Below are 72,089 nucleotides of genomic sequence, written 5' to 3'. Positions count from 1 at the left end.
TAATGGATTATAATAATTTAAAAAAATATCTCAACATTTGATTAATTCTTGATTTTACAAAAAATAATAATTTTATTGTTTGCAAAATATAAAAAAATTATAAGAGACCAAAATCTAGGTAAAATCACATTCCTTTGGGGGGAAAAAAGGTGCCAACGCTTTTTTGAAAAATTTTGCATAAAGATATTTCCCAATTTTTATTTTCATCCCATTAGTTTAACAATTAAAAAATTAATCTAAAATTCATTTTATTCATATTTTAGTCTCTCGGTTTAAGATGGGAAGAGAAAGGTTGGTAAAAAATAATGAAAGAGAAAGAGAGGTTTAAGATGGGAAGAGAGAGGTTGGTAAAAAATAATGAAAGAGAAAGAGAGAGAAAGAAAAAGTTCTTGTTTAGCGATATTGCAGCAATAAAAAATATTGATAGTAGTGTAAATGGGTTTCACTTAACTAGGGGTTCAATTAAGTTGTTTTTAAACCTTATCTTGTCAGGAAAAAGTAGATTGAATTTATTTATTTTTGGTTTGATTTTGTGTTTTTAAACTATTTTTAATGTTTTTTGCATTAATAAATTAGTTTTGGAGGTTCTAGGGGTGTTTTTATGTTAAAATGAATTGAAATTAAATTTTTAGGTTAAAAAACATTAATTTTCCAATCACCAAAGGTGATCAAAATCTAGGAAGGCAAATAATATGTCATGTGTTTTTATTTTTTATTTTTTAAAAAATATATAGATAAACAACACCTCATCTACCAATTTTTTTTTAAAAAAATAAAGGTCTAAACATATTGGCTTAGGCTAGCAAACTCAAGCACGCCTTGGCCTTTAAAAATTATAATCATGAAATGTTTTTTACTTTTCAATAGTGATTCCAATTAAAATAATGCTTTCACTAAAATAATCAAGATATATATTAATAAGGAAATTAAATTTAAATTTGAGAACTATTTGTTTCCTTCTTAATATATAATTTTTTATATTTTAACTTCAATAAGTAAGAGAAATATAATGCTTTTGTTAAAACTAAAAAGAAATGGCTTGATAAGAAAGTGAAGTTCAAATGAAAGAGATATATTTTCTCTTACTTGTTGAATTTTTTTATAAAAAATTATGTTAATTGGTTTAGTTTTTATTCATAAAACATGCTACTAATAAAAAACATATTTTAGTAAAATAAAAAATACAGTAATAAAAAAAGAATAATTGATCAAACAAATTATATTTTCTTCTTCAAAATTCAAATGATTGTTTTTTGTTTAAATATCTATTTTAATTATAAAAAATAAATAAAGATGGATTTCAAAAACTATCTAGGTAAATAATTAATATACTTACTATATTCTATACAAATAGGTACCACTAAATTTATGCTGCTCTTGATCCACAGTATGAATCACGTCATACACACTAATTATTTTTTTATGCATAATGTAAATCATGACCTACAACTTAATCCATCTTACGTGGCCCAATAAGTCTCTGTAAACATAAGGTGGAGGGTTGAATTAGGTGTTTATCATTCAAATAACATTGACCAAAATGAAGATTAGGGCCAAAACATGGAAAAAAAATGGGGATCTTAATTAAAAAAAAATAAAAACTTTAGGGATCAAACCAAATTGTTTTTAGACATTTGAAGCATAGTTATTAAATCCGGTTCAGGGATTAACCCGCCCAAGGGATCGGCTCTTGAGTTTCATGGGTCAACCCGGAAAATTTTAAAAAAATATGTTAAAGTTTTAATATTTTATATGAAAAAATTAAGAAAAAAAAATCCATGTAGATATAGGCTATATATATTGTAAATAATGAAGTTTAAAAAAATATTTTTAAAAAGTTTTTTTATCTCACATTAAGAATATATTATGTTAAGCTTTTAAGCTAAAGTATTTAAATAAAAAAAAAAATTATCCCACATTAAAAAAAAATATAGTTTTTTTGCTGGGAGCATATAATATATATACTAATGGGTTTCAAATCTCACATTAAAAAAAAAAAAAAAAATTTGAGAAACATAGAGCATATATACTAAATTAAAAATAATTTCCATAATTCATAAAAAAAATACTATAAAATAATTATCTCTCATCTTAAATGAAAACTTGCAGTTCCGAGACTGTATAATATGGGGGTCGATCTACACTTTCTAATTAATCAACAATGGAATTAAACAATTTCTAATATTTCAAAATTCATAAATTCCAAATTCAACATGTTCATATAGCGTATTATCATTGATTACAACTCCTAATCCTCAAATCCAATACAACTCCAATTTAGAAAGATAACCTATTAAATCAAGTAATACTTTAATAAAGTATAATTTTTTTATTAAGAAAATCTCATCAAAAGAAAGTTGTCAATTAAAACAAAAGTAAAAGCGACTAGTATTTACTATGCACACACTTATAATTTATTATAGATTTATGTTTTGAAATTATCATTTTACCCTCGGGAAGAAAAAAAAAATTTAACTGAACATGAGGGACAATACGATCTTTTCTATGGAATTTATTAGTCATTGCAAAATTAAACATGGTGAATCAATGTTTTTTTTTGTTTTTTTGTTGCGTAGTGAATTTATTAAATTATCTAGGTCCATGGATGTTTTTAACTATTTAATTTTTCTGCACAATACAATAACTTAAATACCTCTTAAAACTAAACTTTCTTGGCTTTGAGTACAAAGGCGTTTTCATCATTTCATTCAAGGTTTTTTATTTTTATTTTTTGTGATTATCAAATGGAGTTAGAGGTAATTAAGTCTTTTAATGTATTAAAAAAACTATTATTTAAGTAAAACAAAGGTTGGTAGCGTCCACACCTTTTAGGTGACACTTACAGCACTGTTTATACTTCAAACAATGCCTTTCAAGATGGTTGGTGTTTGATGCATGTTGCAGCCCTCATTATAATGATGCAAGAGGTGCCTCTGGATGAGTGGTGGTTGAGCTGTAATGGCATGCTTTTTCTTCTCTTTCTTTCTTTTCTCCCATCTTTAAAAAATGCAATATGCATTGCAAAATAATCAAAGAAGTCTGGTTATTTGTTCATTAAATCAAATTAGATCCTTATTTTTTTATTGCAATATATTAGGTTTTAAATTATTAATTAAATTTTTTTTTCAATTTTATTCTTTTATATTTGATTTTTATATCAAGTTTGATCCTCATTCTTTTTATTATTATTTGTTTTTTTTTCTTATCCATTTTTAGTTGAAATTGTTTTTCAATTTCATCCCTCATAATTTGATTTGATTTTTTTTTTTTTTTTTGTCAAATTTGATCTTTATTTTTGTTTCAAATCTATAAAAAAAAAATTTTATCTTTTTTTGTTGAATTTTTTTTTTAACTTTATCTCTAATTATTTTGGTTGGTTGGGATTTTAACATTGATATTTTTTTGGATTTGCCTTCTCATAATCCATGTCATGAGTTTTGAAGATAGTGGGTTAACTTCAGTTTTTTTAGGTCATTTTTAAATTTTTTTTATCACATCCCTTAACATTGGGCTAGTTGGATATTGGCATTCATTATTATTATTATTATTTTAACTTTACCCTTCAATATAATGTTGGTTTAAGAATTAACATTTGTAATTTTATTCAATTTTTTTTTGAGGTTATTCTGGTCTCACGATTATGTTATAAATTTGGCATGTTGGATCGAATAGACTCAGGTTAATTTATTTTTTTTAATTGTTTTCTTTTCAATTTTTTTCATTCAACCTTTTATTCGTTAGCAATTGAGATTCTAATTTTTTTTCTCTATGCAATTATCTTGTTTTCATTTTAATTTTACTTTGTTAACAAATAAGATCATTGATACATTTTAAGAGTATTGTAAAGATATATTTACATAATATTGGTAAACATTTATCTTTTGCATTGAATCATTGTTGATTTTTTATTTTGCTTTATTTGTTGTTAATGTGTTCTTTTCTAATTATATTATTAAATTAATTGTGCTTATTAAACCCAATCGAGTTAATGATTAAAATCTCATTTAAAAAAAAATATTTACATCGTCTTGATATTTTTTTTTTGTTTTTTTTATATGTAGTTAATCACTATTCTAAAACCTTACTTTTGCTATAATTTTCACAATATATATCCGAAACATGCAAAGACCATTTCCATTGGCTCTCTGATTATCTAAGGATCTCATTAATAAGAAATTTATTTGCTAAAAGTGCTTAAATACAATATTAATAAAATCCTAATTCCTAATTTCTAGATTTTTATTAATCATCCTAGTAATAACTCAAATAAAAGATATAACTATTTAAAGCTTCGAAAGATTAAATCTTGAACCTAATTCTTCCTTTTCTTTGATCTCTCTTTCTTGTCTATGTAGCTCAAGGTTTTCGGCATAGTTTTAAGATCCGGACCGGTTCAAGGCCGGGGGTCCGGGTTTTGACAAGGTCGGCCGGGTCAATTTAAAAAAAAAATCAAAATGATATCGTTTTAGTAAAAAAAAAAAAAAAAAATCAATGGGTTTGCAGCCGAGTCTTGCCGGGTCAACCTGTCGGATCAGCCAGGTTACACCAGGTTTTTTCTTTCTTTGTTTTTTCTTCAACCCCGCCCGGTTTTAGCCCCGGGTCGATCGCAGAGTCGGGTCAGGTTTCAAAACTATGATTTTGGGTGTCTGAAAATTAAAAGAGCATATATTACCAATTGGGTTTTTTTTTTATTATTATCTTAATTATTGGGTATTTTATAAAATACCCCTATTTTAATATTTTAATAGAAGTAGTTAATTACAAAACCTATAGTCATATAAATTATGATATAATTTTATTTTCTTTTGTTTTTTTGTTTCATTGAAAGGTCTACCAAGCCTTGATTATAAAAGTAAAAGATAATCATTTTTCGAACCGATACAAATTCAATTATTAGGACTCTAATCTTATCTTATCGAAAGAAGCTAATACATTAATAAGTAACCTCGCTTCGTAGCGGGTCAAATATTTTTATTTTTTATAAAATATTATTTATATAGATTTTTCAACACATTTTGATAATCTAAAAATATAATAAATCAAAAGATTTATGGACACATGTAATCAAATAAACTAAAAATTATGTGCATTAACAAATCAATAAAAATTCATTAATGACATTAAAAACAAAACTTGAAAAACCAAGAAATAAATGTAAATCAAGATATTGAATCTTGACAAATAGAATATTAAATTGATTGAACAAAATAAAATAAAAAATAACATGTAAGACTACACATATTAAAAAATATTATCTAAAAATAAATACTTTTTTTTTTGAAAACATAGCTTATCCATATAAAAGATAAAAACAAAACCATAGATAAACTAGAAAAACCACTCCGAAAATTAAACACAACCAAAAAATTAATATTTTTTAAAAGAGGCCCTGAACAAAATAAAAAAGAGGAGGTTTTGTTTATGTTTTTGGTTTTTAGTTTTTTAATCGGCCACATCACTTTATTTATTTTCAATAGCATTATTTAAAGTTATATTTTTATGGCAACCATAGTTATCAAACCCGGCCTGGGGGTTGACCCGACCAAGGGGATATAGGCTATATATGTTGTAAACAATTAAGTTTAAAAGATTATTTTAAAATATATTTTACCCTACAGTGGAAAGATACTATTTTCTTCTTTTAAAGTTGAAGTATTTAAACCACAAAGCTTTTTTATCCCACATTGAAAAAAACATAACTTTTTTCTTGTGAACATAGAGTATATATTCTAAAGGGCTTTAAATCCCACATTAAAAAAATAAAATATTATTTTGATATTTATATAATGAATGTTAAATGAGTTAGTAACCAATTGAAAAATATCAAAAAAGGAGGTCTCTGGGTATAAAAAAAAAAACATTTGAAAAAAAAAGGTCTTTACTAGGTCACCCGAGTTTCGGGCTGACTTGACAAGTTTACTCCAGGCCAATTTCTAGCTTGGATTTTGAATGAAACAGACGCGGTCAAGGTCTCGGGTCACTTGGAAATTTTTTTTAAAAATATTTGATATTTTAATATTTTATATGAAAAAATTAAGAAATAATGCATTTGGATATAAGCTATACATGTTGTAAATAATTCAGTTTAAAAGATTATTTCAAAATGTTTTTTTTATACCACATTAAAAATGATATTATCTTATTCTTCTAAGTTGAAGTATTTAAACCAAAAAAGTTTATTATCTCACATTCAAAAATCATAATTTTTTTCTTGTAAACATAGAGTACATATATTAATAGACTTCAAATCCCACATTGAAAAAATAAAACATTCTTTTAGTATTTATAAAGTGAACTTTGAAATGAGTTAATAACTAGCTAAAAAATATATAAAAAGGGGGTTTCTAGGTAGGAAAAAAACACATTTGAAAAAAAAAAGGGTCTCTACTGAGTTTTTGCTTGGTTACCCGAGTTTTGGGTTGACCCATCGGGTCCATCGATTTACTCTGGGCCAATTACAAACTTGAATTTTGAATTAAACAAACCCGACCAAGATCCCGAGTCTTGGGTTGACTCGCGGGGTCGGGCTTGATAATTATGATGACAACTATGCTAGACCTATGGTATTGGGTCTTGGTGGTAACATGACCCAACGCTATGAGGTCTTGCTGGAGACAGGACCCAACACTATCCGGTCCTGCTAGGTAGCAGTGCCCAACTCTATTGTGTCCTATTGGCAGGTAAAGCCAGATCGAATAGCGATAGATCTAGTGGCAGGGCTAGATCCAAAGATATTAGGTCTTGTTGGGCAGAGAGGCTCGCTGCCCAACTCTATTAGGAATCTGCTGGATAGTAAGGCCAAACTCTATTGAGAGAAAAGAAATTCAACAAACTCGACTTCAAATGAAAAAAAAATTATCATCATCCAACTTTTATATAATATAAAAAAATCTTATCAATTTATTTTCTATTTACTGTATGAAAAAAATTACATAAGAGAAAAGAAAAAAAATCTAAAAAGATAAAAAATAAAATTAAACATATCTGGGTTTGACTGCGAGCGAGACCCAACACCAGCTGGAAGTGATTTGACAACCAGACCCTATAGCTTTTGGCATAGAAAAATAAAAAAAAACAACGCACCTAGCAATATTTTTTAACTAAAAACCAGCAAAAATAATGTCCCATGACGATACAATGTTGTCCATAGGATAACAAGTCTAAGAACACAATAAATATATAATATTTTTTTTATGTCTTTTAAAATATAGTATAATGTATTAAGTTATGATTGGTTTTATTATAGGGTTTGCATAGTAAAAACGAAGTCTTCTATTATATTTTTCAAAAACTAATTGACTCGAATAAGTAAATGACTAAATTTTTGACTAGAAAATTAAAAATAATTTAAGTTCGTGCTAGAATCATTTCAGGGAAGACATTGGAAAGATGAATTGAGCGTAGCTCACCACTCTAGGGCGACAACGCTAGCTAGTATAACTCAGGCTGATCTACAAGGATTGTGAGAACTCAAGTCTATATCAAGATGCGCAACCTGTGAAACATGTAGCTGATCTTGGAAATAAAATCTTATTCCCTATTGACTATATAAAACAACCATTTGATTGGCCATGTTATTGTCCAATAAAAAATAATAGCGAATGAATATTTGCATCGAAACCTACACGTATGCTATTAGTATCTTTGATGGAAATTATTGAAATCTATGGAGAAAAAGAAGAAACAAATGGAGAGAAAGGAAAGAGAGAGAAATAAAAATTATGGACAAGCCGAGCATAGTCACTTGGGTGTGATCTAGACGATTATGAGCCTTTGTCGTATTTGTCGCGAGGGAATGATCCAAGAGTTGAGTTGATCGGGTATAATTAAGAATGAAATTATGATTGTTTTTTAAAATATTTTTATATTAAAATATATTAAAATAATATATTTTTTAAAAATTATTTTTGAGATTAGTATAATAAAAAGATTTTTTATAAAAAAATTTACTTTTAACAAAAATAAATAAATAAATTTGAAACGGCTGCTATTAGCCTATATTTTTTTAAATAAAAAAATTAAAATAATATTTATTTTGATTAACTCAGTTAACCATTAAATAACCAGACTCTCTGATCACCTGGGCACACCCACACAACATAATTTTTTTATACATCACAATATATTTTTTTTATACATAACATGAATTATTGTTTTTTTTTTTCCCAATAACTAACTATCATGCGAAAAGCAATTTCAAAGTGTAAATTGCATTTTGCTTGTGAAAGCTGTAAATTATAATCGAAACTTATTTTTTTTTATAAATTATTTTTGATTTATTTTTTTTGAAAAAAAAATAAAAAATCCCCAATCACTTAGTTCTCGTACTTCTTTGATTCCTTAATTTTCAAGTCAAATTAATATGTAAAAATTTAAAAAAACTTTTTTCTTTAAGTTTATCGAAATCTAATATAAAATATTTAATTTATGATATAATTATTATAACACACCATTAACTTTATTTGGTAATTGTGTCTAATTTAAGAATAGGCAGACAAAGTTTCTAATAAAAAAAAATCAAGCAGTGTTAATTCATTATTCTTCTTGTATCAATCAAATCATCTAAATCCATATTTCCAAAATTTCCAACCCCCTTTAAAGCTTCAAACCTTCTAGAACATGTTTGTTGGGGTATGGTTTTGAAACTTTTTTTTATTTAAAAATTTATGAAAATATTTTTTTATTTTTATTTTTTTTAATATTAACACATTAAAAATCTAAAAATAAAAAATAATTTAAAATAAAAAAATTTTAAAAACAATTTTGAAACGTAAAAACTACGCTTTTAGGTTACTCATGGCAAAGTTACCCGTACAAAAAAGGGATTTTCGTAAATTCAAACAAATTCCACACCCATTAAATAACTGCCGCATCCCCTATAAATATCCCTCCCCACCCTCTTTTTCTTCGCATTGTAAATCGTCTAGAAAGAGAAACACGCAGCGAGGGGAGGGAGAGAGAGAAAAAAAGAGAGTGTGTCTGTGCAGTCAGGCCTGGTAGTGATAGACCAGCAGCAGTGAGAAAATTCACAGGCATTGCTGTTTCTGTCACTCTATCATAATTTCCTGGTCGTCGCAATTGATTTGATTGTTTTGAAATGAGTCGTTTAGGGTTTAAATCCCTGGTTTATCATGGAGAGGTATGTTTGGGAGAACTGGATGTTATTCCGGTGACGGAAAAGGGTTTCTTGTTCCCAAACAACGAGATTCGCATCTATCATATCTCTCAACAAAGTGAGCGATGTCCTCCTCTTTCAATTCTCCAAACAATCTCTCCATTTTCCGTCCGTTGCAAACTCGAATCGTCTTCTCCTATGGAACAGTCTCATTTGATCAATCTCCATGCCTCTTGCTTCCACGAAGTCAAGGTCTATTGTTTTTCTTTTAATTTCTTTGATTTGTTTTGCCTAATTTTACAGCTTAATTGACTCATTTAGTTAAAATTTTTGTCCTTAATCTTAGTTTGAGTTAAGAAGGGGAGAAGTGAGAATGCGGTGATCTTGACTTTTTTTTTTTTGTTATAGACGGCAGTGGTTTTGATTGGAGATGAAGAGATTCATTTAGTGGCAATGCCAAGCAAGCAAAAGAAGTTTCCATGTTTTTGGTGCTTTGCGGTTCCTGTAGGTCTGTATGATTCGTGTTTACGGATGCTCAACATGCGGTGTCTTTCTATTGTGTTTGATCTTGATGAGACACTTATTGTTGCGAACACGATGAAGTTGTTTGAGGATAGGATTGAGACTCTTAGGGGTTGGGTTGGACGGGAGCAAGATCCGATGAGGGTATCTGGAATGAATGCGGAGATGAAGAGGTATATTGATGATCGGTTGCTTCTGAAGCAGTATATAGAGAATGATGTTGTTATGGATAATGGAAAGATGTACAAGGTTCAACTGGAGGACGTTTTGCGATCATCGGATGGCCATGAGAGAGTTGTTAGACCTGTGATTAGATTGCCAGAGAAAAATATTGTTCTAACTCGCATCAATCCAGAGGTATGATGTGCTTGATGTTGTTTGTTTCTTCCAGTTTTATTACTTTTATTAATTTGTTTCGTGCAATTCTCTACTTGTTATTTTTTATGATATATATTAAAAGTGTGTTCTAATAGAGAGTATTTGATGTCAACTGGGCGGAAAAGAGTATATTTGCAATTTGATTACCTCATTTGGAACTATTAATACTATTACACGCTAGTATGATTTATGAGAGTTTTTCCTTGAGCTATGAGAAGATCAAAACAAGTGCAATTGTTTTCATATTATTTTCTTTCATCTTAATGATTTCATTGGTTCCAATATATCATAACACCTGTGTGTTATTTAGGTTCAAAAGCCTTTTGTTTCCAATACAAAAATGGATGTATTTGCATATTCTCGTTTGATATTTACATATTTTGATTATATGCTTCATAGCTGTTAAAATTAGACTTTTGTTTAGAGAGTTCTCAATTTTCATTTAATAATCCTTGATTTTGGCTAAATTTGGACCATCATTCTTTTGGATCAGTTTGACCTTACTTGTGTGCTTCCTTGAAAGTTTTTTGCTTGGAAGGTTCCATACTTATACTTCTTAAGGCACTTAATTTTACTTTTTATCTGGCATTTCTGTGTTGGTTTTCTTGCAATATAGTAGGAGAGTGACTTCTCCTTACTTTGTCATCAGCCATGCATTCTGATTCGCAAGACAATAAAAATTTTCTTGTGATTACTGGTAACTTTTTTTTTTTTGTGTAGATTCGTGATACGAGTGTGCTTGTGAGATTAAGGCCGGCATGGGAAGATTTGAGAAGTTACTTAACAGCAAAGGGACGCAAACGGTTTGAAGTTTATGTTTGTACGATGGCTGAAAGAGATTATGCCTTAGAAATGTGGAGGCTTCTTGACCCGGAGGCTCACTTGATAGCTTCAAAGCAACTCTCAGACCGTGTAGTTTGTGTTAAATCAGGCAAGTATAGGATCATTGCTATATTGAAGATATTTTGATTTCTGATTTTGCTTTGAACTTTGTGCATCTTCAATTACCTTTGAAATTTGTAAAATTTTATTGTGAATTATGTTCTGGTGCATCTGGCATATATGTTTGTTTAGTCTCTAGTTTCAAATATGAAAGGGATGGTTCAAAGCCAAAGTTGACGAAGGTTTTCTAAATTGAAGTGGCACAGCTCATAAACAACCTGCAGTGTGTTGTGTTTTCAGTTGTCATGTCAGCCACCTTGCCTTTTACTAATGACCAATAAGAATACCTTTTACTGTAGCAGGCTCCAAGAAATCTTTATTGAATGTCTTCCAAGATGGCATGTGCCATCCAAAAATGGCAATGGTAATAGATGACCGGCTAAAAGTGTGGGAAGACATGGATCAACCTCGAGTTCATGTGGTTCCTGCATTCACTCCTTATTATGCTCCTCAAGCAGAGGTACTAAAAAATATCCATGTGAACTTATTTGTTAAATTTTGTTCCTTTTTCTCATGTTACCTTCCAAGTAAAATCTTTATTAGGCTCTCTATTCTCTAGACAGCGAACGCCGTTCCAGTCCTATGTGTGGCAAGAAATGTTGCATGTAATGTCAGAGGTTGTTTTTTCAAGTAAGAGATGCTAAAATTATACATATGAAGTACTTTTAAGTTACTGTTATTGCATGAGGATTATTTATAACTGCATTGTGACATGTTATGTTTACAGAGAGTTTGATGAGATCTTAATACGAAGAATATCTGAAGTCTTTTATGAAGATGAGGTGAAAAGCTTACCTCCTACTCCTGATGTGAGCAACTACATGATGACAGAGGTATTTGAATTGAGATATTGATTTCTTCAAGCAACATTCTGATCATATTCTTAAATTATCAAACAATCATTTTCATGAATTACAGGATAGTGGTTTTGTACCCAATGGCAATAACATTGCTCCTTTTAGTGAAGGAATGAGTGGCATTGAAGCTGAACGAAGATTGCATCAATCGGTAAGTCTTAAAAAATCATGTTGAAAGAGATTTATGAACCTGATCTGAATTGGTTGAGAGAAACTCCTGCTTGCCTTCACCTCTGTAATACAAGGTTCATTCTGGGTACTGCATGTGCTTCTAACAAATGAGAGCAAAGCAATATTAAACATGTGTGCCTACGAGCAACATGTTTTCTGTTTCTCCGGTCGTTTGGCATGTAATAGAACCTGATAATTTTTCTCAGCTCTGTGCTTAAATATGTTAAACCTTTCAGGATGGCAAGACTGTCATGGAATCGGCCCCACATTCTATTACAAACAGTGCTGAATTGAGAACTGAAATCTCCCAGCCTCACGTGGCAGCAAGTCCAAATGTTGCTGGACCAACCCTATCAGCCACACTCTTGCCTTCTCAAAGTATGGAGTTCAGTTGGTCTTGATTTTATTTCTGCTTATCTGTATCATTATAGTACTTAAACTTACATTCCATAATTTAAACCTCTTTATTTCAGAACCTAGTTTACTTGGTGCTCCTGTTAGACGAGATTTAAGGAATCAAAATTCTGGTCAGCCCCCTCTTCTTTCCAGAATACCTGCAGCAATACCATTATCCTCTCTACAGCCACAGGGAGGCTGGCTGGTGGAAGAAGATACTAGCAGAGCACAATCAAACAATCAACCTTCAGCAACTGCTCAAGAATTGGATTCTTTAAAATCTGATAAGCTGAGAGGACTGCAGAATGCACTTGCTCATGGTGCATCAGCCACTGCTCCTACCAGTCTAGTCTCACATGCTTCAGAATTGAAGGCTGAAGAGGTTTGTCTGAAGTTAATTTAAATTTGTATTTTGAAGCTCTTGCTATTTTTCAATGCATAGGGATCATTTCTAGCATCAGAAACTGAGGAAGAACTTCACTTAATTGCAGGCAATTGCTGGAAATGACATGCATAAACAAATTGTTCCTGCTGGAGGTAAGCCATCAAGCATATGAATTTTTTAGTGCTATAATAGTTTGAAGTGCAAAGTGATGGAGTGCTTGCTTTGTGTTGAACCATCAGGCGTGCTCAGTATATGTAGATATGTATGCAAATCCATCTTTTAATCATATATAGCTACAACTTTCAAACCTTACTTAATGGTTCAGGATTGATTGATCTAACATCGAAATATAGGAGCCTTTTGAGAGACAATACAAGTCTCATAACAAAAAAAATAATCAAACTTGTGGATGTATCATTATATAACATATTTAGAAGCAATGATGAGCCCACTGGTTGCTGCAGTGGGTATGAAGGCCATCCTCATCCATATAATTTTTTTTCTGCAGAGGCTGGCATGTCTCAGAATCATGTGTCCTCTAGTAGCAGAGAGTTCCAAGCTGAAGCTGGGAAACTCAATCTGTTACCATCCCACTTGTCTATTGGAGTGCTGCAAGAAATTGGACGGAGATGCAGATCCAAGGTACTGATTGGTTCTGGGCTTCATCATGGTTGCCTCGCCTCTTTATTTCTATGGATCATTTATCGTCTGCTGATGTGCAGGTGGAGTTCAAATCCGTTGTAAGCACCAGTAAGGATTTGCAATTCTCTGTCGAGGTCAGTTAAAATTTCTTCTCTGCCTACCCTCATGTTTTCTGGTTCTCGATACTCTTTGAATAATTCACAAAAAGTTCATGAGCTTTGTAATTTTATGTTGTTGCAATCATCTGAGATCTTCAAGGACATAAATTTTTGGTACTGTAATTGGAGTTGAATAAATACTTGAAATTTGTTACCAAGTTATGTTTGCCAATTTTCTGTACTTCTCCCATTCATTTCTTTCTTGCAATTTTGTTTTCATCAGAAAAATCTTAGATAGATATGATAATATAAATGCAATGGTGTATCCATGTTGGAAGTAGTGGAGTGAGGTCCCCTTGAGTTTTGAAGAAAATTTGTTTGTGGGTTACAAAATGAAGTGTTTTGCACTGTTCTTATGAAGTTGACCTCAGTGAGATTATTGTGAAGGGTATTTTGTATTTCTAGTTTAAAAACGTTCTTCCAGCCTTGTGAAAGTAGTGTGGTTCACTCTTTTGCTTCTGCTTTTAACTTTTTGTATTTCTAGTTTAAAAACATTCTTCCAGCCTTGTGGAAGTAGCGTGGTTCACTCTTTTACTTCTGCTTTTAACTTTTTCCCCTTTTACAGTTTTACTCAGCTGACAGTAACTTCTCCCACTGCTTTGTTGATTTTGTATTAAAACCCGAGTTGCTTTTTTTCTTTACTAAAAAGGTTTTTCTCCCACCCTAAAACTCTCTTTGTTAGTCATATACTATTGGCTGTTGTTTTATCCATGTTTTGTGAATTGTGACAGTAAATTACTATGTGATTTGAGTGTCCCAATTGAAAACATTCCTGGCGCAACAGACCTGTTTCTTGTTGTGGATGAGTCGAATGATGATCATACATATGTGATGATGAGAGGATTACCTTATGATTAGTGCTAGCTTTAAGCTTATATTTTGGGTAAACTATTTTTTAGCCCATCCAGACTTTTGTAAAATTAGACTTTGGTGCTTGAGCTTTTGAAGTTAAGGCAGTACTTATTTTTTGGCTGAAAAACTTGACTTCAGAGGGATCTATGTTTTACGTCAAAACCTTAATGGGATAGAGGCTTCCCTGATCAATGATTCAGTGTATCTATCTTTGATCATCTCTTCACTAGAGAAAATTCCACTTCATTTTCTTCTCCTGTCTCTGCTTTTCATTTATAACTCCCTATCAACTCTTGGAAATTTATAAATGCCTCCTACAATTGAGATTAACAAGAGCTGCTGAATTGGTCATTCCTTTTTAAAGGCCCCTTTGAATAGAAAATTGAGAGGATGAAAACTTGCATCAAACCTTCGGGGCTATTGTGTGGGTTTTAGTAGCTCTGTGGCTAAAGTCCACTTTTACTAACACCTCTGATGAGTAATGCTATACATACAAACAATTATACAAAGTTTTTACACAACCTGATGCAGAAATTGCTCTTTCAATGCTAATCAATCATTTAATATTTCAGGGATCTACATTTGACCACTTATCATTTGACATATTAGTTTGCATGAACATTTCTTCCTACAACAAAACAATCTCTTCTTTTTGTGTACTTATCTTTTCCTTTTAGCTTGTAGCAATATCATGCTGCTTTTGGACTCCAACAGACTCATTTTGCTGACTTAAATGATTTAGGTTTTGTTCACCGGTGAAAAGATAGGTGTTGGAATGGGTAAAACACGGAAGGATGCACAACAGCAAGCAGCTGAGAATGCACTTCTCAGCTTGGCAGGTAAATTTATTCTCTAGCTCATTTCTCTCTCATAATTCTATGTTTGAGATTTTTTTTTTTTGTAATTTTTTTACTCCTTTTCTTTTGTGCAATGTTGATGAATGTGGAGTTAAATATTTGCATGGTCTAGGTTAGTTGTGTGTGAACTCGTCATTAAATGGTAAGCACGTAAACATTGATTATTTCTATAGTCAAAGAATTTATGTTATGTGATAGGTATGCATATTCATATTGGTTGCCAATGGATATGTTAACTGGGTTTAACATAAATTAGATAGGTGCAAGACTTATTATTGTTATCTCAGCATCTCCTTCACTAGATGATCATGAATACTGACCCATATGTTTTATAAGAAGGTGCTGAATGTATTTATTGTTCTCAGAAAAATACGCAGCATATGTTTCACCCCATTCTGGTGCTGTGGATGGTGATTTTGATAAGCTTTCTATTGGGGACGAGAATGGATTTGTATGGGACATTACCAGTCCTGAATCAAGTGATCTGGTACGAGAAGATGGTTCAGCTAAAGAACGTCCTTCTGAGGTGCGGATATTTTTATGATGCTTTCAGTACTTGATTTGATTCCTTTGTTCAAAAACATAGGTGATGCTTGGATAAGGGTATGTTGGCAAGAAATTTCCATATTGGGTAGTAGTTATCTGAACAGAAACTACTCCCTTTTGGATTTTGCATTGCACCAAGATGTGGGAGCTAAAACAGTGAAAAGGAAAGCTGGCTTCATGTTCGCCACTGTGGCCTTAACCAGGCTCCAGTTATTCCTGTTTAAGAGGTAAGACTTGGTGGTCAGGCCCATTATCCAAGTACTCCCATGTAGTTGAATCAGCCATTCCGTTCAGAGTTGGTTTACCATTTTATTGTTCTTTTCAATGGGAGTGCCTTTTTACTTCTTTATCTTCCATAATTTTGGAGGCACAATTATTTATTTTAGAATTTGCAAACTTCTCATGTCCCCATTTTATCACTAGTCTTTGTTAGTTTCAAACACACCTCTCTCATAGTCTTCGCTGCTTTGGATTTTTTTTGGCGCCAAACTGACTGTGAACTTGAAGGACTAAATATTTTTTAAATGTATCACAGATTTTCAAGTTTGTTAAATGCATTTTCACTTTTGAGATTATCAGAATGGCATAAAACGCCATAAGAACTCCATTTCTAAGACTATACATTGTCTGTATGCCTAATGTGCATCTATTGTATTGTTGGAAAATGATTTGCAGGTTGCTGATGCTGAGCTTGTGAATACATCCAATATGGTAAATCAGCAAAAGCAGAAACGTGCCAACTCCCCTAGGTAATGTCAAAAGGGCTTCTTCCTTGTATAGCTAATAAATTATAAATTGACATCATAATAGCGCAGAGGGAGCAGTTTAGACATTTTTTTTTCAGTTAGTGTTTGAGGAATGGGATTAGCGTGACTGGCAATTGTGCTCACCAACTACTCTATTTGAATCAAAAGCTCTGTTTTTCAGTTAGTTGAATTTCATTTTTATTGAGTCATGAAGTGGATTTATTTGAACATGTGGAATTCAATGGGTTCTCTATAATGGTGAATTCGGTTCTTTGTGGGCATCTTAGGGGGTTTGCTTAATCAGGTTGTTTGGGAGTCATGATGCTTATGCTAAGTCATACATATGCATTGGTCTTGCTTTTCGTTCTTCCTAGAAGGATAATCCATTGAGGGTCCTCCAAGTGACGTTGTGTTTGAAGGATCCTTGTTGGCCTTGTCCTTGGATTTTTCACACGTGACATCCATATGCACTCCTTGCTGAGCCTTTTTGCCCTGCCTTTCCTTATTCTGTACCTTATTGTGGTATTTCTGTATGCTTTCTTATACTGTATCGACATGGCATGTGCTTTTTTGAATGTCATTCCAACCTATGGAAATGAGATTCATTTGGAATTATAAACTTAAGCTACTTTCTGGGCTGCAAGCTGGAAGGAAATAGGAGGGCATGGTGCTTCTTTTCTGGGTTATTTGGTAGTGTCATGACATTTTTGTGCCTTTGTTTGTGATCTCTCATAATCTGTTATCAGATTTTTGTAGAGCATGAATTTTTCCCGGCACGTTGCTCTGCTCTGCTCTTTGGTTTGGTGTGTATGCATTGACATAATCTGGTCCATTTGCATTCTTGTCATGGAAAATTATGGTGTGTCTAGTCTGGAGATGCTTTAAACAATGGTAGCTTGATAGCTTCCTACTTCAGTTGTTAATTGTGTAATAATTTTCTGAACTAATCATGCCTTCCTGATATGGTTTGATTTATCTTTCCAGATCACCGCCATCTATACCAAGTAAACGGTCAAAAGAAGAACTGTGTGGTTCACAAAGTCTACCCTTTCGGCAATCCAAGAATGAGAGTCACGTATGATAAAAGCCAAGATATTGGGAAAATGATGAATGATTCGAAGGTTTTTTCTTTTTGAATCTAAAATTATGCATCTGAATCTTGCTCTTCTGGAAAGATAGGCACATTGTTATCCTCCTCTGGCTCCCTCCTTTTTGATTTTTGGGGGATGACAAGGGCAGAGCTTGGCTTAAAACGCACATGGTGCTGTTCTGGCTGAATCTTCTCCTCCAGTCCCCACTTGTTACAGTAACTCTTCTTGTTAGTTGCTTTAGCATAAATGTGGTTTCTAGTTTTAGGTGGCCACCAATTCTTTCGCTTCCAGCACCGTTCTTATAAAATAATTCAGCGCTCTGTCAATTGTAAATACTTTTGATTATTTCTATGGTGGCAATTGCATATTTTTTAAAGCGTTATCCAATGACTAATTTTTTGTTTAGCAGTACAAGATGAACACAGCTGTTGCCTATACGGACTGGTCTGTCAATCTTGAGAGAGAATATGTTCTTGGTGCGGGCTTGTTGCCCTCTGTAGTAACGCAATGCCATCCTCACCGAGCAGATACTGTCTCGTCTTAAAGCCTGAAATTTGAAGGGGCTAGAGGCCGTTGAAAGATCCTAATCAGCATGTCGAACGGTCCTTGCTGGGAGAATCAGCAGTACCAAATCTTTTAGAACCTAATAATCTATTTCCAGAACTGTGAGGCATGTGACTAAGATGCGGAAGTTCCTATGTGGAATTGTGGTGGTCAGGCAGATGGATCTCGGGGGCACAGCTTTTGGCTGGAAGCTTGGAGCCTCGTCCGATACAAAAATATGCTTGCATATGGAGCTATTCAGCTTGGGGATTGATCCACCAATTGTTTGGGCATGGAGCTATCCAGTGAGCAGGCCTCGATCTTATTACAAAAAATAAAAAAAAATACGAAGCTCCCCTCGACGTACGCTTATTTTTGCTTGGTTTCGATTGTAGAAATTCGAGATTTTGATTGCAGACCAGACGTTACGTCATTGGTAACAGAGCAAACATTGTTTCCAGTGCATTGTCATATGGCTATGATTGTGCTTCTCAGCCGCCCCCCCCCCCAAACAATACACAATTAATTGAAAAATAACTACTGCAAATGGGAGGAGGGACGAGTTCCAGAATCACCGTTGACTTCTTGCTCTCGAGGTTACCTGCTGTTTTAATCTTCTTACCAAGTAGGAAGTTTTGGCCAATTGCTGTAACTTCAGAAAGTTGTGTTTTCCACCATCACACAAGGAACCACCATCAATTGGTGCGCAGGATAATTGTCTCATGGAACCCTAATTATAATTTCTATGATTGCACAGGGAATCAGGCTTTAAAGGTAAATCTCCCTTCGAATATACTTACCATCATCTGGGCTGCAGTGAAGAGTTGTACTAAAACAACATGTAATTGTTATTGTTTGTGGTGGGAATAACAGACAGTACAGGAATATTTAGCACTGCTTTCACACATTTCTTCAACCTGCAGCATTCAGGAGAAAATAACTGCGTCTTCCTTGCAAAACCACCATTGTTATCATCTCTATGTCACACATGATAAAGAATAAGCTGTCACTGTGTACATATTGCATTATAAAACAATAAAAGAACAAAACTTGAGCAATCTAGTGGAATAGATTACAGCAACATCATGGCTTGGTCACAATCGTCTATACACACAACTGCAATTGTCTGGCTGCCCAGGCCACTTCAAAAATGTAGGGCAACTAGGTAGCACAGAATCAGGCATAGAATAAATTGTTTCTCTGCTTTCTTGATGCTACAGCAACCCTAAACTGGTTAGCAGCTTCTGTATCCAGTGCAGGTCATTTTGAACAACACAGTTTCTTACAAACTCTTGCTTCTTTTCTTCTTTGGCCCATGGCTTATATACGAGTTCATGGCTGTGCTGCTCCTCATCATCAAGCCCTTTGATTGATTCTTCTCGATGTGGATTGTCATCAACATCAAACTTTACTTCTTTCGCCAGTGGTTTGTGTATGATCTCATTGCCGTGCGGCTCCTCATCGTTGAACCCATCCATTGTTTCTCCTCGAAGTGGTTCATCACCGACTTCACGCTTCTCATCGAACTGAATATTATTAGGACTCGGACACAAATTTAATACAGAATGGAACAGGAATCATGGAAATGGAGCCTTTATTTCATTTAAAGTAAAATTGGTAGCAGAAACGAAATGTAAGGAGAGACACAAGATGTACTACTATACATTAATCAGGCAGTTACCTCTGGCAAATTGTGATCCTTTTCACCAACTCCAACAGAGGCATCAGAGGCACGGCATCCCTCACCTTCACTGTCAATAGCTGCTTCACTTGGTATCCCTGTTGCTGCAGACAAGCCAGTAACCAGAACAACATCTCCTCCATGAGTAACCAGACTTCCTTGGACATCAGAGCTTGCTGAGTTTATGGCTGTTGGAACATCATCATTTCTGACAACATCCTCTCTAATCACTGTACTCTTGCTTGATGTAGTTCTCTGTTCTTCCTCCTGGTGACTGGTTCTCTTTTCACCTAACACTGCATTGCTAACATTCACATTCACAGCAGAAGCCCCCTCTGAGTCACTGATGTTATCTGCTACAATAGAAAGAGGTTTCTCTTGCACAGGAGAAATGTTATCTGCTACAATAGCTAGAGGTTTCTCTTGCACAGGAGAAATGTTATCTGCTACAATAGCTTGAGGTTTCTCTTGCTCAGGAGAAATGTTATCAGCAACAATTGCTTTCTTGCAAGTCACTGGCGATGGTTTCTTTTCTGGGTTAGAACTCACATCCACGGTAACTGCTCCATTGCTCATATCAGAAACCAGCTCTTCCTTTTGACAAGTCAAGTTCTCGGCAACAATCAGCGATTCTGGGTTGACAGCAGGTTCCTCACTCCCATTAGCAGATGGTTCTTCCTCTGTTATCTTCTGCAATGCAGCATCTTCCCAATCTTCCCAAACTACGATGGTATTACTGGTTTCCCACGTTTGGAGAATTCGATCAGGACCCGGTTGCCAGAAAATCTTCTCAGCAATTCCTTTTAGTATGAACTTGAACTGGATGGATTTTCCAACTGGTATATCCTATATAAACAGCAGAGGCATCAGCAAAAGTAACAACATTTAATAGATTGTTTAGTAGTTTCTGCTTACCATCTCAACAGTCCAAAGATGCCCATCTGACCAGTTCAATGGTATTCCACTTTCAGGATCCCATAATCCCAACAAAGGATCATCTCCTACTATGGTAAATTGCTCTCCAAAGGAGCACTCCTTCCGTAGCTGGAATTTGACATGAACTGTCTTTGATTCATCTGCACTCAGAGATAAGCATGTCTTGTTGAGACCAAGGATTGACGAAAAGATCTCAAGGTCTAAACAAGAAAAGAATTACTCACTTGTTTCTTGGTTTTGAGCATCTTCAGCCTCCAAGTCTACCTAAAGGAAGAAATTAAAACCAGTTCAGATCAAAAAACTGATTTCAAGTATACCTACAACAAATCCTCACCCCATTAGCACCTTATAACGTCATCCATCAAAATTTCCTTGGAGAGAAAAATAAACACAAGTAAAGGTCATAGAGATGTGTTTTAAGCATAATTTCTATATTCTTTGATATAATTCTTCTCAAGGACTCTGTTTTCTCTTTTAAAAAATTCTCAAGAAAAAAAGAAAAAAGAAAAACCCTGAGTCAATGATTCATGAGTATTTTTGGAGAATTAGGAAACCTGAAACTTGAATACTGTGATATACACAGAGCGAGAGAGAAGTTAAAGAAAAGATTACATGCCTGGGACTCAGGTGAGAAAGAAGAAGAACCACGAATTGGACAGATGGGCTTATGTTTCACACATAGCCAATGCAAGAAGCCAACACTATGAACAAGCTTCTTTGATGGCAAAATACTAACTTCATGTCTCAATTCTCTAGAAGAGAAAACGGGTCTGTTGTCTCCTTTTTTGTCAAGGATGATATTTGAACAAGAACTTGTTAGGGTTTTCATTACTTGATAATAACAGCAGTCCAGTTGCTGCTGCAGGCTGCAGCCGCAGAGACCAGAGCAATAATGGTGGGGAGGATTTGCTTGTTTTGTTCTGTTTCTGTTGATTATGAAGTAATCTGATACAGGTGGTTATGGTGATAATGGTGGTGGGGCCTCTCGAGAGGATAAATGAATATGGAGGCCTGCCATGTGTGGGAGAGTTAAATCTGCCACTCACTCAACCTGAGAATCTAAGCCTCTCGAAATTGCCTCCTAAGATAAATTATAGTTGTGGATTTTAAATTTCAGTCGGTGCTCACGGCTTTCAACCGAATCCTTAATTTCAGACAATAATAACATTGTTAATTCAATTATATATTAAAAAAGGGTTCAATGTGGTCTCCTAAATCCTAATTTCCTTGCAGTGATGGAGGTATTGTACGTTCTAGGTTCCGTTTGTTTGTATGATTGTGTAGCCATAGATATTTTATTTTAATTATATATTTAAAAATATTTAATTAATTAAAAAATATCATAATTTTATATAGATCTAGTTGAAAATTATTTCTTAAAACTTTAATTAAAAAAAAAGCTATAATTTATAGTTTTTTTAAAAATCTATTTTTCAAACTGCAACTTTAAAAGCTATCTAACTATGATACAATATATGAGGAGAAGGAACAATACAAATCTCATTTAATGTATTTTTAATATGGAAAGTGTAATTTTATTTTTTATTTCAGTCATCAAACTTTTTTATTTCCAACTTTATCCTTCTAAATTATATTAGCATGATTTTCCATATTAAGATTTATTTCACAACTATATTTATCTTTAATTTTTTCTCTTTAAGTGAAGAACAAGTTGATTGGTTGAGAAGAAACAAATAATCTACCAGAAGAAATCAATGGGTTAGCAAGAAATCAATGGGTTAGCAAATGGATGATGAATGCATGACTTACGGAGGAAAGACTTACATGGACAACTATATTTGTTTTTTTTATTAGAGGCTGGCACGTGGATCAAGGGATTTCTTTCCAGCAACACGATGGAGCATCATAAAAAAGAGGATTAATGTTCAAAAGACAACGACAACATTTTGAAAAGAGAGAATGGGTCAAAATTCATATCAGTCCAGGATTACAACACTTCATCACAAAATCTTCATCTAAAATTCAAACTGTTAAAATTTGCTAATACACATGAAGGGGAGGATTTACAGTAGAGGCAGGGAAATGCTTTAAAGCAAATCTCATCACCAAAAAGGCCAGGCTACCTCGAATTTGCCTAGAAATTAAGATCAAAATTGTTCTTTCAATTGGTTATTTGAAGCTTTATTCTTTTTAATTTGTCTAAATTTATCTTTATTGTAATTTGAACCTTGAAAATTCAATAAAAACCTATTGTTCCAGTTTTGGTTCATTACAACTTCGTTCAGAGCGAAGTTCTTTGGAAATACAAAGAAGGCACCGGAGTTTCTCAGTTGATAGAAAAAGTAACAAGAATGAAGCAACAACAAGATGCATAACAACAAAATCAGCAGAATCAACAACATGTTTTGGAAAATATAGTTTAACAATCGAGAATCATGTCAACCAAGATGGACCAACTATCTAAAGCTTAGGAAAAATGGTCAAGGAATTCATTGCCCACTTCCCCCATGATATTTGTCAATGGTAATCAAAGGTATGAGGTAGTCCCATATAAGGAGCACCAACCAGTTCAACCTAAATCCATTCAATTGGAATTCCCATGATTCAATGGTGAGGACTTGATTAGTTAGGTCTACAAGGTAAACCAATTTTTTAATTTTCACAATACACCACCACCTTATAGGTTGTTTATAGCCAATTTTCGCATGGAAAGGAACTTAGTATCATGGTATTGAGAATTGGAGGAGACATGAGTCGTTATAAGTTGGGAAGCTTTTGTAAAAGCTCTTCAGATCCAGTATGAAATTTCATCTTATGATGACCCTATGGAGTCCCTTATCAATTTAAGACAAGTGACGTCAGTTGAAGCCTATAAGACCTAGTTTGAAGTCCTCTCAAATAAGGTTAAAGGACTCTCTGATTCACATCGACTTAATTGTTTTTTGGGAGGGTTAAAAAATGAGATCAAGTACAAGGCTAGGATGCTGAATCCATATAATTTAGTGGTTGCTTATAGGTTGGCTAGAATGCAAGAAGATAATTTAGCAATTATGAGGTGAGCTTGGAAGCCCAGCCCAACAGTGACTCAAATGAGGAACCAATCTCAGTCTCTGCCTAGGATGGATGTTAAATCTTCAATACAACTCCATAAACTCACTCTAACCCAAATTAAGAAGAAAAGGGATAAAGGCTTTGTTTTAAGTGTAATGAGAATTGGGCCCTAAGCTACAAGTATGATGGGCCAAAGATTTATTTGATTGAAGAAATTGAAGATGAAAATGAGTAAGGAATCTCTAATCTCTTAGAGACCTTATCAACTTGAGAGATCTTAAAGAAAGGTAGACATAAGAGGTAGGAATTTTGCTTCATGCAATTATAAGAAGTTTAAACCCTAACATCATGAGGGTAGAAGTTAAGATAAATGGTCATATTTTATGGCATTAATTAACACATGAAGCATACCTAATTTCTTGAATCCAAGGGCATCAAAGAGAGTTAGGATAAGATTTCTAAAACATAGGCCAATTAGAATGAATATGGTGGGTGGTATAAAAGTTTGGAGCGGAGGTAGTTGTTTAAATATTATGATTTCCATTCAATAGGCCCAATTTATTTTACATGCCCTTGTCATTTAATTAAAGGGTTGTGATATAGTTTTAGGGATTTAGTGGTTTAAGACATTTTAGCTGATTTTATGGGACTTCACTACCTTAGCTATGGATCTCCAAAGTAATAGCCAGAAGATCCAAATTAGAGGGATATGGATCCAAGAATAAGAAGTGGATTGCAGGCTAATATTTTTACAAGAACTAAACAGAGTGGTTAGGGAATGATTCTATAGGTTTGAGAAATGGAGAATGTTCAAGCTTTGGTTCCTAGAGAAATGGAGGACTTCATGAATTCAAAGAGGTTTTTGAGGAACTTAAAGGCCTACATCTTAACAAATCTCACAACCATTTAATTGTGTTAAGGGAGGGAACTTATCCTATAAATGTAAGGCCTTAGAGGTACCTTTATTATCAATAGATAGAAATTGAAAAATTGGTCAATAAAACTTGAATTGGGCATAATAAGGCCCGACCAAAGCTCTTTTTCATCATTAGTCCTATTAGTTAGGAAGGTAGATGACTCAAGGTTAATGTGTGTTGACTATCAGGCTTTCAAAGAGAAAATTATAAAAGAAAAATTTTCAATTTCGGTGGTAGAAGAATTGTTAGATAAGCTCTATGATTCTCAGGTTTTTTTCTAAATTGAACCTACGATCTAGTTTCCATCAAATTAGAATGAAAGAGAAAGATATTTCCAAAACTGCTTTTAGAACTCACGAAGGGCATTATGAGTTGTTTTTTTAATGCCATTTAGGCTTACCAACACCTCTTCAACATTTCAAAGATTAATGAATGGGGTTTTTTTTGGCCATATCTTAGGAAAATTATAATGTTTTTTGTTTTATGACATTTTGGTTTAAAGCCGAAGTGAAGATAAGCATACTAATCATATAAGATTGGTATTGGAAACACTAATGCAACATAAAAAGTCTAAATATCAGTTTTCTTGTAAAGAAATAGAATACCTTGGTCATATTGTGTTAAGAAAAAGCATTTAGATTGGCAAATTGAAGGTGAAGTCTATGGTCAAATGGCTCAAACCAGGAACCTAGAAGTCACTAAAGAGTTATTTAGGCTTAACAGGTTACTACCGAATATTTATCAAGGATTCTAGGGCTATGACAGGCCCACTAACCATGCTTTTAAAGAAATGAGATTTAAAGTAGGATCTAGAAGTAGACTAGCCCTTTGAAAACTAAAGGCAACAATCATTACTCCACTAGTCCTAACACTTCTATATTTTCATCAAACATTCATAGTGGAATGTGACGCTTTAGGTACAAGCATTGGAGTAGTATTAATGCAAAGAGGAAGATCAATTTCCTATTTCTGCAAGGGTTTTAAAGGTAAGGAGTTACTTCTATCCATTTATATAAAAAAAGTTTCTAGTATTAGTCTCATCAATTTAGAAATGGAGACCATATTTTTAGGGCAGACTTTCAAGGTTAAAATAGATTAATAAAGCTTGAAGTACCTATTGGAACAAAGGATTCAAACCCAAACACAATAAAAGTGACTATCCAAACTAATTAGCAATGATTTTTTGGTAGATTTATGGGCAAATGCCCTATTGAAAAGCATTGATAATTCAGAAGGTATGTTATGGGCTTTTACTAAATATTTAGTTAGTTGGGTAGATTAGTTGAGAAGTAGTTATAAGTCTAATCTAGAGATCCAAGAAATAGTGCATCAATTAGAAAAAGGAGAAAATAGGCACTTAAATATCAATTTAAGAGGGTGTTATATATTACAAGGATATGATTTATCTAAATAAAACCTGTCCTATTAAAGAGATTGTTAAGAACTATGTTCATGATAGCTCAATATCAGGACATTCAGGCTATAAAAGGAACTACGAAGGGTTAAAGGAGACTTTTTTTTTAGGTTAGAATGGACTAAAACATACAGGCCTATATTAAATGATGTGATGTTTTTCAGTGAGCTAAATGTGAGGACATAAGGATATCCAGGCTTCTACATCCCCTACCCATATCTAATAAGTTATGGTCCTATATTTCTATGGACTTCATTGAATGAGTGCCTAAGTCTAACCACTATTTTGTTATATTATTTATGTTTGATAGGTTGGCCAAATATGCCTATTTCATTATGTTATCTCATCGTTGTAATGCTACTAAAGTAGCTCAAGTATTTTTCTAGCATGTCATAAAGCTTTATAGGTTACCTAAAGATATAGTGATCAACATAAACCCAACTTTTACTAGTAAATTTTAGGGAGAATTATCCAGGGTTCAAGGGGTCAAACTACATTTATCTTTAATTTACCATTTTTTGACTGATGAACAAACTGAGGCTACTAATAAAAAACTAGAGGATTATTTGAGATGCTATGTTGGGAACAACCTGAAGGATTGGTCAAACTAGTTAACCATGATAAAACAATGCTACAATTCAAGTTTGCATACTTTAATTAAGTCTACCCCATATGAAGTAACCTATAACTACCCACCCCCATATATTATTAACTATATCTCAAGCACAACACGCAACCAAGTAGTAGATTCATATCTTCTGTTAAAACAAGAAATAATGAAGACAATCCAATAAAACTTAAAAATAATATAAGACAAAAAAGACATTTGTAGATAAGAGGAAAAAAGAGCTCAAGTTAGAAGTTGGTGAGTGGGTTTACCTAAAGCTCTAGCCATTTTGATAGTCTAGTATACAAAAAAAAAAAAAAAGAAACAAAAATTAGCATTCAAGTACTATGGACCTTTTAAAATAAAAGCAAAGGTAAGAGGAGTTGCTTATGAGATTAATTTACTTGAGGAAGCTAAGATCCACAACATTTTCCATGTATCTCTCCTTAAGAAGCAAGTTAGTAAAGGCTTTGGTTTCAAGACGCAAGTCCTCAAAGGAGGTTTTGGTTTGATGAGAAAGGCGACAAAAAGAAGATGTAGAATGAGTTGGCATGTCATGCCTCAAAAACACTTTCCCTCACCTTGAGGTCAAATTTTTATAAGAGGGAAGAGGTTGTGGTGTTTCTAGAAGTCAAAACTATATTTATCTTTGAGTTTTTCTCTCTAAGAAAAGATAACATCTAGAATTGAGAAGTATAAGTTAAATGGTTGAGAAGAAATGGAGAACATGTTAGAAGAAATTAATAAATTATCAAATGGATGATAGATGTATGAATTATGGAGGGGAGACTTACGTGGATGACTGAAGTTGTTTCTTTCATTAAAGGCTGGCACGTGGATCAAGATATTTCTCTCTAGTAATATGATATAACACTATAAAAAAGGGTTAATATTCAAAGAAGAACAAAAATATTTTGAAAATAAAGAATGAGTCAAAATCCATATCGATCTAAGATCACAACACTTCATCACAAAATCTTTATTGAAAATTCAAACTGTTAAAATTTACTAATAAACATGAAGGGGATAATTGGCAATAGAGGCAGAAAATGCTTTGAAACAAATCTCATTACCAAGAAAGCCTGAGCTACCTTGAATCTTCGTAGAAATTTAGACTATGATTGCTCTTTCAATTGTTTATTTGAAGCTTTATTATTTTTAATTTTGTTCAAATTTATCTTTATTGTAATTTGAACATTGAAAATTCAATAAAAATCCACTGTTCTTGTTTTGGTTCATTACACATTCTCTCGTGTATAAAAAGTATCAAAGAATAATTTAACTATGAATTAAACATCAATTTTGTGAAATAAAATTTTATATGTGGTTGAAAAAAAAATTAAAAGAAGTAGGACCAAATTTAAAAGGAAAAAAAAACCCCATTTGAATATTGGCATGGAAAATTTCAATTTGTTGTCTAAAGTTTCAATTTATCTATTGTTTGGTCTTTTTTATTTTTGCATTCATATTTCGATTCCAGATTTTATTTTTTTATGTTTCAGCCTCCAATATTAAGAGGGGAGTGAAAATCATCGAAACAAAAAATATTGAGTAGATAGAAGGTGCTAGAATGACAATATTCTGGCCACCAAAAAATTTAAACTTGATGTCAATAACTTATTTTTTTCGGGGTAAAGTTTGATGGAGATAGTGTTGTCCTTTAACCTTGTAGAAAAAAAGTAGATAAGGTCCTTATATATTTTTGGATTCATTTAATTTTTTTTTCTTTAGAGAGATAAAAGACTGTTTTATGTATTTGATAAAGGTTATATGGCATTTTGTTTTAGGATTTTTCTGGTAAAAATAGTTAAAAAATAAGTTCAAAACTTCTACTTTAATTTTTTGGTTAACAATAGGTGACTGGAAAATAGTGCAAAAGATGATAGGTTGTTTGCCTTCATTTATAAAAAATAAAATGTTTTATAAAGCATTAAAACTCTCTTTCTCATTTATTTCTTTGCATTAATGTTTTTATTTAAATCTTAATTAACACCCTTTTTTTTAATTATTTATTTTATCTTTTTTAAATAGTAATTAATCTTTTTAATTGTTTTTAATTTTATAATACTTCAAAAAACTTACTGTAACTTATTTTAAATTTTTTTTCCTGTTATATTTTATATAAATAAATTGTATTTATATCAAATATTTATAATAATAAAAATATTTTGTTCTAAGCAACCATAAGATAAAATAAATAAATAAAAAAATCACATGAAAAATTCTATAGTTTGATTGTTTTTTTAGTTTGCTTATATAGTTTAAAAAATTATACTTTATATTTTATAGTCAATAAGTTGTATAACATTTTACATCCAAAAAAAAAAATTGAATTTATTAATAAAATCATCATTTTATTTCAATTAATGACTAAAAAACCCACACTAACATAAAATAATAAAATTTCCACTCTCCTATTTACCAAACATATCATAATTGTTTTTTAATTGTCGGCAGGTCTTTCGACCATATTTTTGCAGTAGAGAATCCATTCTCTCTCCCCGTACTATCTGCTAAACAGCAACGAAATAATGCCTCTCTCCCCGTTCCAGATATCATGCTTTGGGCACCAAGATTAGAGGCTCAAACATCAAGGTCGCCGTGTATGAAAGCGTCGAAAGAATCCTGATTGCCTCGCCGTGTATGAAAGCGTCGAAAGAATCCTGATAGCCTCTCCATTACAATCCAAAATGAGCGTCATAACTTAATTTTTAGAAGGAAAAAAAAAGAATTCTTCATGATTTAATTGAACTTTCTTTTCAAAAATGGAAAAAGAAGAAAAGAAATGATTAACCAACCAGATCCAAATTATTGATTGGTAGACTTTGTAGGATGCTTTCTTCGAGTATTTACCGAAAGGCATCTCGAATGCGCTGTGACATTGTCACATTCTCAACAAGCCTACCCTACCTCTTCTGGGTCGAGACAATCAGCAACTGGGCTCCTTCATCATGATGGAATAGCGACCTCCGAACCATTGAATCAGCATCTTTAAGAAAATCCTTCTTTTCAGAATACAGGGGCTGGTAAAGGATAACATCAAACCAGACAGAATGACCTATCTCCGAGAGAAAGGCTTCAAAAAGCGCATAAATATTTAATTTCGTCCCTCAAGTTTCACTCTTTTCATATTTGATCCTTGTTCTTTAAGATTCTTACGATTTGATCCATAATTTCATTTTTTTTAATTTTTAGTCCCTCGATGCAAGAAAATAGAGAGAAACTCATCATAAAAGAAGAGGAGAAGGAAGCTCTCAGATGATCAAATTTCACCACCAATAACTGCGATATTGGTCAATTTATAGGCAAAGGGGAGTGTGTCCATAAAAAAAAAAAAAAAGCAGCTCATAATAGGGTAGCTAAGAATGCACTAAAATAACCGAAGGAGACCTAGGAATGCAAGGTGCCTACATGACATATGTAGGCAATATTAGACTTTGTTGAAAGCTTGTTGTTGTCATATAGGTTTTCAAGTTTTGGAAGAACATACTACACTTTTAATTTCAATATATTTATCTATGTTATTGTTATTTTGAAATGAAGAGATGTTATTATAAAAGTATCATTTGATTTTTTTTTCCTCTTTACTCGGATTAATATAATGAAAATTTATCAAAATAGTTGAACTTTAAAATGCATCAAGACACTAAAAAACACCTCCACCCTTTCAAAACAATGTGACCAAATCAGTTTTATGAATTGAATTAGTTTCATTATATGTTTTTGGTTTTTATAGGATTAATTAGTTCCAATTTTTTTTTTAAAAAGGTTATCATAATCTTAAAACTTAGATTGTTAATTTGATAGATTAATCAGGATCGATTTGAATCGATTTATTATGTCACCGTTTTAATTTATTTTTTTAATCCAAGTTCTAGGATTTTTTTTTTAAAATTTTTTTGTGTTAAAAAAAGTTTTAGTTGGATTTGCAATATACATATCCTCATATAAATACAAATAGAATTAGGATTTTATTTTTTAAGCTATTTTATATGCGAACAACACCAACAACACCAATGATATCTTTGTTTTTGTCAAACAATATTAACAAATATATTATACATGCATTTGTTCTTTTAAAAATGATCATCATAGAGGTGATTGATTATTCGTTATGAAAATCAAAACAAAAAGTCATGTTGAAATTGAAGTTGTTGAAGATGATAACAATGAAGTAACTGGACGAGATGATGTATTTCAAATAATAACCTAGTTGATACATTCTTTTAAATGATAGTTTAATTGCAACATCACCTTTTCATGTTCAAATTGAAGAAATGACACAACTTTAGACCCTAAAATAAATAATATAAACCCTGAATTAATTTCTTTTGTTTGCTGCTTTACATAGTAAGCTGTCCAGATGTACCTCAATAACTAGTTCAAATCATATGAATTATTAACCCACAATAATCAATATTAAAATGCTTAAACATATTTTACTTGCGTTTATCTTTTCCTGTTTCAGTTACCTACTTGTTTTCTCTAAGATAACTTGAGCATAAAAAGGTTTGTGCTAAAAATATAGAGAGGACTAGCATTTAGTTGTGACCTGGAAAGTCTAGAGTAGCTTAGATTACAAAAACCCGTATGGGTGAGCTTCCAGATCACATCAGCCTTTGAATTTAATTAGGCTGTTGATAAAAAAAGGTAGCATCGGAATCATGCAACTTTTGGCCCCTAAATTCTACCACTTCACGTCTAGACTTTAATTACGTGAAAATCTAACACTAATTAATATATAATAATAATTGAAAGAGGTCGCTGCAATTAAGAAATTGTCCCTGGGCTGAAAGCATCAGCTTGATAGGTGGCTGAGCTGCTACGTACACAAAAAAAAAAAGCGAAAGCGAATCAGCTTAAAAGAATAGTTAAATAACAGAAATAAATTCAGCTAACCTTCCGGTCTTTCTTTTGGAACAATCAATCTTCTTTTCTCTAGGGTTTTAAACCGATCCCTTGAAACGGTGTAGCAACCCTTTCCTGCAGTATATTCATTAGGATATCCAATTCAATTTCTAGGCAGACATGAACATGATTTATGGAAAACAAAGAACAACATGGAATAATAACATCAGTGCTAGTAAAGAAAGAATTCACAAGTGTCAGATCGACTTCTTTAGAAGACAAGAGTGTCCAAAAACATTTCAAATAATCAGGCATGTTCATGTACGAGGAACTAGCCTGTTCACCATTTTGTTGGGTTTTAGCCTTGAAATTCAGCTCGCTTAATGTCTATGTTGCATGATAAAATCTATCAAATCATTGTAACAATGAATCTCCTTAAACGGTATCAAGGAATTGCAAACGTAAGCTCTAACGTTGTGGAGGAAGTGTTGACAGCTTATTTATGGAGAGGTCATGGTAGTTATTCTTACAAGCTAGCTACCTTGAAAAGGAAAATGAGAAGAAGTGAGCTGAACAAGATGACGGAATTGTGTATTCCATTTATATGCAAGGACCAAGGAGCGACAGAAATCCCTATTTCTAATTTTATGAGCTTGACATTTCCTGATTATTGACATCAAATGACCCCCGGAGTTCCCCCAAACACTTCAGTGGGAATATTGATGATATTGCTCTTTCATTCTAAAGAGTCCCAGTGAAGTGCTCAGGGGAACTCTAGGGGACACCTGATTTATGCACCATTGAACCTATACTATATAACCAATCCTTGATGTTTATATGCTCAGTTTGGGTCATCAGCCATGCTATTTATAGGAACTGTTCTATACAGCTAGCAGCTAGCAATACATAATGGACCTGGACGCAAAACTAGGTCGAATGGGTGGGAGATTTGGTCGATGAAGAGAACAAAACTATTCTATGATGATTTCTATCCAGCCTTTCACTTTCATTTATTCGAGAGAGATCTTACTTAGATTCTAAAAGTATAAATATATTACACGAAAAAGGTTCTATCCTTTTCGCACCAATGTGTTGCTGTCTTTGCATTGATCCAGCACTCCAACCCAAGCATCTAGCTAGCATGAATCTAGACAGTGGGCAACATTAGAGGAACAGAGCAATTTCCTCTTCTCCATTTTATCCCTTATGAATCTTTAATTTCATCTTCATCCTTTTCTAGAATTTCCTAACATCAAATAAAGCTGGATAATGTATAAGAACGTACGGAAAATTCATGGCCACTAACTCACTGAACCTAAATAACATTCATCGAGTCCAAATTCTGACCAGGTTCAATTTTATCATCTCTTCGACAGTTTGGTTCTCAAGAAACCTTCACCATATCATAGACAAATATTTAGCCCTGTTTGTTTTATGAAAATTACTTTTTAATTTTTTTTTTTATGTTTATTTGTTATTAAAAATATTATTCAATGGAAAATATTTTTCAGTAAAAATAATAATTTAATTTCATGTTATTTGTTGATTATATCAAATTTGGTCCTCAAACTTTTAATTGCTATATATTTTATTTTGAATCTTTTTTTTTTCAATTTCATCACTTAAAATTTGATTTAATTTGATTTTTATATCAATTTTGGTCCTCATTTTTATAATTATTATTTACTTTTTTCTTATTATTTTCTTAATTGAAATTTTTTATCTATAAGATTTAGTTTTTATTTTTTTTATTGTTATTTATTTTATTTGAAATAATTTATGAAATTATAATTATTTTTTAATTTCATCATCTTTCAACTTTTTATCTATTAGATTGGATCTCTACTATTTTGATTGTTATTTATTTTATTTCAGATACTTTATAAAATTATATTATTTTTTTTCAATTTCATTCTCATTCAATTTTTTAATTTGTAAAATTTGTTCATTATTATTTTAATAAACTTGAAAAAAACATTAATAAGTTATTTTCCAGCTCATTGTACATGATATAGCCAAACACTGAAAAATATTTTCCAACTTATTTTTCATGATACCATAAAATATATAAAAATAATTCACTTTTCAAGAAATCGACATGCACTTTTTCAAAAAAACAACTTTCCAAAAGAAAACAACTTTCCAGCAAACAACCGAGGCCTTAGTTATAACAAAGAAATAAAGTGCATGTCGACTTCCTGACCTTGGAGATTCCATGCCCACTTTTGGCCTATTCTACTCCCTTAAGTGATGAAGGCAAACGAACAACAAGACAACATCAAATAATAAAAAATAAAAAATAGACTGAATTTGGGTTAAAACACAAATTACTCTAAAGCTTTATTTAATTTCTGCAATAATAATATGACAACGTTTGCCCCTAAAGAGGTTTACGATTATATTTATAAACCAGAAAAACTAACCTAAAATAAGAAACAACATCAAAATTCTAGAATATAAATGAAAGTACTATAAAATCCAAAGATAAATAATTTCAAAAAATAATTAGGAAAAATAACAAAATTGGTCTGAACAACAACTTCTGAGCCTAATTTCAGGAGATCTAAGGTCTGATGAGCGATATAGTGGCTTAACAAAGGAAAGCATCCTATAGAATCCCATATTAAAATTTAAGCCCGATCCAACAGTCGAATATTTTACTATTGCCATTTTAAGCCGTTATCCTAATTTGACGCGATCAAACTTTCTGTTGGATCTAAACCTATTCCATTAGTCCATGAAAACATTTAATATGCCATTCACATAATTTGTTTGAGGCAGATCCCTATATAACTGCTAAAAACCTCAAATGTCTACAAACCTAACTACATCATTTTTAACGAGTTGAAAAGAACTCATCCTCGAGTTTTGGGCATTGTATTGTCAATGTTGTTGACCATTTTTTGACCTCTGTTGTGCAATAGACTCATATAAAGTATGTTAAAAAATCAATTCCCAAACACCACCCTTAATCTTGATAGACTCATTACTAATCATCAATGACTCTTTCCACACCAAACCCTTTCCAAAATCTTCACCTCCTTTTTCGCTCCTACCTCCTATTTTGTCTTCTCCTTCTCAAAAAATCTAGATAAAAACAACTTATTCTTACCATTTCCTTCAACAATTGTCTCTTCCCTTTTAGCTGCCAATAATATATGTTTTCTTTTTATATTGAGGGTATACGTATTATGCCTCCCATTGAATACAACATTCCTATCTTATTGCCAAGCCTTTCCTAACTATATATGATACGCATCCATAGCCATCAAAGCACACCAAATATTATCAAAATAATTTTTACCTATGAAAAATGAAACAAAACAGTGTTTGTCCATGATTACCTTGTTATCTTCACTCATCCATTTTAGTTTGTAGGGGGTGGGGTGTTATTTTGTTTTAAGTTGCAACTTCTCTACTTCGGTTGACACTACATTCTCACAATTATCACAATCAATGATTAGAATACATGCCTTGTCATCGATAATACAAGTTGTTTGGAAGATGTTAGAGCACAACCAATTCTGTTTCAAATCACCCTTAAATGACGACATGATCTTTTGAACAACTAGAGTAGTGTTGCCATCTCCATTTAAAATCTCTTTACTATTATCAAAATCATCATAAACAAGATTAGCCACATCATTCACAAGCTCTTCTATCAACATATTTTTTCCTGGATGACTCTTTCATTTGCTACACTACTTGCTTGATGTCCCAATTCTTCATAACTATAACAACGAATCCTGAAAGCTAAACAATAATTCTAACCAATTGTCTATTAATTTTGCTGAGTATATTTATTTTTAGGAGAGGTTGGTCATATTATTGTTGGACCCTCCTCCATTGTACTGGTATGCCTGAAAACCTTTGTTTATAGCTTTGGTAGCTTGCTGCTTCTGCTTCTCCGCCATCAAGACCCATTGATATACCTCTAAAATTGTCCACGTCTTGGATGGATTGTCCTAACCCACTCAAATATCTTTCCACCAACTGTTCTTCCATTTTTGTCAGCCAACAATGAATAAGATTTATCAATATGATCATAGATAGATTTACCCTTTTGTTTTAATGTGTATAGCCTTTAGTACAAGGTATAAGTATAGCCAAATGGAACGTAGTGCTCCCTTAACTTCTTTATTTTTTTTCCAATCATTGATTCCCAGCTTTCCTTGCATCTTTTGTGTCCTCTTTAACTATTTCCATGATGCATGTTGTTGTAACCCAATTTTTGATTCACTAAGATTTTTTTGAATGTTATTTTATTTCTATTATTATTCATAAAAATCCCAAAAAAATTAAGAAAAAAGTTTAAAATTCAAAAATATATTTTTCTTGAGTCAACCGCATCTTTCTATAAAAACTGATTTCACTAGGTCAATATGGGTCAAACCATGTCGATCAGGGTAAAAAAATGAGTTTTCAGGCTGTTTCAGGTCAAAACCGTCATTTTCGATCAAAACCGAGTCCACCGGTTCAATATGGGTCAAACCATGCCGACTAAGGTAAAAAAATGAGTTTTCGGTCCGTTTCGGGTCAAAATCATTATTTTTGATCAAAACCGAGTCCACGGGTCAATACGGGTCAAACCATGTCGACTGGGGTAAAAAATGAGTTTTCAGGCCATTTCGGGTTAAAACCGTTATTTTTCGGTCAAACCCGGTCCACCGGGTTGATACCTATCGAATGTTTTTTAATGCTTCAACATAATTTTTGGTAATTAAAATATTTTTTTTTAGCGGTTGAAATGAGTTTTTTTTAATACTAATTTGAGTTTTTTTTAGTTTTACCCATACAAATATTTATTATTATATATATAATAAAACAAAATCAATAATGTAGAAATTTATCATAGTAGGCGGGGTAGTTGCGGCGATGCAATTTTTTTCTTTGAAGCAGATACGTGCCACCGCCATGAGATTTTGATGTGCCCTCGTTATTGGGTATAAATAATTGGTGAAAATTCGCCAGAAGGAAAAATGGAGGAGGAAAAAAGAAAAAAAAAGAAAAAAAGAGAGAAGAGATTTGGATTACAATTTGAGGTTTTTTTTTAGTTTTTCTTTGCGCGAGTAAGATATTGATTTTAAAAAAAAATAATTTGAAAAATACCAAAAATATCCTAACCGTTAGATCTAATAATGTTTAGTTTTGGACCTTTGATTTAATAGGATACATTAGGGCTTACCACTTTAGATTAAGACCTAAATCCATCTCAGCCCTTAAAACAATCTGCCATTCGATCCTGTTATGCCACGTCACCAGGTGTACCAATCTATCGGTGCACCGCGCCACACCAGATCAAAGATCAGCCCTTTCGGACCGTCCGATCAACTTGCAGATCAAGCCAATCACAGTCAAAGTATCAGTTCATTCGCGATCCAACAGTTCACAACCTTCAACTGCACTGGTGTACCATGCTAATGTTCACACCGTAGCAAAGCGTTAGACTCTCTCTGTCGTCTCGCCGGCGATTCTCTCTCTCTCATCCGATCTCCCATTTTCGGCCGTTTGAAGCCTTTGAACCACCACATAAAGGCTACTAGCCTTCTATAAAGCAAAACGCCAGCCGTTTTTAGCGTTTATTCTCCCCATCCGGCTGAAAAAAGGCCACAATTTCTTCGGCCACTCGAAGTTTTAAACCGACGATTCTCCCTCATTAGCCATAAACGGCCGTCGAAACCACAGTCATCAGAATCCTCTCCCTCAGATCTACTAGAATCAACCATTCGTTGGCCGGAATCTGTCCGAAAAATTTCACCGCCTCCAACAGTGACCGCGCGTGAGCTACAAGCGCCACTGGGGCATTTCGTAATTTTCTGAGAAATTTGAGGGTATTTTAGTCTCTTACCTATGCGGTGGCACTCAGGTAATTTTTTGGGATTTCTAACAGTATTTTTAATATTTTTATATATAAGTATTTGTAAATTTTCTTGCATTGTAAAACAAAAAAAACCAAAAATAAATATAAAAGGAATAACGACGCGGGTTCAACACCCATCTTATCATGTCATCGTTCATAGGTCCAAAGCCCAATTCTCAAGTATGGTTATACCCATTTCTCAACGATATCAAAATAATTTTTGTTTTATAAATGAATATTGTTTGTCGACACATCTCTTTTTACAAAAAATGATTGATGTCAAAAATTTAAATACCAAATATGGATTATGTCCATAATTTCTTTTTGGTAACTCAGACGTAATTCTCCTTTTTAGGGTTAAACATCAATATTTTAGACGAGTCTCCTATTTTTAGGAACTGATGTCATTCATTTTTTTTTGATGCGTCTCCTACGAATATTGTTTGTCGACACGTCTCTTTTTACAGAAAAGGACCGATGTCAAGAGTATTTATACCAAATATGGATTATGTCCATTATTTCTTTTTGGTAACTCAGATGTAACTCTCCTTTTTAGGGTCAAACGTCGACATTTTAGACGAGTCTCCTATTTTTAGGGATTGATGTCATTTTTTGACGTGTTTTATATTTTTAGGGACCAACGTTAACCATTTTTAAAAGAAACAAATTGTAAATAAGCTCAAAAGGTAATAGCATTTGAATCAAATATAAAAACACACAAGTAAGGGTAACCTTTCTCTTGAAAGGTTGTTTTAAGGGTGGTGTCTACCTTCCCTTAATCACAACTAACCCAGTACCTGAATCTCTAGGACTAGTGTCTAACTTGGGATTTTTAGTTCCCTCATATTATTAGATGGCGACTCCAATAAAATCTTCATTTCCTCCAATCGAGAAAAACCTTTTTGTTAAATAAACAAAAAGTGGAGCCGTCGCCCGATGTTATGTATCGACACATGTCACATCATGGTGGATGTCAAAGCTGAATAAATTAATTATTTTAGAGTCACTACATAGTAATTAAGAAAACTAGAGATCCTAAATAGACATTGGCTTGTTCAAAGATTCATGTATTAGATTAATTATGCTTAAAGAAAGGTAGACATTATCCTTATCGCATCCTTTAAATAAAAGGTTATTATTGTTTGTGTTTTTCCTACGTTATTCTACTTTGTTTTATAGAATCATGATGTTAATCCTTATTTTTAGGATATTTTATCGAAACAAAAAATTAGTGAATTTTGTTTTTCATGTGTCAGCCCGATTATAAAACCCCAACCATGTATGTAAAATATTTTTGTATTTGTTTTTTGAAAATTAAAAAAAATGATAAAATATGCAAAATATATCTTTTGGATTTTTCTTTTCTTTTAAAAGAACACAAAATAGGCAGGGAGTAGGTTAGATCTTGAATTTACGGAGAGATCAGCTTGTTAACTCTCTAACAGCCACTAATAAATCGAAGAAGAAAAGAGGCTTTTAAAGATCCACTAGTCAAGACCCCAACATAAATACTTAAGACATGGAATGAACCTGGGCACCTCAGCTTGGTTTGCAAAACACGCCATCACACTTTTCTTTTTGTTTTTTCAAACCAAAACTAGATGATTTTGAGTGCAGACACTACCATGACAGTCCTACACTTTCATCATCCAGGGAAATAACATGATCAAGGCTTCATTAATACAAAAGAAGAAAAGTTGCAACCTTTCCAATGGTCAGCTACTTCTATGTTGTTACTACCACTCAAGTGTATGAGTTGATGGTTCCTCTTCTTTTCTTTCTAAGATTTTAGAATGCTTTGGAGGTGAGGTTGCATTGCTGAGCTACCACCAAAGTAAACTTTTCTATCCATTCTTACCTTTTCTATCTTCTCATCACTTCACTGTATTTCTAATGGGATTTCCTCTCCAAGGTTTTTTCTAGCGTTGCTCTTTAACTTTCTCTCCTTTTGCTCTATTTCTTTCGTTTCTATTTTTCATCTAAACCTTAAAAAACTCCCCCCTCTTCATCAGAGCTTGAGCACCTTTATATATAGATTTAAGAACCTTCTATGCCATGTCTTTGTGGCCTCATTGAAGCCGTTCCATCCTTGAGTCGATCCTTACCCTCCATTAAACTCCTGCTGTATTGGTAGTATGGTACACTTGTCAAAGAGGTTGGATGGGCAGCATGCTTTGGCGCGCAGCATTTAAGGGGCTGCAAAGTTTGTATTTTATGGCTAGAGGTTGGAGTACGAATGCAAGGCTGTAAGGTAGACATGTTTGTTGCCCTGTTTGGTGAGATGTGTGGAGGATAATGCAGCTAAGAGACCTATACTCACGTTGTTTCTTTTGTGGCATGGCTAGGAAGAATGAAAGAGGTAATGAATCATAAATTGGACGGTGCCATTTTTGCATTTTGAAAAAAATAGGTTTTTTAATTTGGTCGCCAACCCCTTTTCAATTTCCGACCATATCTTCTAGAAGTTTTCAATCAAGTCCTGATTTGAATCTTAATCTTAAGAACCTTTTCAGTTTCACCTTCGGCATTTTCAATTGGACCATTGATATTTAATATTTTCTTCAATTAAGCTCTCCATTGGTATAAATGGACTCCCAAACTTCACCATCTTGTCACTTTTAGTCCTTTAACTTCTAATTTGTGCAATTGTAACCAATTCTAACCAATTCAGTCCATTTTCAGCCTTTTCCTCTACAAGACTTCCAAATTTTCCATCCTAATGATATTCAAACTAGTTGTGGATTAAATGCTTGCCTATTTGTGATCCAAAATATTTTTTTAATTTTTGAAAGAAAAATATTTATTACATGAAGATGAGAAATTTTTAGGGGGGGTCTAAAATTGGGTTATGACAAGGCAGAATCCCTACCCTTCAATCCTTAAAAATTGGTTTATAATAAGGTATAATCCCTACCCTTTAATCCTTAAAATTGGTTTATGATAAGGTAGAAGCCCTACCTTTTAATTTAATCAAAATCAGCTTTATTTGTATTTGTTCAAGAATCTCTTTTTTACTTAATTCGTTCCTCCTCAACAATTCAATTTATAAACTCCTCCACTCGTAAAGTTTCTATAAATTCAAGGATTTTAATGTGAAAGTCAAAATCTCTAGATCTGATCTCTTCCCAATCAAGAGGTTGTCTCATCTGATCATGCATTTGGTTTTCAGTATTGTCCAAAGTCCCATGATCACTATCTTAGTTTTGGTTTTGTTCCCGTAGTTCTTTCTCTTCTGACCTACGAGTCAATTATGTGATATAACTCTACATATCCTCCATGATGAGCTCTTAGATGCTCTTCTCCTAAAAAAAAGCATCCTTGTCCTTTTTATGACCACACCTTCTTCACCACCTCTTTTTACCATGGTTGGTAGTTGTAAACAATTATTCATGAAATTGCAACACACAACAAGCAATATAAACTTGGGATCATTGGACTTTGATACCAATTAATACAGCCAAAAGCATAATAAGACAACAACAGACACAAAAAGAGAGAAGATAGACTAAATTCAGGTTAAAGAGCAAAAAGAACCCTAAAACTTTATGGTTTAAAACAAGTATATAAATAATAGCATGAAAAGTTGGATAATGTTATGTTATCAAATGGGTTCAAAATCAACAAAGTTAATAAATTTGTTAATGTGAAAAATACAAATAAATATTATGTCATTGTATGTTTCTTTATAGATGATATGCTTATTTTGAGCAGTAATGACTGCATGATAAAGTCTACCAATAAAATGTTAACAAATAAGTTTGACATGAAAAACTTAGATATTGAAATGTCATACTAAGAATAATTTCTTTTTTAAGACATGTGATGGATTAGTATTGTCTCAATATCACTATGTTGAGAAAACTCAATAAATTTTTTAAAGGTCACAATAGCAAATATAAAAAAACCAATGAATATAAGTGTCCATCTATCAAAAAATAAAGGCTCTTGAATAGCTAAAGTATTGGTCAGATACTTAAGGAATTTTAAAAAATTATTGTAAATTCCAAAAACAAATACAAAACAAAACAAAACACAAAAGTTTCTAAAAATAATGCTAAAAACATTATTCACTCCTTTTTATAAATAAAATGCATTTTTTTTTGTAAGGATTGGGCCATATGCAACAAACAAAATTATTTTTTGTTTTTTTTTTAAATTTTTTGTATGGTCATGTTTGGTAAAACAAATTTTTTCCCCCCAGAAAAACTGCCAAAATGAACTTAAAGGTGTGTTTTGCTAAACACTTTATTTGGCCATAAAAATTTGTAACAAAAAGTTATCCAAACAAATAAAGCCTAAATAGGTCGACCAAAAGACATTGGTTCAACCATGAACATAAAATAAAAAGTAAGGTTTGACCAAAAAACTAAACAAAAAAAAAGGTTTAAATTGAAACAAAATTAAAGTTGAAAATTAAAAAAAAACAATTCCACAAAAAAATGGATCTAATACTCAAATCGTGAAGAATACAAAAAACATTTATCAAGAACCCAACAAGCACAAATCTCAATCTAAACAAGTTTTCATGCAATCAAGGGCAGAGTTTTATTCAAAATCATGCAAGGATACATAATCTAGCATTCATTCACTTCGGTTATCAAAGAACCAACACGATTTTGTCAAAATGAGTTTTCGTTCAAAACCAAAATTCTATGATTAAAATCCTCATAAACTTGTTATTGATGCAAATAAACCCTACATTATCTACTAGTCAAGTTACTTGAATGGTTTAATTCAAAGAATTGGACCAAAATCGGTTCAAATCATAGGGCTAAGACAATGTTCTTTAAAAAAACATGAAAAAATCAAACCCAGCAACCAAGAAATTCCCAGCCTATTATTAAACCCAGAACTAGCCTTTTAGGCTTCTGAAATATGCTGCTTTTGGTCCTTACAAACTACATTACCAATACTAAGCATAGTTGAATCCAAAGAACCAATAAATAACATTAAAACTTCAATAACATGAATGAAGTTTTAAAGTTCAAAACTATCAAAGCTAAATAACAAATGTATTCATACTATTTGGATTCAAAACTTGGTATTTTTAACATCTATATACCAAAACATGCTTGTATGAACCATGGACTTGCACTAAAATACATCGAATTGATTAAAATGCTTCCAAAATATTTAACCCACAAACAAAAGCAACTTACTGTTTTATTACAAAACATATTTAAACACCAATCAAAATACCTAAAATACATCATTAACATGCTATTGGGCTAAGAACACAGAATCAAACAAACATCAAAACACAAAATCATGCCTTCAGTGTAAGCCTAAAACAAGAAACAAAACCAAAAACAAAACTATCATAACAAAAGCTTGCGGAATCTAAAACATGTTTAAAACAATAACAAAAACAAAACAAACTCTGTCAAAAAAACATTAGATTATTCCAGCACCAAAATCAAGCCAAAAAATACAAGATAAGCTCAAACAACATCAAAAGAGATTTAAAAATTAAGAAATCATGAATAGGGAAACCATATAGACTCCACCCTTGAACTTTTACATGGCTATATCTTCTCTAAGCTTGTTGGCTATGAGTTATTGTTTTTCTTCTCTTTTATTCCCTCTTTTCTCTTTAACTATATTTTTCCTTTCAAAACTTGTTAGACATTTTATATTAAGCTTTTAAACCTTCACACAAGAATCTTTTCATAGTGTGTTTTCTTCATGTTTTTCCTCTCTCTCCTCTTTTCTTTATTTTAAATGGAGTATTTATAGGGTTTGACTAGGGTTATTGATGGATTCAAACATAAATTGATAAAACCTGTAACAGTTCGATTGCACGACTCGATCAATGTAAAAATTTCCAACATATCCTTTTTATTTGAGGGTAAATATATTTTTTTTCAAAAATTCAGCAGAGTTTCGTTTGCATTTAGGACACCACCAAGTTATCGACTACTATCAGTTTACTCAATCAGCCCATCATCACAAGGTCCCATAATTCTGGACCTTATATCAAACCTCATAATTCCACACAATATATATATATATATATATATATATATATTTACGAGTAAGATCAATATGAAACATAGTTCCAAACATCATATCATAAAAATTTAAAAAAAAGGAATACTAACATGCAAAGAAAGTATTTACAAACATAACAAGTGTCCTTAAATGTTTCAAAAGGGTTAATTACAAGATAACTAAAATACTAAATGCCAAGCTGAAACTTTTATAATTACATCAAGGTTTACACAAAAGTATACTACATATCACGTTAATTCCCTTTTGTTTAAGTTAAATATTTACATAAGCATCATAAAGTAGAGTCCTAAACTAATGATCTTCCTGGATGTTTGATGGACCTGTACATAAATAAACATACCATTATGTTGATAAAGAATATATGTATGCTCTTGTAATGAATACGAATGAAGTATTAACTTTCTATCGAATCCATGAGAATTCTAACAAGGAACTTATATTTTGCTTGTAGATCTTTTAAACCCAATTAACACTCATTTGTATATTCTTAGTTGAATAATCTTATTTACTTGCATACACTGGGTGACATTGCAAAGTCTAATCTTGTAATTCATCTCTCGGCAATCCTATCACGGATGCCATTAGCCGAAGCTAATCTTGTAAATCCCATCCTGACAATCCTATCACAGATACCATTAGCCGAAGCTAATCTTGTAAATTATCTCCCGGCAATCCTATCACGGATGCCATTAGCCAAAGCTAATCTTGTAATTCACATCCCGCCAATCCTATCACGGATTCCATGAGCTGAAGCTAATCTTGTATTTATGCTAGATTTTATTTATATTGAACACGACATTTACTGTAATTGCATACACCAGACAAATTTTAAATTATATAAGTGCAAATAGGAGGAAAATCACGCACCTGCTTCGCCTGTCTTGCGACCTCCCCTAACAGAAGATCCAATCCTGGTTGCTCCTCCTGAATCATAAGGAAGTTTTTTGGTTATGATTCCTTCAAGCCGTTATTATAGAGAATTCATATTCATCCATTACTCATATATTACTTTTTATGCATGCTCATTTTCTCATAATAACATACATACATTTCTCATATATATTTTCAGAGTTAGTATCTCAACGTGTAAGCATTCGTATGACTCAATTCTTTTATATTCTTATTTATAGTATTCACGTGAAAATCTATTGTTATTGTCCAATTTCCAACTGTCACTGTCAAATTTTGAACTGTTACTGTCCAGTTTCCAACTATTACTGTCTAATTTTGAACTGTCACTGTCCAATTTCCAATTGTTATTGTCTGACTTTGAACCGTTACTGTCTGACTTTGAACTGTCACTGTCCAATTTCCAATTGTTATTGTCTGACTTTGAACCGTTACTATCTGACTTTGAACTGTCATTGTCTAATTTCCAACTGTCATTGTCTGACTTTGAACCGTTACTATCTGACTTTGAACTGTCACTGTCCAATTTCCAACTGTCACTGTCTGACTTTGAACCGTCTCTGTCCAATTTCCAACTGTCACTGTCCGAACACTCATAAGGTTTTTAACTATATCTGAGGTTCTAAAACTCCATTTTAAGTGAAATTTATCTCGTTAGAAAGCTAAGACACGAGGCTACCAGTTATCTAAGGAAGGAGAACCCAATTTTACCTCTAAGATAGTCAAAATTGCTCATCAACTAATCAGTCCTGCTGCCCTACATAATTAGTCATGACTCAGTTTCAGTTGGTAACTCATAACTGGAGTTCTACATCTTCAAATTGAGCAAGACCAATTTCCTTGGTTAGATAACATTCAAATCTACAATTTCTATGAGGAATCCTATCCTAATTCCCTCATCCTTCTATTCAAAATCTCACTGAAAGTCAGGAGACAAGTCTGTCCAGAGTTGTCTCCCCCTCCTCTTCACACAATACTTTCATAAACTACATGCCACACACATAAATTAACTTAATTTCAACAATAAGTACTTTTTCCCCAATTTATGTCTAAGAACCCTAACCTATGATTCAATATCAAGGCATCAATTCTTTATCGAATTTAAAAATGATATATATATATATATATATATATTTATTTAAATTATGTTTAGAATACCTTACCTGGTAACAAATTAAGATCTTGATCTTTAACCAGTTGAAGATTTTCAACTCCCTCCTTTCTTTTCTTATTGTTCAATTTCTTGGTAATCCTTTGCTCTCAAGTGTTTATTCCCATCTATAAGCTCTAAATCTTGGATGGGTTCTCGAAATGTTAGTGTTTCTCTCTTGATTTCTCAAGAATGGGTATAAAACTCCCTATTCTCTCTCCTTATGGTTCCTACCGATTTTGTTTTGGTGAGGAGATAGTGTTTATACTCTATATTTTCTCTTATTTGCATTTAGGCCCCCTTTTTCCCTTAAGTGTATTATTATTATTATTTTTTTCAATTAAATCCAACCCTCAACAGTACGGAGTTCATTATAATATCTTGAATTATTTCACCAGGAGATTCATATTCAAAAAATTTCTGAATTCCTATATATTTTTTTTAACCATATGCATGAATTTCTTCACTTTCATTTATTTATTTTTTTCTTGGGATTTACAAAACCTTAGCCCTCTAATCAAAATAAAAGAGTTTTAGACAAATGTTAATAGCTAGAACCTATGTCTTTAAATGGTGTTGGGATAGAGATTTTGTAACAAATTTGCCTAGATGGTTTTGTTTTGCTTTGAGACAAAGGCATGCATCCCTCACCTTCTGATTTTGGATGAAAGATTTATGACCCTTGATAAGAACCCTTTGGGAATTTTGAAGTGTGAATACAAGAAAAAGTTGAGTGGTTTTGCACAAAGAAGTATCTCAATTTAGAGGTCTGTAGCAATTTCGAGACTTAGTTGGAGCAACTTCGATGTAAATGTCATAGGAGACCACCTAAACTTGATAAAAGAGAACCATACCTTTCGATTGGATCCACTCTTGCTCAATTTGGAGGTGTTTAGTTTCACATTTATTCATTTAAAGGTGCCAACTCGATTAGTTGAGAATCTGAAAATGCAATGATGGCTGATCAAGGATAAGATATTGTTGAGTTTATTAAAGAAAATGGAATGTAAACATTTGATGAGAGTAGTTGATCTTTATAAATTGGGTGTTTATCAGTTTAATTGTGGTGATTACAGCCTTAGAGGTGGTCAAAGATGTCATATTCATTTGTTTGGAGGTGTCCACTCAATCAACCAAAACTGATAAAGAAGAAGCTAAACAGTGGTCGAACAACACGTCATTTAGGTTAAACCCTAGAAATTAGGGTTTTCAATTTGAGATTTGAAAATCTTCACTTTAGTCTATGTTCTTCTAATTGCTTTTAATTGCACCCGTAATTGCCTCCCAAGCTTTAAATATCATGTAATTTCACCCCTATCAAACTCAATCATCATCCCCAAAGTTCATCGCCATTTTTATTTTGGTCCATGGTTTTTTATTTGTGCAATTGGACCTTTGATTGATTATCAAACTTTCAATTTTATTCAATTTGGCTTCTAATTTGGTCAATTTCAGCCTATACAATCTCACGCCTTTTTCAATTTAGTCCTTGATTTTAGATTTTTTTAATCAAGTCCTTAATTGCCTATCAAACTTCAATATTATAACAATTAAGCCCCTGATTCATCCAATTAAACCTCTCAAAAAACCAATCAAGTCCCTAGACTTTAATTTATTCCAATTAACATAAATTGACTCTAAAAATTGATTTTTCTTGCAATCAAGTCCTCAATAAGATTAATTAAGCCATTCAAAATTCTCATTTAATCCTTACTTATCCAAATTTGTATTTCTTTACCCAAAAAAAAAATATTTTCATTAATAAGGTCCTTTGTCAATTAATGGGGCTCTTTGTCAATTAGAATTGGGTTGTTAATTCTGCTAATCTTATACATTATGACTCTGTAACTTTTCCACTTATTATTTTTGGTTCTTCACCACTAACTTGGATAATTTTCTAAGTTTTTTTTTTTATGCACATCCTTTTATATTTTGGATTTTTTTTTGTTTTTTTCTTGATTTTTTTATATAATAAAAAATGAGTAACAATACCATTAATAATAGCAAGTAGATGGATCATTATTATCAGATTGAGGAAATCTAAAGTGGGCTACTCAATGAACATTAGATTACGCCAATCATAGTCAGGCACATAGCAATATCACATAGTGGTAGAAATATAATGACAACAGAAGAGTTTTTTACCTAGTAATAACTAAGCTGACAGTCCAGCCTATGCTACGAGTTCACACTATGTTCATTTAAAATCTACAGCAACATTCTTACCTAACCTGTTAATAGATCTAAAGAATGAATCTCTTATTACTTGCAATTTATTCACAACTATGTTCATCGCCATCCGTTTCCCAGGTGATTTGTTGGAGCATGAGAGTCCGATTTCCATAAGAGACACCAGGCATTCCTCAATGTTGCTTGTCCTGTTGACTTGAAAATCATTATCGTGGATTATTGCTCTTTCTTCTATGCCATGTTCATTTATCTCATTCTCATAAATCTCTTCTTCAGCTAGCATCGATGGGTCAACGATAGCCATGACATTGCCAGGGAAAGCCATATCAGCAAACTTGTGAATATTTAGATCACCTTCGAACATGTCATCGGTAGGTCTTTTTGCTGTGAACATCTCTAGCAGTAGTATTCCATAGCTGTAAATATCTCCAAGTACAGAAACTTCGCCTCTCATCCCATACTCTGCAAGTGCCAGTATACTATCATTTAGAGAGATTTGTATGCAATTCTAATTTAGACACTAAGATAAACAAAGCAGATGAACTGCAATGTACAAAAGAATGTTTCATAGATTTTAGCAAGTTTTTTGAAGGATACAAAACTTTTCAGCAGAGAGTTGTGCAAAAGTAGTTGCAATTTAGGGATAAAATTAGCAATCATGAGTTCAAGATGATTCGTCAGGTTAAGACCCATACCTGGAGGGATGTAGCCAATTGAACCCTTTAAAGCTGCAGAAATTGTTTGAGTTATGGAGGGATTCTTGGATGCTTCAGAGAGGAATTTAGCTAATCCAAAGTCACCAACGTGGGCTGTCATATCGTCATCAAGGAGCACGTTGCTTGGCTTTAAATCACAATGAACGATTGTGGTTTCACAATGGTTGTGGAGATAATCCAATGCAGAAGCAACATCAACGGCAATATTCAGTCTTTGAGTAAAGCTCAATTTCTTGGTTCGATATTGCTGTTCAGTTGTTGGATGTAGCCACTGGTCTAGATTGCCATTAGACATGAACTCAAAAACAAGACCTTTGAAATCATTACCTTGATGATCAACGGTCGAGCAAGCAGTGATGATCTTCAGGAGATTACGATGCCTTATGCTTCTTAAAGCATTACATTCATCAATGAAACTTTTTGAACCACCTTTCTGAAGAAGGTTCATAATCTTAATCGCAACAATTCTTCCCTCACCAGAAAGAATTCCTTTGTATACAGATCCAAAACTTCCAGAACCAATCAAGTTTTCAGCAGCGAATCCATTGGTTGATTTTATGAGTTCCGAGTATGAAATACCTACTTGCTGCTCCTCAGGGGGAGGTTTGTTGGAATTCCTTTGTAACTTTCTTCTGATACAAAAAATTGACAGAGAGCACAATAGAACAGAAATGAATACTGCTGCAATTGTTGCTGGTATTACTACCTTGAAGGAAGGAGGTTCTCTGGGTTTTTTCCTGGAGCATAGAGGTAAATGCAATTCTCGGATACCTCCACAGAGCTTATCATTCCCAACTACTGAGAAGGCACTTGCATTTGCAAATATACCATCTCTTGACACTTCCCCCTCTAAATTATTATGAGAAAGATTCAGATGCCTGAGACCTGAAAACCTTCCGAGAAATTGAGGGACCCTCCCAGTTAAATTATTTTCTGACAGATCTAGTTCTTCCAAACCTCTCAAAGTTTCCAAAGATTCTGGAATCGGCCCTTCAAACTTGTTCCCCTCTAAATGAAGGCGTTCTAAACTGATACAAGTGCCGAGTGTACTAGGAATTGTACCTGACAATTTGTTTCCTGATATGTCCAACTCCATGAGATTGTGTAGGTTACCTACTTTTAATGATAGGGAACCAGTCAAGGAATTATTAGACATAACCAAAGAAATTGAGAGAGATGAAAGACCAAGAACCTCTTCGGGTATGGTTCCGTTCAGATTGTTGCTCGAAAGATTCAGATTTTGCAGACTTGTGCAGTTTCCGAGACTTGAAGGTATGTTTCCTTCGAATCTGTTTTCCTCCAAGAAGAGCCTAGTCAATCTGGTCAAGTTACCAAGGGCTGATGGGATTGATCCAGAGAATCTATTGACATTCAAATGCAAACCCTCTAATTTCTTCAGCTTCCCGATAAGATCAGGAACATTGGCAGTCAGGTAGTTACCTTCCAATCCCAGGAGGCTCAAGTTAACTAGGTTCTCAATCTCAGCAGGGATGTTTCCATGGATCAGATTAGATCCTAAAGTTAAAATTTTTAACTGGGTTGAAAGGTTCCCTATGGAGTTATGCAATTCTCCTCCGAAATTATTTTCTGAAAGACCTAACACCTCTAGGTTGGTGCAGTTGGCCAAAGAACTAAGAAAATTCAAACCATCCACTTCCCCGTTTCCTAGGTTGTTTAGATCAAAATAGAGTCTAACCAAACTTGTCAAGCTTCCTAGATTTTTCGGAATATTTCCAGTGAGACCATTTCTAGAAAAATCAAGAATCTGAAGTGCAGAAGCATTTGACAGTGATACAGGTATGTGTCCTGTAAAATAGTTAGCACCCCCAGAAAATATTTCCAAGGCAGGAAGAGTCACACCTAAATTGGGGGGAAACTGCCCGTGCAGCCGGTTTTGAGCAACAGAGAAGTAGTATATAGAAGAAATATTAAAAATTGAAGTTGGAATCGTACCAAACAAATAATTGCCATAAACTTGAAAATAACCCAATCCAGTTAGCTGGCCAAGTTCATTTGGTATGCTTCCTCGTAGATTATTCAGTGGAAGTGACAGAGCAAAGAGAGAAGAAAAGTTCCCTATCCAAGATGGGATGCTTCCTGTAAATTGATTACCTCCAAAATCCAGGATGACCAACTTTGTCAATGAACTAAGCTGGTGTGGAATCTCCCCGGTAAGCTTGTTGACAGCAACACTAAATACAGTAAGTTCTGTGCAGTAAGTGAGATTAGCGGGAATCTTCCCACCAAAGGAATTGAAGGTGACGTTGATATGCTGCAAGCGCGATAGACGACCCAGCTCTTCAGGAAGTTCACCATGGAAGCTGTTGTTTCGCAGGTTGATGCCTGTCAGATATGTAAGATTTCCTACAGAAGGCGGTATAGAGCCAACCAAACTCTGAGACTCCAGGTTCAAAGTTACAACTCTTCCATTAGATGAACTGCATGAAACACCAATCCAATTGCAGAAATGGATTGAATCATTCCATGAACTCATGATTTTGTGTGGATCTTTAGTTATCAGTCCCCTGAAGTCTAGTAAAGCAAGTCGATCGGACACATTTGAAAATGTAGCTGCTATAGCAGTTTCCGAGCTGAAGCTCATGCATAAAAGGAGAATTCCATGGAAAAGATTACACAAAGCCATCTTGGAATTCAAGCAAGAATGCTTCATGTTGATGCAAATGGAGAGGCGAAAAAAAATCTAATGCCCTTTAATGTGAAAGTTTTAAAACAAAATTAAATAGTGAGGTCCAGAGAATTAAATAGTGTGGCCCAGAGTTTTCATTATTGTGAAAGTTTGAAAACAAAATTAAATAATATGGTCCAGAGAATTAAATAGACAGTCCAGAGTTTTCATTAAAAGTTTTAAATGATATTAAAATTTAAAGAAACTTTAAAAGGCATGGCCATTTCAATGTACTAATAAACATATATCACAATAGATTTACAACAGTAGAATAATTATTCTCCCCTCTGCTCATAAAAAATTAGTCTTGGTTCGAGGGGTTGGATCATCTTTGCATAGGGATTCAATGATTATTGTTATTTTTTGTTAGTTAGATTAGGCTTTTCATAGACAACTGTGGATTATTATAGTAAAATGACTATTTTACCCCTCCATTCAAAATATTAGCCTTGGTTTGAGGTGTTGGATCGTCTTTTAATAAGGATTTAATGATTATTGTTATTTTTTGTTGGTTAGATTAGGATTTTCAAACAAAAAATAAAAAGTGCAAATACTATAATATCCTTAAAAGAAAGACAAAAAATAACTTTCATTGAAAGGTTATTTGGTTATTTTGTATTTGATTGCATAATGTAATTACTACCAAACCCTTATAGACAATTTTTTAGACTATCATGGAAGGGTTTTTTTCTTAAATTGATTTTTAATATATAATTTAATTACTTTTAAGCCCTTTGAACAAAATCTTATATGCTAACATCTAAGGGCTTTTCAAACGTTTTCTCCTTATTTTTACATTATAAATAATGTGAATGAAGGTTAGTTTGGGTTTTTCTAGAGGTATAAAATTAATAAAGAAAAAGTTGCAAGGCATCTTGAGAGAACGTGCTTGCATGTGGGGAGTAGCCATCACATTAAAGCGGTGTATGGAACATTCTTTGGTGGCAAAAAATGCTAGATCACCATGTCACTAGATTCGATGAGTGGCGATGCTTCCAGTAAGCTGGCTCGTGTATGGTGGTTCTCGATGGTTTGGCGGCAATCAGGTTTTTTCTTCGCCCCTCTTTTCTCTCTTATGGCAATGGAATGCTCGCTTGCCAAACAAAAAAAGAAATGTTTCCTCTCATTTTATTTTATTTTAATTATAGTCCTTATTCTTTTGATTAATTTTTGTTTGTTTTTTATTTTTTTATTAGTTTTTATTTTTAATTTTATCTTTTTAAATTAGGTTGTTATATATATATATATATATATTAGATTTGTCTCTCATTCTTTTAATTACTATTTTTTTTCCTAATATAACAAAGAAAATGATGTCTTCAACTAGAATTCATGCACTAAGTCTAAAAGCTTCCGAAAATAAATCAAATTGTAATAGAGTTGCATGCCCAAGAACATTCTAGCATGTTGGCAGTATAGGTGTAAATTTGTTCCTAAGGGTTCCATAGCATTTTGACCTCGATGTAGTCAGTATCTATCAAAACTCGAAACATGAAATTTGTATTTGTTTCTTAGGGTTCCATAGCATTTGGAGTCATCTCAATCGGAGTTCGGGTGAGAGAGTTATGCTCAAATTATGAAGTTGTGTTGAAATTATCTAAAATTGTCCAATTAGCTTTGTTTTGCCATTAACACCTCCATTTGGATCCTAAATCAAAACATAAAAATAATGAGTATATTTAGAAATTAAATAAATATAAAATATTAAACATTAAAGGAGAAAAATATGATATTTTGACTATGTTTGTTTCCTGGAAAGTGATTTCCGGGAAATCACTTTCCAAACTTTCCTGTGTTTGTTTGTCATTAGAAAAATTGGTCAACGGAAAACACTTTCTAGTCAAAGGAAAATTTGGCTTGGTTTTCAGGAAAGTGTTTTCCTGGAAAATTTAGGTGGAAAATATTTTCCGAAAGTTGTGAAAAATTTAGAAATATCATATTATTTGCTAATTATATTAAATTTGGTCCTCAAAATTTTGATATATATTTTTTGTTTTGAATATATATTTTTCAATTTCATCTCTTAAAATTTAATTTTTATATTAACTTTGGTCTTAATTTTTATAATTGTTATTTGCTTTTTCCTTATCATTTTTTTATTGAAATTTTTTATCTATCAAATTTGATCCTCATTCTTTTGATTGTTACTTATTTTATTTGAAATAATTTATGAAATACTAATTATTATTATTTTAATTTCTTCATCTTTCATTTTTTTTTTATTTTTTAGATTTTATTTCTATTATTTTGATTATTATTTATTTTATTTGAGATAATTTATAAATTATTATTTTTTTTCAATTTCATTCTCATTCAACTTTTTAATTTGTAAGATTTGTTCCTCATTATTTTAATAAACTTGAGAAAAATAAAACATTAATAAGTTATTTTCCAGCTCATTTTCCATGACATAACCAAATACTGGAAATTATTTTCCTACTTATTTTTCATTACACTACCAAAATCAGAAAATCATTCAATTTCTCGGAATTTACTTTTTCTGAATTCACTTTAAAAAAAAAAAAACTATTTTCCAGCAAACAAATAAGGCTTTTTATATCATCATCAACAAACAAAGTAAATAACTTTCTTTGCTAAACTATGTGATTTCATACTATTTTTTCACCCTCATCTTCGTCACTTTTATTTTAAAAAATCATTAGCAAATGATTGCTCATTCTCTTCCTCTTCCGTACTCTTCCTCTCATTCTACTTCCACAACTAAAGCTCCTTCTCTAAAAATAAAAACATATCAATCTTCTCTAACATCAATATTAAAAACCCCAAAAATAAATAAATGCCATAATAATAAATCTTTGTCGCTCTAGCTTATATTCGGTATGAATATTAACCCTCTGTATATAAAAATGACATTGACTAAGCATCTTATCATTTTCACTAACATTTTTTTTTTTAAAAGAGGGAACTTCATTACCTTCTCATAGATTACATGTTAGCTACAAATTAGTTAATAAACTCTTTCAATTATATTATCTTCCTATAAAAATATAAAAAGAGAGAGAAACAAACATAAATATAACATGAAATTGATATCAATGATGATCCACAATGAATTCATAATAAAATTAAAAACAAGAAGAAACAACTGATGTTCTAGTTTCTTTGTTTTAGAGTTCCAAACACACATATTTACTATGGCAATTAACATGTAATAACTTTGTAAAAACATAGTGAATGCACCTACTTGTTTCTCCTTTTTTCAATGCTTCTCAACTTAATTTTTTTTACGGCATTGTAATTTAAAAGGAAAAAAACAGTGATCATAACATATAGAATTAAGAAAATAAAGAAAACAATCATAAATGGTGTAGCTCAATTGGTTAGGCTCTAAGTTTGCTTCCTATAGATTACCAGTTCGAGTACATGGTCATTAACTTCAGGACTTGCGAGATTAATCGAGGTACAGATAAGTTGATCCAGACATCAACGTTAACAATAATAATAATAAAAAAACCTTATTTACCTTGTATTATTGCTTAAAGACTGAGGAAGATGAACAATGTAGCCAATTTAGAATCTCATAATCCAAACTTATGCATGTTGACTTGAACAAATTCACAAAATTTAATCTAAAGTATGATGCAAGCAATTACGATAAAGATAAATAGAAAGTTACACTCTTTGTGATCAGATAAGTAAAATCAAAATAAGAATTATAAAGATGCACCATCGTCAAGAGATTTTTATAGAGGATTTAATAATATCATGAAATCATTGATACAATAAAATCAAATTAATACATGAATATGAACTTACACAGAATTGAAGGTCTTCTAACTAAAACTTGTTAACCTCGAGCCTAAAAACACAAATAGAGAGAGAATTGAGTACCTCATGATGGTTTAAAAAAAATGTTTTTTAGAAAAACAATACATAGACAAAGGTTAGAAAGTCAAATAAAAACCATCACCCTAAATTGATCGGTAAATTATCATGAAAAAAGGAAAAATATATATAACAAGTATGAACACCAACTTTGTCTTACTATGCTTATGGGTGTTGGTCCTTCCTCTAAAAGCCATGGTCTTTGTGGTGCATTTCCCGTTACCACTGGACTCTTTTATCTCTTTTATGACTTATTTTTTAGAAAAAGAAATAAAATACGGTGAAGAGAAAAGGCATACATATGCTCATGAGAAAATGCTATTGAATTACCATCGTCACACCCATTAATTAGTGTGGCTCTCTTGTTATAGCTTCTTCCATTTTTTATGACATGGCCTTGAACCATAAACCCTAGCTAAAAGCTTAACAATATAATTAGTCGTAAGAGAGAATGAAGAAAAAAGTGAGTTAGGGATCCTGTAAACCCTATAAATTTAACAATCACGAAAAAAAAAAAAAGAGAAAGGAAGGAGCAGGGAAGGAAGCGTGAAAGGAGAATGTGGGAATATGTGTGCTAGGAAAACAAGTTGGATGAGCAAGACAAAAACAAGCCAAAACTCCTTCCTAAAACAACTCAGTTGTCTACGATAACAAAAAATAAAAATATAATCAAACTATTAAAATCTACAGTTCCATGAATTTGTTTTCACAGTGAATCTCTAATCTTCTTTAGTTTTTTTTTTCTTAAGACAAATATGTAAGGAAGTATTAGTGTTAGTGGGCATAACAGAACGGTGAGTGTGTACCGAAGGCGTCTGTCTAAGTGCAAGAGATAAATATTTGAGTGGTGTGACAATAATAATAATTTAAAATGTTTTTATTTAAAAACATTTGAAAATAATATTTTTATTTTTTAAAAATTATTTTTGATATCAGAATATTAAAATAATTTAAAAAAAATTAAAAAATTAAATTTTAAAAAATATATAATCTTAGTAAACGACTGATTGAGCAATTTTAGTGAGTGGCTAGTTACATAACCCGCACGATGCCGCGGCTCAACTATTTTTTGCATTTCAAAAAAAGCTAAGATCTAAAAGTGTTAGGTCTTTCTGCAAAGTTATACGGGAGCGTTTTAGGTTTGGTTGCAACGCCTCACCTAAGACTAATATTTATAATATTAATAATGTCGCACTCTTACGGCATCGCGGCGACCCTCGATTGATTTCTGGTTTTTTTGTTTTGTTTTGTGTAAAGGAGTCGCCACTTAGTATTTTGGTCACTAAGAACCCTAACTGGTCTTTCAGAGATTTTAAGGCAAGGGACTGGTTGCGTAAAGGGAAGGTATTAGCACCCCTAGTACGCCCTACCTAAGGTAAGCTGCTTGGTGTTTGGTTTGCTCTATAATTGCTATGGTGTTGATGTTTTCTAATCCCATCAGTTTTCCTAGGTTTGATTCAAATAAAATTTATTAGGATAGAAATCCAAGGAGATTCCATGTGCTTTGAAAGCTCATTTTTTCCTTAGTATTTCAAGAGTTTGCGACTCTTAAATCGCAAGGAGGGACAAAAATTTAGAAATCTAGGGCGCTGAAAAAACCTATTTTTTTAGTATTTTATACTCACGGCTCGTAAAACCGTGGAGTAAATTTTTTTTTTTGAAATGTCCTCGATTATAATCAAGGCTTCTTTCAAAGATGTGTGCGGATTTATTACTTCCAATAATATTTTGGATATTCGTCCTTTAAGGATTTCTTTATCCAAATATTAGTGGTGAATAATAGATGAATTCCTCCCAAAATAAGATTTTTATATTTTTTGGAATATTGGCCAATACCCTTTGGAGTTTTACAAACATGTTGTAAAATCCAGAAATGCAAGAAAATAATTTTTTTTTGGTGTTTAAGAAATCCATGCGAAAACACATTTTCAAAACTTCCAATATGTTTTTGTATATATATATATAAAACATTCTAAAACATGTAAGGGTATTGGCCATATGCAACACACAAAAAAACTTTTTAATTTTTTTTATCAAAACATAAGCATCACAATTAAACATAAAAAAAATCGCAATAAAAACTAACCAGCCATCATATATATTCTAAGATTTATAATAAGCTTAAAGCAATAAAAAAAAAATCAAAGCCAACTCATCCTACGCAGATAGCAAGAACAAAAATAAAACTGGGAGCAATCACTAAAAAAAACAAAGGCCGACTGATTTCTTCTCCAGCGGGTGTAAGGAAAAAAAAAAAAGGAAAGTCCCTAAATGTTAAAGTTCCTAAACATGAAAGACAAACCCTTTTTACATGGACAACAGCTGAACTCAAACATCATGAAAGAAATAATGGGCAAGCGTTGGCTTTTCTAAATAGAAACCAATTATTCAAAGGGAAGAAAACAACTTTACAACCGAATGCCTAGTATAAAAATAACAAAGGAGGAGAGATTGGGGCTTATACCTGCAGCTCCTTGTATATTGGTAAATGAGGGACGAAAATAGAGATGCTAAAGCGGACGAAATAATTCAGCTATGTGCTGCAGGTCTCAACGTTTTTTTCTGCAGAAGATGAAATGGAAGACCAAGCGAACGTTGCTGTCAAGATTTAGAAGCAAATCTCCATCTCCGTCTTGTTTTTTTGCTCTCCTTTTTCCTCACAATAACACCCGAATGAAAGAAAGAAAATCCCTCTATTTATTGTGTTTTTTTACTTTGCCTCTCTTGCATTTTTTTTTGTCTCTCTTTGCTGTGTTTTTTTTGTCCCTTACTCTCTTTTTTTCTCTTCCTTTTCTGCTCTCTCTTTCTGCCCCCGTTAGGTCATTAGAAGGTCTTATATATAGTCTAAATATGTCTCTATTTAGGAAGGATTCAATGTATTAATCCTAGGACATAAATACCTACTGATTTCCAGTAAAAAAAACACAAAAAGGAAACTGCAATATTCTGATTTTGTGTTGGTGCTTTATGACTGATTTCTTTCCAGTTTTAGAGGATGGTGTGGCTCTTTTCTTTTCTTCCATAGGGTTAGTTGCTCCCTTTGAAATGAGGCAACAAAAACATGGTCTTCAGCTCCAAACATCAGGCGTGATGAGAAAGGAAAACAACAGAGAAAAAAGGAAAGAAATCAGATGGAGGGTGCAGCTGCAAAGTCTTATTTTCCTTATTCGGTGTGGTGAAAATCTTGTCATTTATGATGATCCAACCCCCCTCTCCAGCTTTCAATATCCTTCTTCAATTCAATCCTTTATTTTAACACTTTTTGATTCAGTCCTTGGTCCAAAACAAAATCCTTCGAATCAGTCCCGCGAACTTTGGCTATATCCTTCCCGCGGCAGAATTTTTTGCCCTCACATTAGATATTCAAATGATAAATCAAGTGATTCAAAAGCCCAAATTCATCTACGCATCTAGGACTAAAACTTTGATGAAGGAGTCGAAGTGAGATAAAATCTTTTTACAGAACAGAATCTAGTAGTAATTTGGTTGGTCGAAAGGGATCTCCGAGTCTAACTCAGAAAGTGACGAATGCCGAGAATCCTGATACGACTGAGAGTATAAACTAAGAACAAAAATCACAAAAACTAGGCCAAAAATAGAGTTCTTTTTTTAGTGCAGACTCGGGTCAATATCCTTCTCGCGGTAGAATTCCCTGCCTTCACGTTAGATATTCAAACTGGAACATCTTGAGCCTCTGATATTGAAATCAAGTGATTCAAAAGCTCAAATTCATCTACACGTCTAGGACTACAACTTTGATAAAGGAGACGAAATGAGATAAAATCTTTTTACAGAACAAAAACTGGCAGTAATCTAGTTGGTCAAAAGGGATCTCCGGGTCTAACTCAAAAACTGACGAATGCCGAGAATCCTGATATGACTGAGAGTATGAACTAAGAACAAAAATCACAAAAACTAGGCCAAAAATAGAGTTTTTTTAGTGCAGACTCGGGTCAATATCCATCTCGCGGCAGAATTCTTTACCTTCATGTTAGATATTCAAACAGGAATATCTTGAGCTTCTGATATTGAAATCAAGCGATTCAAAAGCCCAAATTTATCTACGTGTCCAGGACTACATCTCTAATGAAGGAGTCAAAGTGAGATAAAATGGTTTTAGAAAACAGAATCTAGCAGTAATCTAGTTGGTCAAAAAGGTTCTTGATCTGACAATGTTGAGCATCCAAATCTGATAGAGAATCTGCTCTTAGAACAATGATCTCTAGGACCTAATAAAGGTGTACGTCAATTTTTCAATATGTAATGAGTGATAGAATATACCTAGGATGGTCAGATATCGTATGAAACTGAGTCAGAATTAGAGCCTAAGTTGGAGATAAAAATTGCGACAGCAGCAGAACCATTTTTTAGTGCAAATTTTGAGGGATTTATTCAACCTTAAAGACTAGATAAAAAAGAAACGAATTTAGCATTATGATGACTCCTGATCAACCTAAGAAAACTTGATGATTTTGGTAGCAAAGGGGAAGGATAAAAGGAGCATAAAACAGCTCACACCAGGTTTCAAAAAAAAATATTTCTTTATGTGCTTTTGTCAATCTTCTGGCGAACATGAGCTAAACTCCTACACTCTATTCAAAAGAGGTATACACCGTCTCTAGCACGTGGGGGTCCAAAAATGAGTAACAACAGATGCCCCCTCTTTACAATGCCCCCTCTTTAATGTTTTGCATAGTAAGCTTTGTAAAGAACCAAAAGGTCTTCTTGGCTTCCTGAGTGATCTACTCATCCAACGACTTTATTTTTATTATTTTTTAAAATTTTATTTATTTATTTTTGCAGGAAATTGGTTTATTTTCTACCTGCCCACATACTCAATTTGATCTATTTTCAGGGGCGACCACCCACGTGGGAAGAGGGAAGAGGGGTCTTATTGTGATGGGTGACCTACCCAGGAGGAAGAATGACCTCATTGTAATGGGTGACCAACCCATGTAAAAAAAATGGAGAATGGTCTCATTCTAATGGGTGACCTACGCAGAAAAAAAAGATGGTCTCATTGTGATGGGTGACCTACCCAAGTGGAAAAAGAGAAGAGTGGTCTCATTCTTATGGGTGACCTACCCAAGGGGAAGAATGACCTCATTATAATGGGTGACCTACCAAGGAAAAAAAAAAAAGATGGAGAATGGTCTCATTGTAATGGGTGACCTACCCAAGTGGAAAAAGGGAAGAGTGGTCTCATTCTTATGGATGACCTACCAGAGGGAGAATGACCTCATTATAATGGGTGACCTACCCAGGTGAAAAAAAGATGGAGAATGGTCTCATTGTAATGGGTGACCTACCAAAAAAAAATGGTCTCATTGTGATGAGTGACCTACCCAAGTGGAAAAATGAAAGAGTGGTCTCATTCTTATGGGTGACCTATCTAGGGGGAGAATGGCCTCATTATAATGGGTGACCTACCCAGGTAAAAACAAAATGGAGAATGGTCTCATTGTAATGGGTGACCTACCCAGAAAAAAAATGGTCTCATTGTGATGGGTGACCTACCCAAGTGAAAAAAGGGAAGAGTGATCTCATTCTTATGGGTGACCTACCCAGGGGGAGAATGGCCTCATTATAATGGGTGACCTACGCAGGTAAAAAAAAAAGGAGAATGGTCTCATTCTATTGGGTGACCTACCCAGAAAAAAAAAAAGATGGTCTTATTATGATGGGTGACCTACCCAGATGTAAGAGCAAAGGATTTTAGAAAGGGGTATCAATATCTATAAACCTGCCTGTTAAATTTTTTTTTTTTAGAATAACTCCATGCTTTTTCTAGGAAATGGTCTCAATATCGGATGATCGTCCCATCTTAAAATTCTTAGAAAACTCCATGCTTTTCTAAGAAATGGTCTCAATATCAGGTGACCTGCCCATCTTAAACTTCAAAAGAAAACATCTTGCCTCGAGGAAATGAAACAGTGCTGGTTCATAATTCATATTCTTTTCCGTAGCTACGTTAACTTGAGATTCTGTTTCTTAGTGATTCCCAAAAACTTGGAACTAATTTGGCTTTCGTCCCACCTTTCCTGCTAGGTTAGTGTTATGACAATATAACATGCATGTTTTTGTTACCTATCTTTAGAAACATAGGTCCCCCTTTCGTTATAAACTTCTTCGAGCTCTTGTTTCCATTTGTTTGTCCAACCTTTTCTCTTGAACCGGAATATGCTCCACACACTATACTTTATATCCTCTTGGTGAAGAGATCTTTGGTTCCTTATGGGGCCTCTTCTTGCTCCATTGAGTATTGTCCTTTATTATTATTTTAAAAGGAAAACTCAAAAGTTTTGGTTTTGTTCATGAAAACTGCAACCTTCAATGCAATTAGCAATTCTCATAACAAATTTAGAAGTTTTTATGACAATACCCTTTCGGCCTTTAGTTCATTATGGACCTCTATGTGCATTTTTTTTCTTGCCCCCAGTGTGGTGGGCAATACCCGTTAGTTTTAAAATTGGTTTGGTTCCCTCCAATTGATGGAGTCGTTTCCTTAGTCATGCGTAAGAAAAAAAAGGTTTGTTTAAGTAAAATATTTCAAATGCTATGAGATCATGCGCTTTATGAAGAAAAAAAGGTTTTTTACATAGAGAATTCATGGCCAAACTTTATTTTATTGATTGGGAAATTACGAAATACATCAAGCGTAATATTTCCTTATAGAGTCAGAATTCACGGGCCTAACTAGCTCTTCTCCATCCATTCTAGATAACAACAAAGCTCCTCCGGAGAATGTTTTCTTCACCACGTAAGGCCCCTCATAGTTATGCGCCTATTTACTCTGATCTTCTCCAGGTAAAGGCAATATTTTCTTTAGTACAAGATCTCCTTCGTGGAATCCTCGAGGTCAAACCTTCTTGTCATATGATTTGGCCATCCTTCTTTAATAGAGTTGATGATAATAGATTGCGACTATCCGCTATTCACTGATCAGATTCAGCTGTTCATATCTAACTTTTGCCCATTCTACCTCTTTTAGCTTAGAGTCTAACAGTACTCTCAATGATGGGATTTCCACTTCTAAAGGCATCACCGCCTCCATTCCATATACCAACATAAACGGGGTGGCTCCTGTTGAGGTTCAGATTGCGGTGTGATATGCATGAAGGGCAAATGGCAACATCTCATTCCAATCCTTACAGGTAACTACCATCTTCTGAATAATCTTTTTGACATTCTTGTTAACAGATTCTACCGCACCATTCATCTTTGGTCTATATGGTGAAGAATTGGAATGCCTGATTTTCCATTCAGTACATAGTTCTATTATCATCTTGCCATTGAAATTCTGGGCATTATCAGTTATAATCTTTTCTGGTGGACCATACTGACATATCAAATCTCTCTCAATAAATTTCTTCACCACTTTTTGCGTCACATGAGCAAATGACCCGGCTTCTACCCATTTTGTGAAGTAGTAGATAGCCACAAGAATAAACTTATGACCATTGCTGGCTTTTAGGTTTACAGGTCCAATCACATCAATTCCCCACATCGCGAAGGGCCATGGAGATGTCAAGTTAAACAAAGGAGCTAAAGGGGTGTTGATTTTGTCACTGTATAATTGGCACTTATGATATTTTCGGACATAGTCGATGCAATCCTTCTCTAATGTCATCCAAAAGTACCCGGCTCTTTGCATCTTCCTAGCCATCACATGTCCACTAGCATGGGTTGAGCAAATCCCTTCATGGACTTCCCGTAACGCACTTTTTTCCTCAAATTCATCCAAACATCTCAACAAAATCCCGTCAGATGATTTCTTATACAAAATCTCCCTATCAAGATAAAAATCCATTGCCAACCTCCTCAAAGTCTTTTTGTCGATTTTGGATGCCCCTATGGGATATGCTTGGTTTTGGATGAAATTCTTGATTTCATAGTACAAGGGTTTCCATCCACTTCTCTTTCGATTGAGTAGCAATAAGTTGGGTTATTTTTGATATTGATGTGTACCGGCTGCACCTTGTGCCCAAAGTCTTTCATGGTGCTAGTGTGGCCAAAGCATCTGCAAACTGGTTTCCTTCCCTTCCCAGATGAGTGAACTCTATTTCCTCAAATTCTCTAGCCAACTTAGACATGTATTCTTGGTAAGGCCTTAACTTCTCTTCCTTGGTTTGCCATTCTTCTTTTATTGGTAAATGATCAACATTGAGTCTCCATACACATCTATCTTTTTTATGTTCATCTCTAATGCAGCATCTAAACCAAGAATGCAAGCTTCATACTTAGATATGTTGTTGGTGCACCCGAACTGTAGCTTAGTTGAAACCGGATACTGCTTCTTATCAGGAGAGATTATCACTGCACCCGCTCCGTTACAACATACATTTACAGCACCATCAAAGTATATAACCCACCAATCTAATTTCTCTTCCTCAATTGCAAGCATATCTTCATCGGGAAAGTCAAAGTTTAACGACTCATAATCTTCCATAGCATGGTCAGCCAGGTGATCGGCAATAACACTCTCTTTCACGGCTTTCCTTGTCATATATATTATGTCATACTCAGCCAACAGAACTTGCCATCTTGCAATTCGGCTGGATATATAAGGCTTTTCACAAACGTACCTTAACAGGTCTAATTTGGAAATTAACCATGTAGTGTGATACAACATATACTGACGTAATCCCTTTGTAGCCCATGTTAGTGGGCAACATAGCTTCTCAATCATAGTATACCTAGACTTACATTCTGTGAACTTCTTGCTTAGGTAATAAATGACCCTTTCCTTCCTTCTAGTTTCATCGTGTTGCCCAAGCACACATCCCATTGCTATTTCGGTTACTGTTAGGTACAATATCAATGGCCTTTCTGGTACAGGAGGAACAAACAGAGGTGGATTCAGCAAGTACTGCTTTATTTTCTCAAAAGCCTTATCACACTCTTCATTCCATATTCCAGGGTTCTTCTTCCTTAACAAATGAAAGATCGAGTCACAAGTCATGGTTAATTAGGATATAAACCGAGCAATGTAATTCAACTTTCCTAAGAAACCTCTCACATCCTTCTCAGTCTTGGGAGGTGGCATAGATTGAATAGCCCTTACTTTGTCAGGATTCACTTCTATCCTTTTGTCACTCACCACAAATCCCAACAACTTACCAGATTTCATCCCGAATGAACACTTTGCTGGGCTAAGCCTTAACTTATATTTCCTTTAGCCTTTCAAATAATTTCTTCAGTATTTGGACATGATTCTCTCCCTTTTTAGATTTAGCAATCATGTCATCCACATATACTTCAATCTCTTTGTGCATCATATCATGAAACAAAGTCACCATAGCTCTTTGGTAGGTGGCCCCAACATTCTTTAAACCAAATGGCATGACTTTGTAGCAAAAGGTTCCCCATGGTGTTACAAAGGTTGTCTTCTCCTTATCCTCTTGCGCCATTTTTATCTGATTGTAGCCTAAAAATCCATCCATGAAGAATATGTGGAGCTGCGTGTTGCATTATCAACTAACATATCTATGTGTGGTAAAGGGAAATTATCTTTAGGGTTAGCCCGGTTTAAGTCCCTAAAGTCCATACAAACTCTGATTTTACCTTCTTTTTTGGGTACCACCACTATGTTTGACACCCATTATGGATACTTGACTACTTCCAAAAAACCAGCATTCCATTATTTTTCAATTTCTGCCTTTACTTTGATTAAGATCTCTAGATGAGTTCTCCTTAACTTCTGCTTAATCGGCTTGCATCCTTCCACCAATGGTATCCTATGTACTACAATATCTGTATCCAAACTAGGCATATCCTCGTAGGACCAGGAAAAGACATCTAAGTAATCTCAGAGCAGTGCAATCAACTCTTTCTTCGCTTCAGGGGTGATCAAAATCCCTATTTTCGGCTCTCGCTTGATTTCTTCATTGCCTACATTTATGGTTTCAAGTTCCTCTTTAACGGGCCTCCAAGCTTATTCGTGTTGTTCTATTAATTTTGTGAATTCCCATATGTTTTTCTCCTCTCATTCCTCATCTTCTACAACTACTATGTATTCTTTAAAGTTTGACCATTCATTCAGAATGTAAAGTGCAGGTGTTGTTGTGGAGGATCCGCTTTCAGGGTTCCTGAAAGCGGAAAGTGATGTGTAAATGCATAGTAAGACATTAAGATGAATTTTTAAAATGCATGATCTCATTAAAAGGAAAAGATTGGCTCAAAAACAAAAATAAAATCCAATTGACATCTTGAGTCTCAATTGTCAATGAATAAAAACAAAACAAAACAGAAAAAGGCAAACAACATAGATAAAATTATAATCTAACAATCATTGTTGATTACATTTTGAAAACCAATGGAGCTTCTTGGGTCTCCCAATTCTGGAACTTCTCTCCTTCGGCCAGTTTTCGAATGAAAGTCTTGACGGTGACATCTTCTAAAGTGTGGATGGTTAATTATAGCAGCTCTTCATCCCTTCTTCCGGATTCAATTTTCTCAGCAATGTCCTTGACTTGATCTTCCTCCAGAGTGTTTATGTTCGTTGAAGAAAGCTTCTGAAGGAGGTTTCCATGTCCCTTATCAGGTTGCATCACATATGCGGCCTTTGGAAACGAAATCCTAATTGGAGGGATGGCTAAGCTTTCTTCTTCAAGCTTCCTTCCTTCAATCCTAACCATTCTCTTCTTTGTTCTTGCACTAGCAACTCGCTTGTAATCCTCCGTTTGGACTTATATCCAAGCCCAAACCTCTGTTCTGCAACTTTCAGTTTGATTATATCCATCCATTCAAGCCTTCCTTTCTCAATGTCATATGGGAAAGGAATCTTGTGTTTCAAAAAGTTGTTAGCGGCCATTTTGGTGGCCTCCGAGATTTCTGGCTTCCTCACCACAGTGTTCTCGGGCATCCACTCTGTATTCACAACCTCAAATGCATAAAGGTTTCCATCCTTATAATCTTTAGCTTCAATGAATGGAACCGCCACATTTCTTACCATTGATATAGTCTCCTCAGCCTTAACAATAACCAGAACACCATTGGCAATGTACTTTAGACATTGACGTAGTGAGGGGGTGAAAGCTCCCGCAGAATGTATCCATAGCCTTCCTAACAACATACTATAGGAAGGGTGGTTATCCATCACTTGAAGGGTTACTAGAAAGACTTGTGGACCCATAATTAGTCCAACCTTAATTGTTCCTATCACTTGCCTTGGCGAGCCATCGTACGCTCTAGCCATCATCACACTGGGTTGCATGTGTGAGGGATCTACTGGCATTTCATCTAGCATATGCTTTGGGAACACATTAAGGGTCGAGCCATTATCGATGAGAACTTTACCGATGAGACAATCTTTGCATCGGACTGTGACATACAAGGGCTTGTTATGTCTAGTTCCTTCAGCGTCAAGTTCATCTTCTGTGAAATATAAGTAATTGGCAGCATGGATCCTCCCTACTAGATGTTCCACGGTCTTTTGTTTAATATCTTGGGGTATGTAGGTCTCATTAAGTACTTTTTGCAAAGCATTACGATGTGGCTCGGAGCTGAGTATTAATGACATGATGGAGATCTTGGCAGGGGTCTTCTTCAACTGATCCACTATATTGTACTCACTATGCTTCATCAATTTTAGGAACTTATTTGTTTCTTCCCCAATCACAAGTTTATTTACCTCAAACTCTTTATCAAGGTCTAACACCTCCTTGCCCTTAGCCTTTCTTTGCTTCTCTAGTTCTTCAGGTGTGAAATAACGACCACTCCGAGTTATCCCACTTATCTCAGCTTGGAACAACGGCAAAGGAGATTCGATATTTGAGGTATAACCATAATCTCCAGGCATCGCTTCATAGTTTGCTTTGTTTGCCATAAGGGGCTTAGTTAATACCAATTTTGAAAGCCCATTAGCTGTTGATTGGATTCTACATTTCTCTTTATTCTCTATCATCTTTATCTCTTCATTGTCATTTATGGCCTCAATCCTTAGCTCTTTTAGAGTTTTCTTGCAACCTTTTGATGAAATTCAATGCATTCATCAATGTGATGCCCTTTCTTTTTATGAAAGGGGCAAAAGTTACTTTCCCATATGCACCAACATTCAGTCGATTTTTCCAAATGTCCAAACTGCACCAACATAAAGTATAGCTTTGTCATAGTCACTTTTAACACCCTCTCTTTGCTATCAATCTCCATAGTATTCACTCCAGCACTACTAGCGACATGTTTCGGTAAAGGGTTTGAATTCACATTAGGCAAATCCTCCAAAGTGACCCATCCAACTTTGATCAATTGTAACACCTTACTTTTAAAAGCAAAGCAAGCCTCAATGTTATGACTCGCGTGACCAGCATGGTATTCACAAGTCACCTCGGGGTTGTACCAGGTAGGGAAAGGTGGTTGCATAAGTGGTACGGTTAGGGGAGCTATCTGTCCAATACTCAACAACTTGGCATATAACTCTTTCAAGGTTATTGGTAAAGGTGGTAATTGTTCTTCCGATAGTCGGTTGTCTCTTCTTTGGTAATTGATTTGGTTATTTGCTGGGAATTTTGTTTGATTAGGTTGGTTTGGGATGGAGGGTTTGGCAAAGTTGATACTGGTGACTTGGGTGGTAGGTGTTTGGTAGTTTTTGCTTCTCCCTTTGTATTCGCCTTCTAGGTTATTCATCTCATTTTCTTTCTTTTTCCCAATGAAACATCTTTTCTCTATAGGTTCTGCAATTCTCCCACTTCGTTTTTCTTGTTCAATCCTCTCAGCAATCCGCACAACATCATAGAAATGTTGTGCTGAACTACCCATAAGGTGTTCATAGTATGGAGCCTTAAAAGTATTAGCAAATAGTGTCACCATCTCCGTCTCTATTAGTGGAGGTTGTATATTGATATCTTGGTCACGTCACCTTTGAGCATAAACCCTCATGGACTTTTGAGTTCCTTTCTCCATGGTAATCAGACTGGTCCTATCAGGAGCAATCTCAAGATTAAACTTGTATTGCTTTAAGAAAGTATCTGCCAAGTCCGTCCACTTCTTGATCCTAATGTTGTCCAACCTCATATACCAACTGAGGGCCCATCCTGTGAGGCTATCCTGGAAGAAGTAAATTAACATTTTATCATCGTGGATAACTTCTATCATTTTGTTATAATAGGAACGAAGATGGGTCTCTGGGCATTCCATCCCGGTATACTTAACAAACTCTAGCACTCTGAACTTCTTTGGAATAACAATGTGAGGCACCAAACATACTTCAGCGGCCCTAACTAGGTCAAATAAATCATTTCCTTCAACTGCCTTTAGCCTCTCTTCTAGCACAGTCCACTTATCATACCCTTCATTATTAGAGAATCTGACATCATGTGGATCCTTGTTTGTTAAATCCATTTTAATAGGGATTTGGATGGGCCGAGTGGGATTAGGATGCTGCTTATTTGGTGTATTTGCCCCCACGTTTATAGGTGTGACAGGGATTTGAGCTGCTGGTGGTGCTTCATCAGGTTGAGTAGACATTCCCTCTCCATCTCTGGCTCTCAACATTTGCTATAACATACTGGTCAGGTGCGCCGCATCATTCCGAACTCCTTCAAGCTCTCTTTGGTACTGAGCTTCTAGTTGTGACTTTTCTTCGTTTTCCATTCTTTTTCTTTGTCGAGTGTTGTGGATTCTAGAAAGGGGGCCTATGTTTCTTAATCTGCAGATGTGTGCATAGATGTATGAGAAAAATGCTTTGTTCATTGGGTATGGATGCAACCTTCTTGTGAAAGAATAATAGCCACCACATTATAAACATAGGCTCTCTTGTCACATTGCTTTGATAGGAGTACTTCCTTTCGAGTCGTTTGCTTGAATCATATTCACCAACAGACAGATTTTGCATAAGAAGATGGGTCAACGCCCTTTTCATTAATGCTTGATAAGTTTGTTACATTTAGAAATAAAAAAAGGAAATACAACATGTTAATCCCTTCCTCCACAAACTCTCTAGCCAAATGTAAAAAGGCAAAGTCACGATTCTCAATCTTCCCTAGAAAGGCATTGGTTTTAGCTAGGCTTCAGCGATAGCGAATGATGTCCCCTCCCACATTCTGCGCATTGATTCTAATAATTCGAGCATGTGCAACAGCTTCGTCCATTTGTTCATCTTTCTTGGTCATCTTTTCTATGAGCAACATATTGGTTCTGTTCAAAGCAGTGTTGTTGGCGTGGATTTGATCCTTGTGTTTTTCCATTGCTACTAGCTTCTCGTCTAAATACTTCACCTTTTCACGTTCTTTGTCAAGTTTTATCCTTATAACTTTTATCTCATTCTTCTTAACCACTAACTCTACTTCAACATCCTCGAAACCTCTCCTTTTACTTTCTTCTTTTGCATCCAATCCAAACTTATTCCTCCTAGCTCCTTCTCATTTTCTTTCCTAGCAATCATCTTCTCACCTAGCTTTAACTCAAGCTTTGTTATTCTCGCATCTCTAGACTGTATTTGCTCTTCTAGAAATGCTCTCCTTTTATCCTCTTCCACCATCATTTCTTCTAACATTACCTTGTCTTTTTTGCTTTTGCTCAACTCTATCTGAAGTTTTTCCACTTGTCTTCTCAACTCATCTTCGCTATTTACCCCTTTTCTCTTAATAGGCTCTTCTATAGCTTGGGGAGATTTGGCTCCTACACAAGGCATGGTTGAAGTAGCTAAGTCTCTCCATTTTGCATATCCTTCGCTTGCACTTGGATCTTTTAAAACTTTCTATCTCAACCAAAACCAAATGCTTCCAATCTTGTTTAATGATCTCTAAAACCTCTTCTGCAATGGGATCTTTGAACAAACCAAAGAATTGAGCAATTCCCATAGTCCTTGGAACAAACTGCATGCCCCCAAGTTTCCTTACCACTAGGGCAGGAGCATAACTCACATAACCTGTAATCCCTACTAATGGTACCTAACGTCTTTGTCTACAACTCATTAGGACTTTCACTGTCGTTACCCATGAGGCTCTCCACTTAAAATCACTATTAGGCAAACCTTCTCATTTGTCAACCCAACCTTGGTTGTCTAGATCTCCCTATTCTTCTTCTTCTACTAACTTCAGGGGTCTTTGGGTGAACCACCAAAAATTATTGAAGACAGGCTTTTTTGTTTCAATATGGCTAACCATCCAGATATACAACAATTGCGTGCAGTATCTCATTGCCCCTTTTCCAGTCCTCCTACAATGGTTAAGTGTCAAGATTGTTTCGGCTAAAATAGCAACCACTGGATTGATTTATGTATTCTCATACTTTACATAAGCAGCAGCGGCCTCCAAACTCACTACACCCGTCTGGCTTGGGAACAACACAATGCCAAATATGCCTAAGGCAATCAATTTCTCTTTTTCTAATCCTGACTTCTTTTCCAATTCCATTTCTAGCATCCTCAATTTCAAACTGGTAGCATTCTTTTCTAAAAACTTTTCCAAGTTAGAGATTATGAGCAATTTTGACAGTTCAGGGATGATCTTCCCAGATCTTAAAGGCAAATAAATCCGATACAGATTGTTTGGAAACTCAATCAACATCCCATATTCCTCAACAGTGGGACATAGGTCTATGTTTCCAAAAGAAAAACACCACTAGTCTGGATCCCAAAAATGAGCTAAAGCTCGCATAGTTGGGCTTAAAACTTCTACCTTTGCAATTTCCACCAAACGTCTATATTTCCTAAAAAATGCATCTTTATCTACATTCTGAAAATGTGTCGTTAACTTGTTCACCTCATTCATAATGCAATTCAGGTTCTTGATTGGTGACATCTTCTTAGCATTGCTTCTAAGGCAGTCTCCTTCAGTCAATTGTGACAATTCAGAATTTTTCCTATACTCTATGATGGAAAATTTAGCAATGTTGGCCATTTCATTCACAAGTCCTGCAATTCAAGATGCATTGGGATTAGACTTATTTTGATGCATACATCCTAAGGATAGGTTCTAGTTCCGTTACGTGAGACATAGGGTAGGTTTACTACTTGGTCTCTAAAAGAAGGTCTCTTGTTGTCCTAGTGATTGCCCTCATAAAGGTAATATGAGGGTTCAGCAGATAGTGGGATGACACATGTACCAATCACTATCAGTCTAAACACTCAGCAAAGAGTTAAGATTTACACAAATTTAAACCTTGACTCAAGTCATAAGGCAAGCTGTTAGTTCCCCACTTAACTTAAAGTTGTATATGTGCCCTCAAAAACATAATAATAATAATAATAAAGTGATGCATGACTATACCATGTATGACTGAATGTAAAGATGCAAGCTAAAGCTTTTAAACAAAGTATCATTCATACAAGAAAACAAAAACCAATAACACATAGCATAAACAAAAAAATTATCAAGCCCAGTCCTAAGTCCCCAGCGGAGTCGCCATCCTGTCGCACCCTTATGGCGAAGCACGACATCGCGGCGACCCTCGATTGATTTCTGGTTTTTTTTTGTTTTGTGTACAAGAGTCGCCACCTAGTATTTTGGTCACTAGGAACCCTAACTGGTCTTTCAGAGATTCTAAGGCAAGGGACTGGTTGCGTAAAGGGAAGGTATTAGCACCCCTAGTACGCCCTACCTAAGGTAAGCTGCTTGGAGTTTGGTTTGCTCTAAATTGCTATGGTGTTGATGTTTTCTAATCCCATCAGTTTTCCTAGGTTTGATTCAAATAAAATTTATTAGGATAGAAATCCAAGAAGATTTCATGTGCTTCGAAAGCTCATTTTTTCCTTGGTATTCAAGAGTTTGCGACTCGTAAATCGCAAGAAGGAGGGACAAAAATTTAGAAATCTAGGGCATTAAAAAAACCTATATTTTTTTAGTATTTTATACTCTCACGGGTCGTAAACCATGAAGTAAAATTTGTTTTTTGAAATGTCCTCAATTATAATCAAGGCTTGTTTCAAGGATGTGTACGGATTTATTACTCCCAATAATATTTTGGATATTCGTCCTTTAAGGATTTCTTTATCCAAACATTAGCAGTGAATAATATATGAATTCCCCCCAAAATAAGATTTTTATATTTTTTTGAAATATTGGCCAATACCCTATGGAGTTTTACAAACATGTTGTAAAATCCAAAAATGCAAGAAAACAAATTTTTTGGTGTTTAAGAAATCCATGCGAAAACACATTTTCAA

General features: G+C 33.8%; 4 protein-coding genes and 1 long non-coding RNA gene across 6 annotated transcripts; 1 reads left to right on the top strand and 4 right to left on the bottom strand.

Annotated features, from left to right (window-relative positions):
* The first annotated feature begins 8,897 nt into the window (after positions 1 to 8,897).
* Positions 8,898 to 18,034, top strand: LOC118037456 (RNA polymerase II C-terminal domain phosphatase-like 2). Of its 2 annotated transcripts, XR_004685603.2 has the most exons (17): positions 8,898 to 9,367; positions 9,524 to 9,994; positions 10,736 to 10,946; positions 11,260 to 11,417; positions 11,517 to 11,587; positions 11,685 to 11,790; positions 11,876 to 11,965; positions 12,222 to 12,363; positions 12,459 to 12,763; positions 12,873 to 12,918; positions 13,275 to 13,408; positions 13,489 to 13,542; positions 15,161 to 15,257; positions 15,641 to 15,762; positions 15,862 to 16,048; positions 16,497 to 16,570; positions 17,552 to 17,616. XR_004685603.2 is itself a non-coding variant. In XM_035043439.2 (16 exons), exons 1-16 carry the CDS (start codon positions 9,098 to 9,100, stop codon positions 17,646 to 17,648), a joined length of 2,487 nt encoding a protein of 828 aa, XP_034899330.1. In that variant the 5' UTR covers positions 8,898 to 9,097; the 3' UTR covers positions 17,649 to 18,034. The 2 variants fall into 2 exon arrangements, 1 of the variants encoding a protein (XP_034899330.1); XM_035043439.2 differs by lacking the exon at positions 15,862 to 16,048 and having other exon boundaries at positions 15,641 to 15,801; positions 17,552 to 18,034.
* Positions 18,035 to 19,148: 1,114 nt separating this feature from the next.
* Positions 19,149 to 21,871, bottom strand: LOC118037458 (uncharacterized). Its single transcript, XM_073405089.1, has 5 exons — positions 21,431 to 21,871; positions 21,043 to 21,078; positions 20,798 to 20,958; positions 19,883 to 20,728; positions 19,149 to 19,727 (listed from the first exon to the last, which is right to left on the bottom strand). Exons 1-5 carry the CDS (start codon positions 21,645 to 21,647, stop codon positions 19,416 to 19,418), a joined length of 1,572 nt encoding a protein of 523 aa, XP_073261190.1. The 5' UTR covers positions 21,648 to 21,871; the 3' UTR covers positions 19,149 to 19,415.
* Positions 21,872 to 43,698: 21,827 nt separating this feature from the next.
* On the bottom strand, positions 43,699 to 46,493 carry LOC118037455 (uncharacterized). Its single transcript, XR_004685601.2, has 3 exons — positions 46,402 to 46,493; positions 44,356 to 44,412; positions 43,699 to 43,808 (listed from the first exon to the last, which is right to left on the bottom strand). It is a non-coding gene; the product is annotated as an uncharacterized lncRNA (long non-coding RNA).
* A 1,094-nt stretch (positions 46,494 to 47,587) lies between these two features.
* On the bottom strand, positions 47,588 to 51,147 carry LOC118037454 (uncharacterized). Its single transcript, XM_035043438.2, has 2 exons — positions 48,433 to 51,147; positions 47,588 to 48,199 (listed from the first exon to the last, which is right to left on the bottom strand). Exons 1-2 carry the CDS (start codon positions 51,122 to 51,124, stop codon positions 47,745 to 47,747), a joined length of 3,147 nt encoding a protein of 1,048 aa, XP_034899329.1. The 5' UTR covers positions 51,125 to 51,147; the 3' UTR covers positions 47,588 to 47,744.
* Positions 51,148 to 65,579: 14,432 nt separating this feature from the next.
* On the bottom strand, positions 65,580 to 67,792 carry LOC118037490 (uncharacterized). The gene is made up of 2 exons (XM_035043481.1): positions 67,039 to 67,792; positions 65,580 to 66,952 (listed from the first exon to the last, which is right to left on the bottom strand). The coding sequence occupies exons 1-2, from the start codon at positions 67,790 to 67,792 to the stop codon at positions 65,580 to 65,582; spliced, it is 2,127 nt and encodes a 708-aa protein (XP_034899372.1).
* Positions 67,793 to 72,089: the final 4,297 nt, after the last annotated feature.

The sequence above is a fragment of the Populus alba genome, chromosome 16 (genome assembly GCF_005239225.2).
Source record: "Populus alba chromosome 16, ASM523922v2, whole genome shotgun sequence".
NCBI classification, from domain to species: Eukaryota; Viridiplantae; Streptophyta; class Magnoliopsida; order Malpighiales; family Salicaceae; genus Populus; species Populus alba.
Note: the sequence above shows the minus strand (reverse complement) of the source record. Positions and strands in the feature narration are given on the sequence as shown.

Bases quoted from the DNA above. Each gene is read 5' to 3' on its own strand.
- LOC118037456 (XM_035043439.2), top strand. From the start codon at position 9,098: ATGAGTCGTTTAGGGTTTAAATCCCTGGTTTATCATGGAGAGGTATGT. The intron at 9,995-10,735 runs GTATGATGTGCT...TTTTTTGTGTAG, and splicing joins TAACTCGCATCAATCCAGAG to ATTCGTGATACGAGTGTGCT. The intron at 11,966-12,221 runs GTAAGTCTTAAA...TAAACCTTTCAG, and splicing joins AACGAAGATTGCATCAATCG to GATGGCAAGACTGTCATGGA.
- LOC118037458 (XM_073405089.1), bottom strand. From the start codon at position 21,647: ATGAAAACCCTAACAAGTTCTTGTTCAAATATCATCCTTGACAAAAAA. The intron at 21,079-21,430 runs GTAATCTTTTCT...TCCTTTAGGTAG, and splicing joins CTCACCTGAGTCCCAGGCAT to ACTTGGAGGCTGAAGATGCT. The intron at 19,728-19,882 runs GTAACTGCCTGA...AATAATATTCAG, and splicing joins AGGATCACAATTTGCCAGAG to TTCGATGAGAAGCGTGAAGT.
- LOC118037454 (XM_035043438.2), bottom strand. From the start codon at position 51,124: ATGAAGCATTCTTGCTTGAATTCCAAGATGGCTTTGTGTAATCTTTTC. The intron at 48,200-48,432 runs GTATGGGTCTTA...TGGCACTTGCAG, and splicing joins AATTGGCTACATCCCTCCAG to AGTATGGGATGAGAGGCGAA.
- LOC118037490 (XM_035043481.1), bottom strand. From the start codon at position 67,792: ATGGTGACACTATTTGCTAATACTTTTAAGGCTCCATACTATGAACAC. The intron at 66,953-67,038 runs GTTGGTGCATAT...TTTCATCAAAAG, and splicing joins TTTGGAAAAATCGACTGAAT to GTTGCAAGAAAACTCTAAAA.